Source organism: Phoenix dactylifera, unplaced genomic scaffold (assembly GCF_009389715.1).
Source record: "Phoenix dactylifera cultivar Barhee BC4 unplaced genomic scaffold, palm_55x_up_171113_PBpolish2nd_filt_p 000140F, whole genome shotgun sequence".
Lineage (NCBI taxonomy): Eukaryota > Viridiplantae > Streptophyta > Magnoliopsida > Arecales > Arecaceae > Phoenix > Phoenix dactylifera.
The window spans coordinates 946,721-1,018,809 of record NW_024067696.1 but is presented as its reverse complement, the minus strand read 5'-3'; the positions used below and the strand labels follow the sequence as shown (position 1 = coordinate 1,018,809).

General features: G+C 35.6%; 2 long non-coding RNA genes across 3 annotated transcripts; both read right to left on the bottom strand.

The window, feature by feature from the left end:
- Positions 1–45,003: 45,003 nt before the first annotated feature.
- LOC120104906 lies at positions 45,004–46,365 on the bottom strand. The gene is made up of 3 exons (XR_005507261.1): positions 46,150–46,365; positions 45,201–45,399; positions 45,004–45,057 (listed from the first exon to the last, which is right to left on the bottom strand). It is a non-coding gene; the product is annotated as an uncharacterized LOC120104906 (long non-coding RNA).
- A 10-nt stretch (positions 46,366–46,375) lies between these two features.
- Positions 46,376–49,033, bottom strand: LOC120104905. Of its 2 annotated transcripts, none has more exons than XR_005507260.1 (4): positions 48,753–49,033; positions 47,380–47,817; positions 47,102–47,287; positions 46,376–46,438 (listed from the first exon to the last, which is right to left on the bottom strand). It is a non-coding gene; the product is annotated as an uncharacterized LOC120104905 (long non-coding RNA). The 2 variants fall into 2 exon arrangements; XR_005507259.1 differs by having other exon boundaries at positions 47,102–47,256; positions 48,753–49,032.
- Between the last annotated feature and the right edge of the window lie 23,056 nt (positions 49,034–72,089).

Genomic DNA, 72,089 nt, shown 5'->3' with positions numbered 1-72,089 from the left:
GTTCCAAAACCCTAGAGCCGTCTCCGAACTCGTCTCCGACCCAGTCTAGGTCTTCTCCGCGAGTTTTCCTCATAGTTTCCGTGTTTTTCCCCGCCTTAGGTCAAAATGCCTAGGAAGGTCGTTGTACCGAGCCGAAAGAGACCCATCTCCGCGAGCGGGGCCGAGCGACGGTCCAAGGCTCGGAACAAATCGGCGAGGCCACCACCTCCGGTTCCTTCCCCGCCTAGGCCGGTTCCCTCGCGCTCATGCGCCGGGAAGGTTGTCTCTACCGGGAGGCAAGTCAACTTTGACTTCCTCTCCCGGGAAGGGTTCAACCTAGGGCATCACCTTAGAGCCCAAGGTCTAGAGTTTTTCTGCACTCTTGACCTCCCTACCTATCCAGGGCTTGTTAGGGAGTTCTATGGTACAGTTGCACGGGTTAGCGGGGGTATCCAGGGAACTGTTATGGGTGTCCCTGTTTTCATCTCGGAGGACTTCATTACTCGAGTCCTCCATCTCTCGAGTGAGGAGATTGTTTCCACACACCCCTCTGATAGGACAGAGGCCCTTACGGCCATCCTAGGGAGTCCACCCTTGTCCCCCATAGAGGAGGTGTTCGCAAATCAGCTCTCGGCTGAAATGCGGCTTCTCCTTAGTATCATCTCTAGGACTCTCTTCCCAAAGACTGGTAGGTTTGACTTCATTTCCGAGAGAGACCTGGCCTTGATGTTCTACCTCCTCCAAGACACTCCCATCAACTTTCCAAAACTCATCTACAAGTACCTTTGTGAACTCCTAGATAAACCTAGGCTCAGCCTCCCTTATGGCATGTTATTCACCCTTATATTTAGGGAGTTAGAGGTCCCCATTCCTGAGGGGGAACCCTCTCGCTCACTGTGGTTTATAGATCGCATGGGTGAGGGGACCTTTCATAGGATGGGATTCCACAAGATAGGGGGGGTTTGGGTTAGAAAATCATCCACAACTTCTGACCCTACCACTCATCACTCACCCAGTCCTGACCATGACCAGGACCACTATACAGATCCTCCCACCTATCCTTCCACCTCTGCTCATACCTATACTGAGCCTTCCACCTCCACTGCCCCACCTTCTCAGCAGCAGCCTCTGGAGGTCTGGATATCTTCTGAGCAGCTCCGAGAGTTACGGCAGGAGATAGTGAGGGATCTGAGAGATGACTTGCTGAGGGAGCTCCGAGGTCCTTCGAGTGCTCCCTCCACTGAGATTGTTCCCACCCTGGCAGCAGTAGCCGAGATGACTGCGCACTTGAGGGAGGAGATATCAAATGTGCGCAGCCTGGTCCAAGCTCAATACTGGAACATGAGTGACGTCAAGGACGACACGAAGAAGATGCGAGACGGCATCAGACATGAGCTAGGGAGCTAGAGCCAGGGTGCCGAGAGACTAGCCCAGGCACTGCTCTCCAGGTTGGACACCCTTCAGGCGAGCGTGACCGAGCTTACCACGACACAGTCTAGGGCCACCTCGGAGATCATCAAGCAACTAGGGAACGTTTCGGAAGGAATAAGCTTAGTCTTGCAAGTGACTAGGCTTAGAGGAGATGCTTCATCCTCCACTGCAAAGAAACCCTAGTGTAGCTTAGTTATCAATCTCTTGATGTATTTATTTTCTATACTTGTATTTTTTTTTTACAATTGTACTCAATTCAGCATCAATACAATGAGTAGACGTTTTTTTTACAAACGGTGCAATTCTTTTCTATGTTCTGCACTCATTTTTGCTATGATGACAAAAAGGGGGAGAAAATATATTAAATTGAAATGTAAAGGAAATCACTAAAAAGAAAATTCTTAAAGCAAAACTTAATTTGTTCTAAGTGGATTCGATACCTCGAGGCTCATTATTTCTCTGATTGGGGCTCCTAAAGGAGTAATCTCCAGAATCTATTCAAGGGATATTCGGAGATTAGTTGAATCATACTCAAGAACAAATTGTCAGATTTTTCCTCTAAAACAAAAAGTTAAGCTCAAAAGCTTCAAGACATTAAAAGAAAATTCAGAGAATCTAAACAAAATTGATTGCATATGTTGAGGGGGAGAATCTGAAATTTTAAGAAAACAAATTCATTAAACACATATAAGCCAAACAATTGATTGCATAACATAAATGCTTACATAATTCCAAATGAAAGGGGGAGCTTTAACTTCAAGATTTACTGTTTCACACCTTTCAATTTTGGATAAATTAAATGACTAGACACTTGAATTCATTTCAAAACTTTATTATAAATCTCTTTTTTGGTTGAGCAATTCACTTTACAAATACTCAATGTTTTGTCATCATCAAAAAGGGGGAGATTGTGGAGTGATTGATTATAACCCTATTTGATTTTGATGAGCTCAAAGCATTTGAGTATATCTTATGTTATACTAATGAATTCAATCTAGTGTTTTAGCCAAATATTTGTGAATTTATGTTTAATTGTACTTGGTTCAATACATTTTGGCTAAGTATGGAACTCAGTTTGAACCAAAGTCTGGAACGCGAGTCGACTCCGGAAGATTTCGAGTCGACTCCAAGTGTTTCAGACGTTCTGGCACAGACTCGAGTCGACTCCAGCACATTACGAGTCGACTCCTACTGAGAACAGATAGCAGGACAGAAAGATGAATCTCAGACCCTGTCACCGAGTCGACTCCTGAAGAATTCGAGTCGACTCCGATGCTTGCCGAGTCGACCTCCGATAGTTCCGAGTCGACTCCAAGGGGTAACAGACAGAAAGACAGAGAAGTTGTTTTGGACTCTGAGAACTGAGTCGACTCCAGAAGAACTCGAGTCGACTCCGACGGCTGACGAGTCGACTCCTAAAGAAGCAAGAGTCGACTCTCAGAGGAATGCAAGCCTAAAAGTCAGAGAGCCAACTTCGGTGTCTGAGAGCCGAGTTGACTCTAGCAAAGTGTGAGTCGACTCCGAGGCAGTTCAACTCCAAAGACAGAAGACCAGTTTTTCTGGCTCTGAGAGCCGAGTCGACTCCAAGAGAATCCGAGTCGACTCGAGGAAGTAAACCCGAAAGAAAGATCTTTGGATTCCTGAAGAACGAGTCGTCTCCAGAAGGGAAAGTCATCTCCGGACATTGGCGAGTCGACTCCAGAACGGGACGACACTTTATTTCAAATTTTGAACAGTGGGCGAGTCATCTCCAGTAAAGCATGAGTCGACTCCAGCAACAGTCAAGTCGACTCCAGATCGAGCGAGTCGACTCTGATCCCAATGGACACTTTGTCAGGAGTTGCAGATTTTGCAGAACGGCTCTAAAAGTGTGTCTAACGGCTAGTTTACGCTGGGGATTGCTTAAATAGCCAGAGTGAACAGTAATAGAGTAAGAAAGAGAGACTCTATTCGAAGCAAAAGGGATTTTCACCTACCAAAGCCTCTCAAGAGTTAATACAAGAGAAAGAAGGAAGAAGTGCATTGAAGTCCATTCTCCAAACGTCTTCCTCATATTCAAGGCTCTCCTCTGACATCAGATCATCAGTGCATTCAAAGAGGAGACTCAGAGTTCGAGAAGCCCCTTCTTCCTCTTTCAAAATCTATTTGAGGGCTTCTAACTCTACATTATTTATATTGTTCATATTTGCTTGTTAAGAAGCTTTTCCTGTACTCTTTATAAACTGTCTTCTTGTTAGTTGATTCAATCAGGGGATTGAATTAAGGTTGTAGAGGTTTGTTGGTGAGCCGAGGTTAAAACCAACGGTGTAAGGGTTCGATTGTAATCCCGAAAAAACAATCGGGTAGTTCTAGTCGGTAAGCCTGTGAAAACCGACCGAGTTCGTTGTGATCTCGTAAAACAACAAGTTGGGTTGTGAGCTTGTAAAACAACCGGCTGTAATCCGAGGGATTATAGTGAACTCCCAAGTGAAGCTTGGGGAGTGGACGTAGGAGCAAGGGTTAGCTCCGAACCACTATAAAATCTCTTGTGTTTGTGATTGTTTTATTGTATCTCCCATTCCCCTCATCCACTGCATATAGTAAACTAATTAATCCACTTGCAGTAAAGTTTAATTAGTTACTCATTAAGCTTCTAATTTGCAATTATTATTTAAAACCCAATTCACCCCCCCCCCCCTCTTGGGTTGTCTTTTTGGGCAACAAATATATTATTGATACATGCTCGCTGGAACCGCATGTGACGGTCACATTGGTCGTTATCGTCCCTCCACTAAAAAAACTCCTAAACATCAAAATTTTTAGCTTTCCCTTCCATCCCATTCCTTTCTCCTCTATTCCAAGTTTTCAAACGGACCCTAAATGGAAGGCCAAAAAAAAAAAAAAAATCCTTCTGATATGATCCAGCTCAAGGACTTTGACAAGGACAAAGAAGATGCTCAAGATGATGTGGAGATTCCAATTGGGCCAATCACAAGAGCTCGGGCCAAGAAACTTCAAGAAGCTGTCCAAACTTTATTAACTCAAGCCCAAGGAGAAGGTTCTAGCACACATGAAGCTTTGGACTTGAAGATGGTTAATATGTGGCAAGTCCATTTCAACAATATCCATCCCAATTAATTATTTAAACATGGAAAAGAAGAGTCTAATCCTTTCAAATTCGGACTCCTCTTTATGGTGCATTTATCATAGCCTTTTGGAAGGCTGAAGGACATTTTTGAGGCTTGCAAATGAAGGATGAACCTAGTCAAAATAGTTGGGAGTTTTGCTACAACTTCCCAAGGTTAATTAATTGCTGCCAAGGCTTTAAGTAGTATTAATTCCTTTCATCTTTACCAACTTTCATTTAATGCTTGTCTAGTAGGTTCAATGCACCCAAGGCTTGTTTTGCCTATAAATACTTGGTGTTTTCACTTGTAATCAGGCAATTCCGAAATATAATCTTTTTGTGAGAATTTTCTCTCTATTGTTCTTGTGTAGAACTTATGGTAGTTTCAAGTACAACCACTTGAACCTCCAACCCTTGATAATATTGGTTTCTGACTCTCTATAGTCACGAGGTCAATATTCCTAATCCTTTGATAATATAGGTTTCTTGCTCTTTATAGCAACGGGGTCTATATTCCTTTCCTTTTAACCTTTTTGGACGATCTGGAAATTAATTTTCCAAACTATTGTTGTTGGGTCTCACGGCAGGTTCGTTGAGGTTTGCATCATTTGGTATCAGAGCTTGGTTTCCAATCAGGTTACCTATCCTTTATTTACTTTTATATTCTATCATTTATATTTTTTTCATCCTTTTGCATCGTTTGATATCATTTCATCCATAACCATTTAATTTATATTCTCTACCATTTCTTTTCGTGCTTCATCTTTGTTGATATTACTGTTGGTTCTATTATTGAAAAGAAAACATAAAAAGAGGAGACTGAAGTTGTAAAAAAAAAAGAAAAAAGAAAAAAAAAGACAAAAAAAAAGAAGAAGGAGACCAAAAGGAGTTAGAAGGTTAAATGTTTTGAAAGAAAAGAAGAAGGAGAAGTTTGCCTTTTATTATCATCTATTTCTCATATTTCATCTCTATATATCCATCATTCAACTTTTCATATCCATTTGCTTTCTTTTCATATTCTTTGCTTTTCTTTTCATATCCTTTTCTTCTCATCATTTATGTTCCTAAACTCTTCACACTTGTTGCTTCCATATTGACTCCACTCAAAAAAAATCTGTATTTTTAAGTGTGTTGGTTTTTCATTTGCTTTGTTTTGAAATTTACCTTAGTTTTCTCAAGAACTTTTAAGAGAAAATCGAGTGGTAAAAGGCAAGAGTGTGTGAGATCATCAGAGGAAAAAAGCCAAATTATTGTGTGCAAATACGAGTGATTGAGTGAAATATATTTGAGTGAAACACGTAAGGGAGTGGTGAGGTTCTTTTCATTTTTACAACATGTCTCAAGGCGGAAGCGAGGAAGCACCAATAGACACCAAATTGAACATTCAAGCTCTGCAACAATAATTCCAGCGGATGAATGCCCACTTGAAGAAATCCGAGAATGATTAGATCATAATGACCAACAAGTGAATCAAATACAACAAGGCACTATGCCACGAGGGAGAAGGCAAAACAGACGTCCCTCCATTCCTCCAGCTGATCATGTTGATACTTATGAAGGTGAAAATGAAGAATTTGATGATGAAACCTTCCTAGCTTCCATACGAAGACAAAGAGATCATAGACCAAGACGACATCGCCAGCACATGCATCAAAATAGAGATGTTGTCGATCGCAACACAGGTTCGATTAAACTTTCTCTTCCACCTTTTCAAGGTAAAAATGATCCTGATGCTTACATTGAATGGGAAAGAAAAGTGGAACTTGTTTTCGATTGTCATAACTATTCGGAGGAAAAGAAAGTTAAGCTTGTGGCTGTTTCTTTTACTGACTATTCAATTGTTTGGTGGGACCAATTGGTTCTAAGTCGAAAAAGAAACCGAGAGATTCCAATTGACAATTGGGATGACATGAAAGCTGCCATGAGGAGAAAGTTTGTTCCTTCACACTATTATAGAGACTTACATTTGAAGTTGCAAAGTCTTAAACAGGGAACAAAATCTATTGAAGAATACCATAAGGAGATGGAAATAACCATGATTCGTGCCAATGTTGAAGAAGATAGAGAGGCAACAATGGCTAGATTTATTTGTGGTCTCAACTGTGAGACTGCGAATGTTGTGGAACTACAACATTATGTGGAAATTGAAGATGTGGTCCACATGGCTATGAAAGTTGAGAGGCAACTTAAAAGAGGAGGAAGATCATCATCCAAGCATGAAGCTGCTGGTTCATCTAATTGGAAGTCTGTTGCCCAAGGTGACAACCCAAGAGGGGGGGGTGAATTGGGTTTTCTAAAAATTATGTTCCCTAATTTTTACTTTGAATTGAATGCAGCGAAATGATAAGATGTTATTTACTTAAGCTCTAGGCAATTACAAGTAAAGCATTGGAAAATTAAGCTTGTTGCCCAAGGTGACAACCCAAGAGGGGGGGTGAATTGGGTTTTCTAAAAATTATGTTCCCTAATTTTTACTTTGAATTGAATGCAGCGGAATGATAAGATGTTATTTACTTAAGCTCTAGGCAATTACAAGTAAAGTAGTAAAAAATTAAGCTAGAGCAATTATACTATGGCTTTAGGGTGCAATTGATCTAAAATTAACTTATAATTGTATGATCAATTTTAATCTATGTGTATGATAAGAATGGAGAGGAAGCTAAGCAAATTCTAAACAATCACTTATAACTCTATAGAAAACAAAACTAGAGATATTACATAATCAAGTACGAATGTAAGGCATGAAATACACGAGATAAGGCATCACAAACACAAAGATGTATAGTGGTTCGGTGCACCCCAGCACCTACATCCACTCCCCAAGACCTCTTGGGAATTTCACTATAATCCCTCAGATTACAGCCGGTTGTTTTACAAGCTCACAACCCAACTTGTTGTTTTACGAGATCACAACGAACTCGGTCGGTTTTCACAGGCTCACCAACTAGAACCAATCGATTGTTTTTCCGGGTTCACAATCAAACCCAGTTGGTTTTCCCAAAGGCTCACCAACCACAACCTTACAACGATTGTTTTCCGGATTCACAATCAACCCAGTTGGTTTTTCCAAAGGCTCACCAACCACAACCTTACAATGTTGGTTTTTCCTTTGGCTCACCAACAAACCTTAACCCCTTGATTCAATCCCTTGATTGAATCAAGTTACATGATATTAGAACATAAATTTAAAACAAATCAAAGCTTCTTAAACAAGCAAATATAACAATATAAACAAATAGGTAAAGAGAAGCCCTCAAACAAGTTGTGTGATGAGAAAACTCGGCTTCTTCTTTACTTGACCCTCTTCTGATTTCGCACGAGGTAGAGGATCACTGAGGCAGCACACAGTTGGAGAGGAAGCTTTGGGATTCACTCGGATGCTCTTCTTCTCTCTATTTTGCTTTGAATTGCCCTTTTGTGCTTTTGGGAGATTTTTCTTTGAGATCTCTTTTCTAAGTGTTCTCTCCCACTTCCATTACTTCTTTCCTAGCTCTTCTCTTGATTTTATAGCTTCGGATGGCTTGGGAATAAAAATCTAGCCGTTAGAGACAAAAATAGAGCCGTTGGAGTCAAGAAAAAACTAGCCGTTACGCCTTCCAGCGTGCTGGAGTCGACTCGGCTAAAGTAGGAGTCGACTCGAGCACTGTAGCACAGAAAATCAACTCTCTATTTTTTGTCTGTTTGCAGTCCTGGAGTCGACCTGCAGTCTCGGAGTCGACCTCGGAGTCGACTCGAGCACTATAGCACTGAAAATCAACTCTCTGTTTTTTTGTCTGTTCTCAGTCGGAGTCGACTCGTAAAGTTTCGGAGTCGACTCGAGCACTGTTCCTTGAAACTCCAGAGTGCCAGAGTCGACTCTGAACTTCCAGGAGTTGACTCGAGGACTATTCTTTTGAATCTTTCTTTGAATTTGCTCCTCCAACTTGAATCCTTTGAACTTGAAACTTGGGCCAATAAAGTGTAGCTTTCTTCCAACTTTTCTTGAGAGCTTTTGAGGCCTTCTTGTATTTTTCCAACTTGCTATGTTCCTTGCAAAACAAATTATCTTTCTTCTTGCAACACAAACATTAGTATTTATACTTCAAGATTTTGTGATCATCAAAATCAATCTTTAAATCAATCTTTGGGTCATCAGTCTCTCCCTTTTTGATGATGACAAAACTTGGAGTATATGCAATATAAAATATATTGTGTTCTGGAAGTAATGCATAGCCAAGTTGCATGAAGTAGAAAAATATATATCTTTAAAATATACTTCATGATAATGCTTTAGATTTAATCTTAACATAATCAACACATAAAGCATCATGAACATATACTCAGATATTTCTCCCCCTTTTTGACAACATCAAAAAGGTTGCAAGATAATGAAACATTAAGCACAAAGATAATGGTACTCAAACATTTCTTTTCCTTATTGTACTCTGATTTGCATGTCAAATTATTGCAAGAGTATGAATCATATAACTCAAGGCAATAATGTTAGAAAAAGATTAATGAGCATAGATTAGAGCCAATTATAATAAGAACACATCGAATGTAGTTCCAAAGATAGTTTTTAAATCAAGTGTAGGTGAAATCTTTCTCAAGTTAATCCAAGAAGTACCAAGAATGATATTCAAAGAAAGCACGAATGGAAATCTAACCCTTCTTTAATAATAAGTATGAAAGCTTGTTCATTTAAGATCTTTTGCCCAATATATTAAGTATTTTCGCAACATGAGAGCAATTGAACTAATTTTCAGAGTATAAGAACAAAACTTTTTTTTAAAAAAATATATATATAACATCATGTTGGATCATTAATTTTTAATGGCTTCAAGGTTCTTTCATGAAAAAAAAATATTGTGGCATACTATCAAAATATGAATTCATGAAATTTATGATATATCTTAGAGCATACATAAAATGCAAAGCTTTGAAAGTTCTTTTAGAGTTCTTTTAAAGACTTTCTTTTATTCCTTAAAAAATAAACACAATTTGATACATAAAAATATGAATTGGCACAAAATTGAAGTTCTAAAGAGCAAGCCAATTAGGACTCATTAGTGAATTCCAAAATAGATTTTCTGAGAGATACTCAAGAAAATTCAACACATTATTCTCACCCTTTTTCAATAAGCTAGAGGCTCTTAAGATCAACTGTTTGAATTGCAATTTGGTTCATGATTTATGCATACGATATATTAAACAAATAACAAGCCTCAAGGTGTATCATAAAGATTTTTATATTTAAATTTTAGATGATACCTATTGGAGGATATTAGGATCACTTCTCATTTTGGTATTCTTTCTCTCTTTTTTAGTTATGGATTTATGCGATTAAGTTCCATATGATCTCTCATTCTGAAATTTTCTTTCTCCCCCTTAATTGATCATTCCACTTAATAGTTTAGAATTTGAAGATAATGTTCAATAAAACATTCAAGTTGTCAATCTGGAAAGTATATGTTCTATAAGTTTCAGCATATTTTCATAAAACTCAAGGTTTGAGATAAGACAACCTTTATAGAACTCATCTCAAGGTATAAGCTTATTATATAACTAAAGTAAGTTATGCAATATAAGGAGGTTCATCAAAATCAATCCATAAAATATAAAAGATATGCATCATATGATGGTGGCTTTTGAATAAGATGTAAAATCTTGATATGTCTAAGCTCCCCCTCAAAAGATGCATTCTTCTTTAATCATTCTTTTCTTTTTGTTGAATTTCAGATTTTAATGATAAGCGTAAATAAAAACAGAAATTCTATGATATCAAGAATGTAGAGTGATGTAGATTTATTCAAAATTTATAGCAATCACTCTTTTTAATCCTTTAAGAACAAGTTATGCTTCCTCTAAATATTTGAGAAAATGTATAAAAATATTAATCAGAAAATGATTCATTTGAAGCTCAATTTTTTTAAAAAATATTTACATTTTCTTTCTTTTAAGAGTCATTTGAGTGAGCTGAAATGTTTCTAGACTTAAGATCATTCACTCCTTTTTTTTAAAAAAATATATATATTTTGATGGAAGTCTTTAAGAATGTAGGAGAGAAAAAACATATAGATGATCATTGAAGTATGTATATTTATAGAACTCAATTTCTTAATCATAGTTTTTCAGCAATGTATACATGAAGCACAATAAATCTTTTCAATATCAAAATAAAATCATATATTTAAAAATATTTGTTTGCAATCAAGATCATCGAAAGACACATCATTTAGACCAATATTAGTACACTTTAAAGATAAGAAATGATATGTTTCAGATGCGTATCGGGGCAAGCAATCAAAGCATCAGAATTATTCTATTTTTCTTAAGCTGTAGTTTTTATCTAGAAATCATATTGAGTTTAAGCTTTTATCCAAAATCAGATTCTGAATTTTATAAAGATTTTCAATAGAGGCTTTCAAAATCATAATTTGAGATATGTATCTTCCACATTGTAGCTCATCTTAAATCATTACGATTAAAAGCACATATTTCAAACATATAAGAGCATATTCAGAATATTTGTATTTAATGTTGAGTTTTAGTACGAATTAGAACATTATGTACCAAAGTTAGGCAAGTCGAAGGATAAAACAAAATCAATTCATTTTTCCTAAATAGAGATATCCTTCTCTTCTTCTTTTTATAAATTTATTCAACTTTTAGATTTCAAAGATGATTGTGAACGATAAATCTAAAATTTCTTTTTAATAATACCCAAAAAAAATTTATGTAGTATTTTAAATTTTCAATCAAATTATCCAAGCATGGAGCATTACAAAATATTGAGAACCCATAATTCAAAACATCATGCCACATGCAAAATATATTATGTGTTAAGTCATGCATTAAAATATTAAGAACAAGCATGTCAAGGATCAAAATCAATTCTTTTCAAATGAACTCCCCCTATTTAAATATAATCTTCCACTAATTTCATCCTTGAGGTGTGTTTCTAAGTGATTAAAGCTTGACTTGATTCTTCTTATATACTTTCATTTACTTTGTCATTCATTTCCTCATTTTTTTTTGAATTTCTTTTCTGAACCAATTAACGAACATTTTGATATTGTTTTTCATTTTTACTTTCTTATGCTCTATACTCTATTTGCTCCCTATCCGGTGGAGTTGGAAGGGGCACGAGGTACTACCACTAGCCTCCCTCTTGTGCCATCCCTAATATACCCTACACCGAATAGTTGGGTCAAATAGTGCCGGGTACTACCACTAGCCTTTCCATTGACACCATCCCTATGATGAGCAATATAGAAAGGTTAAAATATTTACTTCAAATTCTCTTTATTTAAGTGTAATTCATTATGGATTTTATCCTTCCAAAAGAATACTCACACAAGTCTCACAAATGTGCCGAATATATTATGGTTGTTTTGTTTTTCCTTAAGATTGGAGTATTTGCCTTTACTTAGATTTTACTTCTCTTGAATAATGTCCATTTTCTTTTCTTTATCTCTCTCTCTTTTTGTTATTCTCAAGTAATTTACATGAAAGAGCAGAATAAAGAAATAATCTTATGTATCATATAGATGTATATCATGCAAACAATATTTTCATTATGCTCAAGAATTCATAGCTGCTCACAAGTTATTTTAAATCAAAATTTTAAGCATAAACTTGTGTATTTCATGGTTATGACATAGGCGAAGATATATTTTAGTTTGGGCAAACCATGAAACAATTTCTAAAAGCATAAGTCAATTAATACATATATAGACATGATATCAAGAAGTTAGTAATCAAGGGCTTTAATCATGCCACAATAAGATCTAAGTCATTGACTTTGCTTAGCTAATTTACAAGTGAGGTATTTAGAATTACCAATTCATTTTATATTCTTCAAGTCAAATACCTACTAGATTTCTTATGTGTAAACTTTTGGCTGAAGAAAGTCCCCCTTTTTGTTTGCATGTGAATGTTTATTGTATCTTATGTGAAGGAAAGTCATTAGTTTCTTCAAGATACAAACCATTCATCCAACATATTTTTAACTAGATGACTCAATATAAGATATGACAATAGTTGAATGTTGAGTCACTTTACTCAAGAGATTGCCTAAATATAAGCAAGCACATATCACTTGAACTAAAGAGATAGTTTCATTAACCAAGATGGTTCAAGGACAAGCATGTGAGGCAATAGAAAGATTTATCAAGATCAAATCAATTTCTTATTTTCAAAATCAATTTAGCTTAGATTCTATTTGCTTAAGATAATTATCAATAAGGCATGCTAGCTAAGTTTTGATCAAATTGCCTTAAACAATTATTTCTATCAAAATTCAGATTATGATTCATTTGTTATCAATAAAATATGATTCATTAGAGTTAGATTGAAGTCTTGCACAAGGGCACATAATGAGCATACAATCTGGTCTATTAGCTGTATGATAAAATAATTATTCTATCATACTTCAATACAGCTTTAAAACAATATATCTACTTTGCTCATCCTTTTCAAATTCTACAAGATGGGGTCATAGACATACCTTCTTTATGCCAATCTTCTATAAGAGTTTTTTTGTGGACTAACTTTGGTCAATGAAGATCCCCTTCCTGGTTTATCTTAATTTGGAGTTCGAGAAAAAATGTTAGTTCATTCATTACACATATTTCAAACTCACTTTGCATGAGCTTAGTAAAATCTCCATATAAATTTTCATTAGTAGAACCAAAGATGATGCCATCAATGTATGCTTTGAGCAAGCAAGATATCACAAATTCTTCTTTTTTTTTAATGTATAGATTTATCATTATTACTTTTTATCAAAAGATTACTCAAGCTTTTATATATCATGCTTTTGATGCTTGTTCCAAATCACATATTGCTTTATCATATTTGTAATGAGTGTTTTCAAATAAGGTGGTTATTTTACATAGATCTTTTTTTTAATGAAATAACCACATAGGAATGCATTCTACAGATTCATTTGACAAAATATAAAGCTCATAAAGCAAGCAAATAATAATGGTGATCTTTACTTCTAATCATGCAAGAGTTTCATCAAGATCTATTTCATCTTTTCTTGATTTAGTCTTTTAGTAGTCATCAATTTTTCTTCACTAAGTGCATTTCTGAAAAACTCAATTTGGTTCTAATTATTAACAAGTTTTCAGATTGTTATATCTAAAAGATTAACCATATACATATATAATTTAATTTTAGTATCTTGATAATAAATCATTAGTCTCATAAAGAATAAAATGAATTGATATTTCTACAACTAGAATCTTTTCATTGAATGTTCTATATGCATTGCTTGATGAATGATATCCAATGATAGAAATATCTTTATCAAATTTGGCATTATTTTCAAAAGATCATATCAAGCATAACATATACTACTAAAAAATATGAAAGATATGCAATAGATCATTTTTTATTTTTCAGAAGATCAAATGGAGTTTTCATCAAAAAATAGATCTAATAGAAACCATATATATGACAAGCAATGATGATAGCTTTAAAAAAAAATCATTTAAGTAGATGACTATCATACAACATTGCCTTTTTCATTTCTACAAGGATTCTATTAATCCTATTTTACTTATGGTGTTCTTGGTGCAGAAACAATTGTATTCAATATTATTTTCTGTGCACAGCTTAATACAAAATTGGTTTTCAAAACTATGCCATGATACTTCTTTATTTTCATAGTTTGCAAACCTTTTTCATTTGAACCCTTTTTGTGAGTTTGTGCCAATGTAGAAAATATTTCAATTTGAGTGCCAAGAACAAAACTAATGTAAGCTTTTGAAAACTTAGTAATGGAAACAACATCTTTAGATTTAGAAATTGATTTTTGTTTGTTTCCTTAGTTAACATGCATAGCAAACTTTGACCTTTCAGAAGATAATCTAAGTAAGCCAATGGCAAGATTTTTTGAGATTAAGTACATACTAGCATGAGTTGATTTTATATGCCAAAGGTGGTTTCTTTAATCTTGGTATTCATAGTGCATATATTCAAAGGCATACCAAGTACACATTTTCATATCTATGATCGATAAACAATAATGCCATGGATAAAAACTCTCAATCAAGCATATAGAGAATTCATAGAGTTATTCTTAATAAATTGATTAATCATTTAGCAACTTATCCAATAGTGAGTAAAGCATACTATAAAATGAAGTAATTTGATTATATTTTCAAAAGTATTTTCTATATCACAAAATTGATCAATACTTGCAATTCATATTTTAATCAAATACTAAAGCAAAAATAATGATGAGATGCAAGGGTTACTGATTTCATTATTATTATTTTTTCATTACTTTTCATAAGTATATTTTAAGTTTCATTTTTTGACGTGTGTCTAGAACACCCATTTGTATGAAAGTTCTATTTGTTCCATGGGTATCTTGGCACACCTACATCTACATCCTCATATTTTCATTTTAGGTACCCAGGCTTGCTTGGGTCCTTGAGAGTTAGGACATATAGTTCCTTTTGGAACCCAAATTTGTTTAATTGTAATAACTTTACCACTTGATTTAATTATGTTAGAACGATAGGTAAAGTTGTTATGCCCATTCTTTTCATGTTTGAAATAAGTTATCTTATTTAATAGTTTGCTTGGTGAATTGATAACCTTTTTCTCTAGAGATTTATTGTTAAGTAAAGGAGTCAAGCCATGTTTTGATTTATCATAAGCAACATATTGGCTTTCAAACATCATTTTTAATCTTTCTGAACTTACAGTGAATTTTTTAATAAAAAATTTTAATTAGTTAATTTCTTTACTTAAGTTTTGATTTTCTTTAATTAAACTCTGATTTTTTTGAATCAATTGTTCTAAATTTAACCTTAAGCTTTCATTTTCAGAATTTAGTTTATCTTGTATTTCATCACTAGAATTTCTTTCTTTTGAAATGTTCAGATTTAGTTTCTTAAGATTTTTATTCTTCATAGCTAATTTTCTATATTCACCATACAAATCATGAAAAGCATTTAATAATTCATCATAAGAAAATTCTTCTTGAAAATTATTTGATGTAAAAGTAGATTTAGATTTTACCTTATCTTCTTGTGCCATAAAGCACAAGTTAGTTACCTCTTGTAGTTCTTTGGAGCTAATATCATCATTGTTGCTCCTAGCTTTCATTTTCTTGTTTGACTCTTCCTTGGTCAAGGCTTTCTTCCTTTTTATCTCTTTCTTTCTTTCATCTTGCTTCCTCTTCTTCTTTGTCTTTAGGAAGCTTTTGAATTTTTTTGTTGTTCTTTCTTCCTCGAGTCGACTCGGATTTACTTGGAGTCGACTCGACTGACTTGAGAGTCGACTCGAGATCTTCGGGAGACGTCTCGTTCTCAGAGGCCTAAAAGATGATTCTCTGTCTTTTGAACTGTTCTACCTCGGAGTCGACTCGGGCCTTGTTGGAGTCGACTCGGCTAACTTGGGAGTCGACTCTGAAATACTTGGAGTCGACTCATTCACAGGATCTCCAAGACTGAGTCTCTACCTTTCAGACTGTTTTTCTCTAGGAGTCGACTCGGACAAACTGGGAGTCGATTCGGCTAATGTGGAAGATTTTGCAGTCTCATTGTTAGTATGCAATTGAAGCACATGTGAGCTAATCTGAGATTTATCATAAATATTTCTTAAAGTATCCCAGATTTCTTTAGCAGATAAGCATGCAGAAATCTTATGAAATATAGATTCATAGATAGCGCAATATAGAATGTTTATAGCATTAGCATTCAATTATGCTAAGTTTTTTTCATTGACAGCTTGAGAGAGTGTGTGAGGGCCATTTATAATGATATTCCATATTTTATAGTTTTGTGATTGAACAAAAATTTTCATTCTAGTTTTCCATTGAATATAGTAAGTTCCATCAAAAAGTGGAGGTCTGTTTATGGAAAGTCCCTCGGCAAATAATATGTTACGTGGGGTTGTCATAATCTTTAGCCTAGTCGGTTAAGACTATAATTAATAGAAGAGCACCTGCTCTGATACCACTTGTTGCCCAAGGTGACAACCCAAGAGGGGGGGGTGAATTGGGTTTTCTAAAAATTATGTTCCCTAATTTTTACTTTGAATTGAATGCAGCGAAATGATAAGATGTTATTTACTTAAGCTCTAGGCAATTACAAGTAAAGTAGTGGAAAATTAAGCTAGAGCAATTATACTATGGCTTTAGGGTGCAATTGATCTAAAATTAACTTATAATTGTATGATCAATTTTAATCTATGTGTATGATAAGAATGGAGAGGAAGCTAAGCAAATTCTAAACAATCACTTATAACTCTATAGAAAACAAAACTAGAGATATTACATAATCAAGTACGAATGTAAGGCATGAAATACACGAGATAAGGCATCACAAACACAAAGATGTATAGTGGTTCGGTGCACCCCAGCACCTACATCCACTCCCCAAGACCTCTTGAGAATTTTACTATAATCTCTCAGATTACAGCCGGTTGTTTTACAAGCTCACAACCCAACTTGTTGTTTTACGAGATCACAACGAACTCGGTCGGTTTTCACAGGCTCACCGACTAGAACCAATCGATTGTTTTTCCGGGTTCACAATCAAATCCAGTTGGTTTTTCCAAAGGCTCACCAACCACAACCTTACAACGATTGTTTTCCGGGTTCACAATCAACCCAGTTGGTTTTTTCCAAAGGCTCACCAACCACAACCTTACAATGTTGGTTTTTTCTTTGGCTCACCAACAAACCTTAACCCCTTGATTCAATCCCTTGATTGAATCAAGTTACAAGATATTAGAACACGAATTTAAAACAAATCAAAGCTTCTTAAACAAGCAAATATAACAATATAAACAAAAAGGTAAAGAGAAGCCCTCAAACAAGTTGTGTAGATGAGAAAACTCGGCTTCTTCTTTACTTGACCCTCTTCTGATTTCGCACGAGGTAGAGGATCACTGAGGCAGCACACAGTTGGAGAGGAAGCTTTGGGATTCACTCGGATGCTCTTCTTCTCTCTATTTTGCTTTGAATGGCCCTTTTATGCTTTTGGGAGATTTTTCTTTGAGATATCTTTCCTAAGTGTTCTCTCCCACTTCCATTACTTCTTCCCTAGCTCTCCTCTTGATTTTATAGCTTTGGATGGCTTGGAAATAAAAATCTAGCCATTAGAGACAAAATAGAGCCGTTGGAGTCAAGAAAAAACTAGCCGTTACGCCTCCTAGCGTGCTGGAGTCGACTCGGCTAAAGTAGGAGTCGACTTGAGCACTGTAGCACTGAAAATCAACTCTCTGTTTTTTGTCTGTTTGCAGTCCTGGAGTCGACCTGTAGTCTCGGAGTCGACCTCGGAGTCGACTCGAGCACTGTAGCACTGAAAATCAACTCTCTGTTTTTTTTGTCTGTTCTCAGTCGGAGTCGACTCGTAAAGTTTCGGAGTCGACTCGAGCACTGTTCCTTGAAACTCCAGAGTGCCAGAGTCGACTCTGAACTTCCAGGAGTCGACTCGAGGACTATTCTTTTGAATCTTTCTTTGAATTTGCTCCTCCAACTTGAATCCTTTGAACTTGAAACTTGGGCCAATAAAGTGTAGCTTTCTTCCAACTTTTCTTGAGAACTTTTGAGGCCTTCTTGTATTTTTCCAACTTGCTATGTTCCTTGCAAAACAAATTATCTTTCTTCTTGCAACACAAACATTAGTATTTATACTTCAAGATTTTGTGATCATCAAAATCAATCTTTAAATCAATCTTTGGGTCATCAAAGCTAGAGCAATTATACTATGGCTTTAGGGTGCAATTGATCTAAAATTAACTTGTAGTTGTATAATCAATTTTAATCTATGTGTACGATAAGAATGGAGTGGAAGCTAAGCAAATTCTAAACAATCACTTATAACTCTATAGAAAACAAAGCTAGAGATATTACACAACCAAGTATGAATGTAAGGCATGAAATATAAGAGATAAGGCATCACAAACACAAAGATGTATAGTGGTTCGGTGCACCCCAGCACCTACATCCACTCCCCAAGACCTCTTGAGAATTTCACTATAATCCTCCAGATTACAACCGGTTGTTTTACAAGCTCACAACCTAACTTGTTGTTTTCACGAGATCACAACGAACTTGGTCGGTTTTCACAGGCTCACCAACTAGAACCAACCGATTGTTTTTCCGGGTTCACAATCAAACCCAGTTGGTTTTTCCAAAGGCTCACCAACCACAACCTTACAACGATTATTTTTCGGGTTCACAATCAACCCAGTTGATTTTTCCAAAGGCTCACCAACCACAACCTTACAGCGTTAGTTTTATACTTGGCTCACCAACGAACCTTAACTCCTTGATTCAATTCCTTGATTGAATCAAGTTACAAGATATTAGAACAAGAGTTTAAAACAAATACAAGCTTCTTAAACAAGCAGATATAACAATATAAACAAATAGAGTAAAGAGAAGAAGCCCTCAAACAAGTTTTGTAGATGAAGGAACTCGGCTTCTTCTTTACTTGACCCTCTTCTGATTTCGCACGAGGTAGAGGATCACTGAGGCAACACACAGTTGGAGAGGAAGCTTTGGGATTCACTCGGATGCTCTTCTTCTCTTTCTTTTGCTTTGAATGACCCTTTTGTGCTTTTGGGAGGTTTCTCTTGAAATTTCTTTGAAATCTCTTTCCTATGTGTTCTCTCCCACTTTCTTATCTTCTCCCCTTGCTCTCCCCTTGATTTTATAGCTTTAGAGGGAGTGGGGACAAAAATCTAGCCGTTAGAGACAAAAATAGAGCCATTGGAGTTGAAAAAAAACTAGCCGTTATGCCTTCCAGCGTGTTCGAGTCGACTCGGCTGAAGTAGGAGTCGACTCGTGAATAGGAGTCTGCCAGCACTGTAGCTGGGAGTCGATTCGAGCACTGTAGCGCTGAAGTTGGAGTCGACTCGAGCACTGTAGCGCTGAAAATCAACTCTCTATCTTTTTGTCTGTTCTAAGTCGGAGTCGACTCACAGAGTCTCGGAGTCGACTCGAGCACTGTTCCTTGAAACTCTAGAGTGCCAGAGTCGACTCTGAACTTCCAGGAGTCGACTTGAGGACTATTCTTTTGAATCTTTCTTTGAATTTGCTCCTCCAACTTGAACCCTTTGAACTTAAAACTTGGGCCAATGAAGTATAACTTTCTTTCAACTTTTTAAGAGCTTTTGAGGCCTTCTTGTATTTTTCCAACTTGCTATGTTCCTTGCAAAACAAATTATCTTTCTTCTTGCAACACAAACATTAGTAATTATACTTCAAGATTTTGTGATCATCGAAATCAATCTTTAACTCAATCTTTGGGTCATCAGTCTCTCCCTTTTTGATGATGACAAAACTTGGAGTATGTGCAATATAAAATATATTATGTTCTAGAAATAATGCATAGCTAAGTTGCATGAAGTAGAAAACATATATCTTTAAAATATATGCTTTAGATTTAAATTTAATCAACTTAACATAATCAACACATAAAGCATTATGAGCATATATTCAGATATTTCTCTTCCTTTTTGACAACATCAAAAAGGTTGCAAGATAATGAAACATTAAGCACAAAGATAATTATACTCAAATATTTCTTTTCCTTATTGTACTCTGATTTTCAGTTAATGCATGTCAAATTATTGCAAGAATATGAATCATATAACTCAAGGCAATAATGTCAGAATAAGATTAATTAGCATAGATTAGAGCCAATTAAGATGATTTCAGAGCAAATTATAATGAGAGCACATCGAATGTGATTCCAAAGATAGTTTTCAAATCAAGTGTAGATGGAACCTTTTTCAAGTTAATTCAAGGAGTATCAAAACTGATATTCAAAGAAGGCACGAATGAAAATCTAACCCCCTTTTAAAGACTTTCTTTTACTCCGTTAAAGAGAAACACATTTTGGTACATATAAAAATAAATTGGCACAAAATTGAAGCTCTAAAGAGCAAGCCAATAAGAACTCTTTAGTGAATTTCAAAATAGATTTTCTAATAGAGACAGATGGAATTCGTTTTCAAATAATTTTCAAGACAGCTGATTTTCTGATTTTAAAATCTATAAATCTATCATATATAGCAGCTACTTTTAAATTTGTGTTCATAAGAGATACTCAAGAAAATTCAACACATTATTCTTCCCCTTTTTCATTAAACTAGATGCTCTTAAAATCAACTGTTTGAATTGCAATTTGGTTCATGATTGATGCATAAGATATATTAACCAAATAGCAAGCCTCAAGGTGTATAACAGAGATTTTCAGATTTAAATTTCAGATATTTATAATACATATTGGAGAGCATTAGGATCACTTCTTATTTAGTATTCTTTCTCTCACCTTTAGTTATGGATTTATGCAATTAAGTTCCATATGATCCCTCCCTCTGAAATTTTCTTTCTCCCCCTTAATTGATCACTCCATTTAAGAGTTTAGAATTTGAAGATAATTTTCAATAAAACATTCAAATTGTTAATCTTGAAAATATGTTTTCTACAAATTTCAGCATATTTTCAATTTAACCCATTGAGAGCATATTTGCAAGTATCAAATCATATCCATTTGAGATAATAAACGCTCTATAGAATTAAACTCAAAGTATAAGCTATATATAATTAAGACAAGTAATGGCAACACAAGGAGGTTCATCAAAATCAATTCATAAAATATTCAATGTATGCATCATATGATGGTGACTTTTGAATAAGATGCAAAATCTAGAGAGATTGATATGTCTAAAGCTCCCCCTCAAAAGATGCATTCTTCTTTAATCATTCTTGCATTTTTGTTGAATTTCAGATGTTAATGATAAGCGTGAATAAAACTGAAATTCTATGATATTAAGAATGTAAAGTGATCTAGAGTTTTTCAAAATTTATAGCAATCACTCTTTTTTATCTTTCAAGAACAAGTTATGCTTTCTCTTAATCTTTGAGAAAATGTACTAAAATATTAATCAAAAAATAATTCGTTTGAAGCTCAATTTCTTTCAAAAGTAATTACATTTTCTTTCTTTTAAGAGTCATTTGAGTGAGTTAAAATATTTCTAGCTTTAGGAGCATTCACTTTCTTTTAAAAATAGTTTTTTTTTTAGTGATGGAAGCAACAATCATGCAGAAAGGGATATAGAAGATCATTCAAGTGAATGTTTATAGGATTTAATTTCTTACTCATAGATTCACAGCAATGTATACATGAAACATAATAAATCTTTTTAATATCAAAATAAAATCATATATTTAGAAATATTTGTTCGCAATCAAAATCATTGAAAAATACATCATTTAGACCAATTTTAGTACACTTTAAAGATAGAAAATGATATGTTTCAAATGCGTATCGGAGCAAACAACCAAGGCATCAAAATTAATTCTGTTTTTCTTAAGTTAAGATTTTTATTTAGGAATCATATTGAGTTATTCTTCTGAATGTTGCGATCATTGAAACATATAACTAAGGTTACAAAAATGTAACGATATAAGCATTTTTAAATTAAGTTTAAGCTTTTATACAAAATCGAATTCTGAATTTCATAAAAAAATTTCAAGGAGGCTTTTAAAGTTATAATTTGAGATATGTATCTTCCACATTATAGCTCATCTTAAATCATTAAGATTGAAAACACATATTTCAAACATATTAGAGCATACTCAGAATCTTTGTATTTAATGTTGAGTTTTGGTACGAATTAGAACATTATGTGCCAAAGTTAGGCAAGTTGAAGGATAAAACAAAATCAATTCATTTTTCCTAAATAGAGATATCCTTCTCTTCTCCTTTTTATAAATTTATTCAACTTTTAGATTTCAAAGATGATTGTGAACGATAAATCTGAAATTTCTTCTTAATAATACCAAAAGTTTATGTAGTATTACAAACATTCAATCAAATTATCCAAGCATGGAACATTACAAAATATTGAGAACCCATAATTCAAAACATCATGCCGCATGCAAAATATATTATGTGTTAAGTCATGCATTAAAATATTAAGAACAAGCATGTCAAGGATCAAAATCAATTCTTTTCAAATAAACTTCTCCTATTTAAATATAATGTTGCACTGATTTCATCCTTAAGGTGTATTTTCAAGTGATTAAAACTTGACTTGATTCTTCTTATATACTTTTATTTACTTTGTCATTCATTTTCTCTTTTTTTTGAATTTCTTTCCTTAACCAATTAATAAATATTTTGATTTTATTTTTCGTTTTTACTTTCTTATGCTCTATACTCTATTTGCTCCCTATCCGGTGAAGTTGGAAGGGGCATGAGGTACTACCACTAGCCTCCTTTTTGTGCCGTCCCTAATATACCCTACACCGAATAGTTGGGTCAAATAGTGCCGGGTACTACCACTAGCCTCCCCATTGGCACCATCCCTATGATGAGCAATATAGAAAGGTTAAAATGTTCACTTCAAACTCCCCCTGTTTAAGTGTAATTAATTACGGATTTTATCCCTTCCAAAAGAATGCTCACACAAGTCTCGCACATGTGCCGAATATATTATGCTTGTTTTGCTTTTCCTTAAGATTGGAGTATTTGCCTTTACTTAGATTTTACTTCTCTTGAATAATGTTCATTTTCTTTTCTTTATCTCTCTTTCTTTTTGTTATTCTCAAGTAATTTACATGAAAGAGCAGAATAAAGAAATAATCTTATGTATCATATAGATGTATATCATGCAAACAACATTTTCATTATGCTCAAGGATTCATAGCTTCTCACAAGTTATTTTAAATCAAAATTTTAAGCATAAACTTGTGTATTCCATGGTTATGACATAGGCAAAGATATATTTTAGATTGGGCAAACCATGAAACAATTTCTAAAAGCATAAGTCAATCAATACATATATAGACATGATATCAAGAAATTAATAATTAAAGACTTTAATCATGCCATAATAAGATTTAAGTTATTGACTTTGCTCAGCTAATTTATGAGAGAGGTGTCTAAAAATACCGATTCATTCTACATTCTTCAAGTCAAATACCTACTAGATTTCTTATGTGTAAACTTTTGGCTGAAGAAAGTCCCCTTTCTTGTTTGCATGTGAATGTTTATTGTATCTTATGTGGAGGTGTCCTTCAAGTTGAAATCTCTCATTTTCTTGCTTAAGGATCGTGCATTATTAACAAAATCTTTTTCTTTCTTGAAGGAAAGTCATTAGTTTCTTCAAGATACAAAACATTCATACAACATATTTCTTAACTAGATGACTCAACATAAGATATGACAATAATTGAATGTTGAGTCACTTTACTCAAGAGATTGCCTAAATATAAGCAAGCACATATCACTTGAACTAATGAGATAGTTTCATTAACCAAGATGGTTCAAGGACAAGCATATGAGGCAATAGGAAGATTCATCAAGGTCAAATCAATTTCTTATTTTCAGAATCAATTTAGTTTAGATTCTATTTGTTTAAGATAATTATCAATAAGATATGCTAGCTAAGTTTTAATCAAATTATCTTAAACAGTTGTTTCTATCAAAATTCAGATTATGATTCATTTGTCATCAATAGAATATGATTCATTAGAGTTAGATTGAAGTCTTGCACAAGGGCATATAATGAGCATACAATCTGGTCTACTAGCTGTATGATAAAATAATTATTCTATCATGCTTCAATACAGCTTTAAAACAATAGATCTACTTTGCTCATCCTTTTCAAATTCTACAAGATGGGGTCATAGACATACCTTCTTCATGCCAATCTTCTGTAAGAATTTTCTTGTGGACTAACTTTGGTCAATGAAGATCCCCTTTCTTGTTTGTCTTAATTTGGACAAATCACATATTGCTTTATCATATTTGTAATGAATGTTTTCAAATAAGGTGGTTATTTTACATAGATTTTCTTTAATGAAATAACCACATAGGAGTGCATTCTATACATTCATTTGACAGAATATAAAGCTCATAAGTCAAGCAAATGATAATGGTGATCTTTACTTTTAATCATGTAAGAATTTCATCAAGATCTATTTCATCTTTTCTTGATTGAATCTTTTAGTAGTCACCAATTTTCTTCATTAAGTATATTTCTGAAAAACTCAATTTGGTTCTAATTATTAGCAAATTTTCAGATTTTATCGGCAAGATTTTAAATTCTATCTCTTCCAAAAAATGATTTAGTTTAACTTGACCAATTATAATCTTGTTCATTCTTCTTAAGGTGTTTTAGTTTCAAATTGTTATATGTAAGCAAAAAGATTAACCATATACATATATAATGTGATTTTAGTGACTTGATGAAAGATCATTAGTCTCATAAAGAATAAAATGAATTGATATTTCTATAACTAGAATCTTTTTATTGAATATTCTATATGCATTGCTTGATGAATGATATCCAAGGATAGAAATATCTTTATCAGATTTGGCATTATTTTCATAAGAACATATCAAGCATAACATGTACGACTGAAAAATATGAAAGATATGCAATAGTTCATTTTCTATTTTTCAGAAGATCAAAAGAAGTTTTTATCAAAAATAGATCTAATAGAAACCATATGTATGACAAGCACTGATGATAGCTTTTAACAAAAATCATTTAAGTAGATGACTATCAATACACCATTATCTTTTTCATTTCTTCAAGAATTCTATTAACCCTATTTTACTTATGGTGTCCTTGGTGCTGAAATAATTATATTCAATATTATTTTCTATATAAACCTTATCAGGATTTTGGTTTTCAACACTGTGCCATGATACTCTTTATCTTCACAGTTTGGAAACCTTTTTCATTTGAAACACTTTTACAAGATTTAGCAAATACAGAAAATACTTCAATTTTATTTGCCAAGAACAAATCCAATGTAAGCTTTTGAAAAACTTAGTGATGGAAACAATATCTTTAGATTTAGAAATTGATTCTTGTTTGTTTTCTTAGTTAACATGCATAGCAAACTTTGACCTTTCAGAAGATAATCTAAGTAAGCCAATGACAAGGTCTTTTGAGATTAAGTGCATACTAGCATGAGTTGATTTTATATGCCAAAAGTAGTTTCTTTACTCTTGGTATTCATAATGCATAAAAATATACCAAGTACACATTCTTATGCCTAAGATCAATAAAAGATAATGCCATGGATAAAACTCTCAATCAAGCATATAGAGGACTCAAAAAGATATTGTAAGGAAATTGATTAATCATTAACAAAGTATCCATCAATAAGTAAAGTATAACATAGAAGGATGGAGGAATTTGAATTTATTTCTTCTATTTTAATTGCTTTTCTTGATTATATTTTAAGTTCCATTATTTAACGTGTGTCTAGAACACCCATTTGTATGAAAGTTCTATTTGTTCCATGGGTATCTTGGCACACCTACATCTACATCCTCATATTTTCATTTTGGGTACCCAAGCTTGCTTGGATCCTTGATAGTTAGGACATATGGTTCCTTTTGGAACCCAAATATGTTTAATAGTAATAACTTTACCATTTGATTTAATTGTACTAGAACTATAGGTAAAGTTGTTATGCCCATTCTTTTGATGTTTGAAATACGTTATCCTTTTTGATAATTTGCTTGACGAATTTATAACCTTTTTCTTTACGGATTCATTGCTAAGCGAAGGAGTCAAGCCAAATTTTGATTTATCAAAAACAGCATGTTGGCTTTCAAACATCATTTTTAATCTTTCTGAACTTACAGTGAATTTGTTAATAAAAGATTTTAATTGGTTAATTTCTTTACTTAAGTTTTGATTTTCTTTAATTAAATTCTGATTATTCTGAATTAATTGTTCTAAATTTAACCTTAAGCTTTCATTTTCAGAATTTAGTTTTTTAAGATTTTTATTCTTCATAGCTAATTTTCTATATTCACCATACAAATCATGGAAAGCATTTAATAATTCATCATAAGAGAATTCTTCTTGAAAAACATTTGATGTAAAAGTAGATTCAGATTTTACCTTATCTTCTTGTGCCATAAAGCACAAGTTAGTTACCTCTTGTAGTTCTTTGGAGCTAATATCATCATTGTTGCTCTTAACTTTCATTTTCTTGCTTGATTCTTCCTTGGTCAAGGCTTTCTTCCTTTTTATCTCTTTCTTCCTTTCTTCTTGCTTCCCCTTCTTCTTTGTCTTTAGGAAGCTTTTGAATTTTTTTATTGTTCTTTCTTCCTCGAGTCGACTCGGGTTTACTTGGAGTCGACTCGACTGACTTGAGAGGCGACTCGAGATCTTCGGAAGACGTCGCCATAATAAGATTTAAGTTATTGACTTTGCTCAATTAATTTATGAGAGAGGTATCTAGAATTACCAATTCATTCTACATTCTTCAGTCAAATACCTACTAGATTTCTTATGTATGAACTTTTGGCTGATGAAGGTCCTCTCTCTTGTTTGCATGTGAATGTTTATTGTATCTTACATGGAGATATCCTTCAAGTAGAAATCTCTCATTTTCTTGCTCAAGGATCCTGCATTATTAACAAACTCCTTTTCTTTCTTGAAAGAAAGTCATTAGTTTCTTCAAGATACAAAACATTCATAGAGCATATTTCTTAACTGGGTGACTCAATCATAAGATATGATAACAATTGAATGTTGAGTCACTTTACTCAAGAGATTGCCTAAATATAAGCAAACACATGTCACTTGAACTTAAGAGATAGTTTCATTAACCAAGAAGGTTCAAGGACAAGCATGTGAGACAATAGAAAGATTTATCAAGATCAAATCAATTTCTTATTTTCAACATCAATTTAGCTTAGATTCTATTTGCTTAAGATAATTATCAATAAGGCATGCTAGCTAAGTTTTGATCAAATTGCCTTAAACAATTGTTTCTATCAAAATTCAGATTATGATTCATTTGTTATCAATAAATTATGATTCATTAGAGTTAGATTGAAGTCTTGCACAAAGGCACATAATGATCACATAATCTGGTCTATTAGGTATATGATAAAATAATTATTCTATCATGCTTTTGATGCTTGTTCCAAATCACAAATTGCTTTATCATATTTGTGATGAATGTTTTCAAATAAGGTGGTTATTTTACATAGATCTTTTTTTTTTTAATGAAATAACCACATAGAAGTGTATTCTACACATTCATTTGACAGAATATAAAGCTCATAAGCAAGCAAATGATAATGGTGATCTTTACTTCTAATCATGCAAGAATTTCATCAAGATCTATTTCATCTTTTCTTGATTTAGTCTTTTAGTAGTTATCAATTTTTCTTCATTAAGTGCATTTCTGAAGAACTCAATTTGGTTCTAATCATTAACAAGTTTTCAGATTGTTATAGGTAAAAGATTAACCATATACGTATATAATTTGATTTTAGTATTTTGATAATAAATCATTAGTCTCATAAAGAATAAACTGAATTGATATTTCTTCAACTAGAATCTTTTCATTGAATATTCTATACGCATTGCTTGATGAATGATATCCAAGGATAGAAATATCTTTATCAGATTTGGCATTATTTTCAAAAGACCATATCAAGCATATCATAAGCTACTGAAAAATATGAAAGATATGCAATAGATCATTTTCTATTTTTCAGAAGATCAAATGGAGTTTTCATAGAAACCATATATATGACAAATAATGATGATAGCTTTTAACAAATAATAGATCTAGCCGTGAAAATAGAAATCTAGCCGTTAGAGACAAAAATAGAGCCGTTGTGCACAGTCTGCAACTCCTGACAAAGTTTCCGTTGGGATCGGAGTCGACTCGCGCGATCTGGAGTCGACTCGCCTGTTGCAGGAGTCGGCTCGTGCTTTTCTGGAGACGACTCGGCCACTGTTCCAAATTTGAATTAATGTGCATGCCTTGTCCTAGAGTCGACTCGGACCAAACTGGAGTCGACTCGCCAATAGCTGGAGACGACTCGGGCACTTGGGGGTCGGCTCATTCTCAGGAATCCAGAGGACATATTTTTTGATTTTCTTCCTCGAGTCGACTCGGATTCTCTTGGAGTCGACTCGGCTCTCAGAGCCCGAAAACTGATCCTCTGTATTTTGGGGTCGCGCTGCCTTGGAGTCGACTCGAACTGTCTTGGAGTCGACTCGCCTCTCAGAGACGAAAATACCGTCTTCTGTCTTTGGGGTTGCGCTGCTTCGGAGTCGACTCGGACTTCGCGGGAGTCGACTCGGCTCTCAGTGTCTGAAATTGGCTCTCTGACTTTTTGCCTTGTATTTCTCTGGGAGTCGACTCTTACTTCCTTAGGAGTCGACCTGCCAACCATCGGAGTTGACTCGAGTTCTTCGGGAGTCGACTCGGCTCTCAGGGTCCAAAATATCTTCTCTATGTTTCTGCCTTGTTACTCCCTGGAGTCGACTCGTACTATGTAGGAGTCGACTCGAGGACTATTCTTTTGAATTTTCCTTTGAATTTGCTCTTCCAACTTGAGTCCTTTGAATTTGAAACTTGGGCCAATGAAGTGTAACTTTCTTCCAACTTTTCTTGAGAACTTTGGAGTTCTTCTTGTGTTCTTCCAACTTGCTATGTTCCTTGCAAAATAAATATCTTTCTCCTTGCAACACAAACATTAGTATTTATACTTCAAGATTTTGTGATAATCAAAATCAATCTTTAAATCAATCTTTGGGTCATCACATACCTCTTAGGTGCATTTCACACTCTATTTGACCTTTGGAGTGGAGATGTGTGTTGTGGTTGTACCTCATCAATGGGTACATCTGGTTGAGGAATATCTTGTGTCTCCATTTGTAGATCTTGAACTTCTTCAAGTTCAATTTTTCTATCCTTGCATTTTTCTAAGATAAACTCTTTCTTTAAGAAAATGGCATGCCTACCTACAAAGACCTTTTGTTCGGTAGGATGATAGAAGATGTATCCTATACTATCTTTAGGATGACCTAAAAAAAAATATTTATCTGATCTAGCACTTAGCTTGTGTCCAAAATTTCTTTTGACATAAGCTTTACAGCCCCATATCTTAAGATACTTAAGATTAGGCTTCTTTCCTCTCCATATCTCATATGGAGTACTAGATACAGATTTTGATGGTACCTTGTTTAATACAAGTGCAGCAGTTTCTAGGGCAAAATCCTGGAAGGAAATAGGAAGATCTGTAAAGCACATCATGGACCGTACCATATCTAATAGAGTACGATTCCTCCGTTCGGCTACACCATTTAATTATGGCGTATACGAAGGTGTCCATTCAGAGAGAATACCCTTTTCCTTAAGATGATTTAAAAACTCACTAGAAAGGTATTCACCTCCTCGATCAGATCAAAGAATTTTAATACACTTTCCAGTTTGTTTTTCAACCATACTTTGATACTCTTTAAACTTATTAAAGGCTTCGGATTTATGTTTCATAAGATACACATATTCGAATCTTGATAAATCATCAGTGAATGTGATGAAGTAAGAGTATCCACCTCTAGCTGGAGTTGTCATAGGACCACATATATCTGTATGCACAAGTCCTAATAACTCACTTGCTCTTTCTCCATGTCCAATGAATGGAGACTTAGTCATTTTATCCATAAGACAAGATTCACAAGTTTCTAATGATTCATAATCATAAGGATCAAAGAACTCTTCTTTGTATAACTTGTTGATTCTTGATTCAGACCAAAGGAGGGTATTATTCTCTTCCTCTCTCTTTCTTTTATTGCTTTTATTAATATGAAAGACATTATCATTAAGTAATAAAACAAGAAGACCATTTTTCATAATGCCATTGCAAAGATGCTTATTAGAAAAATAAATAGAGCAACCATTGCCCTTTCCATTAATTTCAAAACCTTTCTTTAACAATAAAGGAATGGAAATTACATTTCTAATAATTTTAGGCATATAATAACAATCTTCTAATTGTACGAGCTCTCCCGAAAGCAACTCCAAGTTGTAGGTTCCAACAGCTTCAGCCTGGATTGACTCTCCTCCAGCGTCATACAGCTCGAAGTCACCTTTCTTCAAAATTCTAATTTTCTGTAGTCAATGCAATGTCTTGCATATATGAAAGCCATAGTCGGTATCCAATACCCATGAATTTGAATTTGAAGAACTTAATGACAAACTGGCATGTAACATAAACATACCTTCTGATGCAACTCTTGCATCAGGCTTTACAGTTGCAAGAAAATTCTTGCAATTCCTTTTCCAGTGGCCTTCCTTGCCGCAATGGAAACAGGTATTTGATTCGAAGATTTTCTTTCCTTTCTTCCTCTTTATCTTGCTACCTTTAGTAGCATCATCCCCCATTGATCCAAGATCAGGAGTTTCGATGATGTAGGAAATTTTCTCCTGAGTGAGTGCAATATTTAAATTCCTCAACCAGTCCACATAGTTTGAATCCGTCAATTTGTTGGCATCTAAGATGCCTCTTAGCGATAGTGAAGATGCCATTAATGCAGAATTTTATTCTACATATATAAAGAACAAAACTAACATAAACAGACCAATCATGATGACATATATACAATTAGACTAGAAATTTATCTAATTATTACTCCCACTATTTTATCGAATATCATAGCCCTCTCCTATGATAAATGAGAAAACTTAATTTTTCTTAGTAGGGTTGAGATCCTAATTCTTCATAAAAGCCTTGTGGTTACACAACAAACTCTTATGAGTTCAAAGGTAGGAAACTCTTTCCAATTGCATCTCATGCAATTCTCAACTTTATCTATACCTCTTAAAACACTTATAGCCTTGTGGTTGCACAACAAACTATAATGTTTAGTTAAGTCAAACCCTCCATTTCTATACAGTCATATTCAAATAATATTGCTTTTTTGGTTGCACAACAAAGCAACATATTAAAATATGCCATAAGCATCATCTCTATGCACCAAGACAGTATAACATCAGTCCCCATTGCAAGTCTTGTGGTTGCACAACAAACTAGCATGGATCTTGACATAATAATATCGAGGCATGAAGGAAGGCTATTAATAGTGTTATATCAACATTAAACTTATCCATAATAGGCAATCAAACAATTAGCCAGGTAAGCAGGTGGGAGGCTCCCCTTACTCAGAGAGTAAGGTCCTAATTAGAAAACCACCTTTAGTGCTTTCCTTAGACACCAATTAGATTAATTGTTCTAGAATGGGTTAGCTCAAAGTTTTTCAACACTATGACTTAATATAATTTTTTTTGAGGGCTTACTGGTCTCTAGCACATTCTTTAATTGTAACATATTGAATATGTCTTTGTATATGTTACAACAAATTATATATCTATCTCATAGCATATATATATATCATAACCAACTATCATGCATCATAGCTATCTCATAGCATGTATAAATTATTATCAATTAACTAAATCAATTAACATATCTTCATATGAAAATTTATATCATGACATTTATAACATAATACTATCTCATAGCATATATACATCATGGCTAATTATTTGATTGAACCAATTAAGGACGGCTCTGATACCACTGAAGGGTTCCGATCATGTCATGATGGGCAGCGGAAGCTAGGAATTTTAAAAATTTCTTAATAAAGTCCCTTAACATGAAATCCTTATAAGCCTAGATCACCTTAATGGTAACAATCAAACAATATAAATATAAATTCTGAAATAGAAGAATACCTGTAACGCTAAATCCAAGTTTGTAGAATCTCCATGAGGCGTCCAAGTGTCCGCCCTCCAACGGTGATCCACACGGAAACTTGATCAAGACTTTAGCTCCAAAGATTTTTGATCCTTAATGCTGAATCCTTCCAAAGGATTTAAATTGGCTTGCTTTCTCTCTTTCTTATTTTTCTTTCATCTTTCTAAATCACTTCTAATCTTTTCTTTGTTCTAAAGAAGACCTCCTTATCTTGGCTTAGGACACTCTAGAAGCAATGTTAGAAAGAGACAAAGGGTTGTAAGAAAGAAGGGATAAATAAAGGAGAGAGAATGCGGTGGAGTTGGAGTGAATAATACGGTGGAATGGCTCCCTATTTATAGATGTGAAGGGATGCGTCCTAGCCATCCCTTCATGCATCAAAGGGTGTGATAAGAGGGTGCCAACAAGAGAGAGAGGGAGGCGTATCAAGCTTTAGAAAAAGCCGTATCTAATGATACGCTTCTTTCTCACGTCTTTGTCTTAAATCCTGATGATCCAAGGGCCCAAATGCAGGGAACCAAAGCCAATGGTCCAGATCTAGGCACCATCTAATGGTCCAGATCAAGGCATCATCATCCAGGGAGCCATTCAGTGGTTCAGATTCAAGCGCTGACCAATGGTCCAGATTATTCATCTAGGGAGCCATCCAATGGTCCAGAATAAGGCGCCAACCAGTGGACCAAATCCTTTATCCAGGAAGCCATCCAATGGTTCAGATGAAGGCGCCAACCAGTGGACCAGATCCTTCACCCATGGAGCGATCAATGATCCAAAAGTGAAGGCCCTATCAAACCCAATCCAATTGGGTTTAACCAACTTAAAGAAAACATTAAACCTAATCAAATTAGGTCTAATTAAAGCCAAATGGGTTCCAACTCTTGGCTAACTGATAGTCAACTTTAAAGACCACGCAATAGCACGTATCTGGTAGGATAGTGATTATGGGTATCGATCCATAGGGATTGGGGTACAGTTATTTTCTTAAAAATAAAAAATATTTAAAAAAAAGAGTTTGTGAAGAAAATTAAACTAAGAAATTTAATTAAAAATGCAATTAAAAGGATATCAGTTTGGGAAAACTTAGGGCAAGGAATTCACCATTAACATCGGAACAAGGGTTATTTGTATTTTAATTTATTCTTGGATTAACATGCAAATTGGCTACAAGCCTAATAAGCATTTAAATAGAAATTCACAAAAGTAATTTGAGAATAATCCATCTTCAGTTGGCATTAAATGTCTACCCTAAACTAATGTGGCAGGACATTGCATCTTTTCTAAGCATGGACTATCTTATATTTACTTAGTGATCATGAAGAACAGTTGTATAAACGTCATACTTAAAATCACAGAAATTAAATATGAGATGAAATAAAATATTCATTAGGAACAAAATAAAGTTTATACAACTCCAAGAATAGAAAATTAAAATATAAAACCCTTGGCCCTTTGTTAGGGCTGCATCCAGCCCTAGTGCAGAGCTTAGGCTTTCATGCAGTGGTGGACGGCAGCAGCAGCACAGCAGCGGGCTCCCATAACGTCTTATCCCATGGATCCTGCGGAGGCTTTATTTGGAATCCAGAAGAAGAGATTCTCGTGGCTGACTCTGTTCTGCTGGAATGGGGTGCACGTAAACAGGAAGATGAGACTTCCGGGAGATGATCTAATCCGTGGGTTCATGGAATTTGGGTTCATGAATTATCCCAAATGAGTTCGAATCGACTTGCATACATTAGGCTCAATTAATAAATAACTAAATCAAACTCGAATTAATTTATTAAAAATGCAATGATGAGGGTAACACATTTTTTAGTTGAATTTACAAAATACGTGAATTAAAATAATGATAAGTGCTATGAATAAGATATTAATTTATGCATTATTTAGCACTTATCATGCGTACCCTGTTACGGGCTATTTTTTCACCTTTTTTCTCGTTTCAAAATCTTCCTCCAAAGCCATCTTCAGTAAACATCTTTCATGGGATCACCAGGTGCATCTACGCTTAAGGGATGCAAGTGGGAAGCTTACTTGGAAGCATCTTCAGTAGAGAAAAATAGAGTGTCTTCCGGTTAGAAAACAGAACGCGGGATATTTTTTTTTCCCACTTCCGGTAACATGGGGGAACTTACGTAACCTGGGGGCACTTTGGGTACTATATTTTAAAGAAAATAGTAATTTAGGGACCGGAAATTAAAGAACCATGTAGCGGTGGACCGGAAGTTTTTTTTTGGGTTAATAGGGACCTCCTGTTATAGCCGTAGGATCACTGAAAAACAATTTTTCACAAAACCCCTTATATTCTTTTAATTCTGAATTTTGGGCTTCTACAAATTGTAAAAATGTCCATCAACACTTTGCAATTGACTTCCGAGAACAGAAGATTAAATTAGTGAAATCCCTTTTGCTTACAATTTTGTTTATTTATCTTTCCACCACACTATTCCACATAAGTCAAGAGGATCAGAAAAATATCACCGATTAAATTCCTAGCTTATATAATTCTTAATTCTTATTTTGTAATTCAATTGGACCCAAAAATTGTTTCTAAAACAATTTCACAAGTAAATATTTTATTTACAATAATAATAATAAAATACAATAAAAACAATATTCATAAATCTCATTGGCCAGTTTTTCTTTTGGTCCAACCTCATACAGACATACTGAATATACTACCTCAAATTGAGGTTGGTGGATTTCTTATTGAGCATCTATACAAATCTATCTATTGCACTCAAGACTCAACATTGTTTGTATATTTGATCTAGAGAAGACCATCAACAATTGACTCAGTCAAAGCACAAGAGCACACCAAATATATTTGCATAGACCTCTTAGGTCAAATTACATATAAACTAATTGTGCTGAATACTCTTCTCAACATTAGTGATCGTTTCTAGAAGGTATTTATATTTGGATTCTGTTCTGTGCATGTACTCTTACAGTGCACCTATCGTTTGCTTGAGATCTCTACCTCAATGACGAAGCTTATCATCCTATTTATATAGCGGCACAACGAGTGTAGGCCTAAAATATATAACTCGGCTTAGAACAACATGACTTAACAAGGAATCGAAAAACCACCACTCCGTGCCTATGATTCATTAATCATCGATGTGGTCCTTCTACAATGTTACTCAATATATATACCATGTGAACATCTCATGTCACAATCAAATATCCAATAAACAAATAAACATATATGTGAAAAAGAGAGATAAATAATTTAATAATTATTAAAATTATTTTACAAATTGGTTTCTGAGGGCATGTATCTAACAGACTTATGGGTACACATTACTAGAGGATTCCACATATGATCTATAGGTGCAACTGCTAACATTACCTGTTTAACTTACAATGCAAAAATATCCCTTCAAGAATTTAAGTACTGGTTATACATATTGCCTGTTCATCTCAGCAATAGTCATAATCAAAAGGACTGTTATGATCTATCTAGAGCACTTATATATGCCATTTTTTTCTGGATTTTCGTTTACAAATGATTCCTGATGGGAGACAAAATGGATCGTCCTATTTTCGGCATGAAATCACCCAATTCTGGCCAAGCCAAGCCTAGAAGGCCGACCTCAGAAGGCCGAGTCGACCTTAGAAGACTGATCTCATCGTCCACATGCTGGGGCCATGCCCTGCAACAGCCTCACCATACCATGCTTTGCTTGCTGGCCACACCACGACATATCAATCAGGAACCATACCCTGCTGCCCCAGCCATGCCCTGCCACATCTACCAACGCCTTACCGTTCACAAGAATGGCCTACGCCGTACGCCTCAAGCGAGCTCTAGCTGCGCGCCATCTGGCTAAAAGCTATTTCCTTCCATGATGAGGACGGGCCATACCTCTGCCACTTGAGCACCTCTACGGAGACTACAAATAGCCTCATCAGGTAACGCCTAGGAAACTTTTGATCCATCTGAGATCCACTCTAACTTGAGCGTTGGAGGGTCCTCACCGGAACCACCAGTGAGGCTTTGTGCAGGTACGTCGTCGTGCAGGTGGTGGCTTTCCTTTCTCTGCTCCGGCTGGCAGCTCCCTCGACTCCCCCGGCGTGGTCACCCTCAGGCCAGATCTATAACTTAACCACTAAAAGAAGTAAGGAATACTTTTATCAAATACTAGCGTATTTTAATATCTTTAGTACAATATTGTGTAAGATGCTGTAAATAGGATCATAAAACAGAACCATGAAGGGTAGCGTACCTGGATCCATGGATGACTGAATGATCAAGCTTTGTTTTCTCCCTCTTGACCCCTGTTCAAAACACACGGTGATGGAGACTGGTTTTGTGTTCTCGTTATTGGCAGAGGGTGAGACCCATGAAATTATCCTTCCATCATGGATAACTAGCGTAAACTTCTCCATAAGTGGTTACTATAACCAACTAGTAACCACCCACGTTTAGTCATGTGGGTCAAAATCCAACATTCTCCCACTTGGCCCAAATGACCATAATTTGGTTAGAATGATATAAACATTAGGCGCGCATCATTCCAATCCATAGTCAGTTTGGTCATCATAATACCACAATTAACAACTTACTAATGCAAGTCAAGGTGGTTCCATATCAACATAATGACATAGTTCCTTCCAAGTACCACAACACTAGCAAATTATTTAACCACAGTCCATAAATAAGAAGTGTCAATAATGGTCAAACATTATGTCCTTGTCAGAGACAATTCCTGTGATCATACATTCAAATTCATACATGTACATATATTTGAAGAACAGAAAAATCAGAAACATAATCAATTATATCTAAGTGTCAAAGAAATAAACATAATACAATCCTCAATTAACATCATGGATTACAACTAAGACCCATTCTTTCAATATGCTCTTTAAAAGTCTTCGGTTGTAAACCTTTTGTCAAAGGATCTGCAATCATGAGCTCGGTCCTCATATTTTCTATAGACACATTTTATTTCTGAATTTCCTCCTTGATAATAAAATATTTAAGCTCAATGTGCTTGGCACAATTAGAATATTTGTCGTTTCTGGAGAAATGGACGGCTGTAGTATTGTCACAAAAGATTCTCAGCGGCCTGGCAATAGAGTCGACAATCCCAAGTCCCGAGATGAAGTTACGCAGCCACAAACTATGAACCGTGGCTTCAAAGCATGCCACAAATTCCGCTTGCATGGTGGACGAAGCAGTGCTTGTCTGTTTGGCACTTTTCTATGAGATTGCTCCTCCAGCTAATAGAAACAAATAGCCAAACGTTGACTTTCTACTATCCACACATCCAACAAAGTTTGAATCCGAATAGCCAATCACCTCAAGGCTATCTGACTTTTTATATGTAAGCATGTAATTCTTTGCTCCTTGCAAGTATCCCATCACCTTTTTTGCAGCTTTCCAGTGATCCATCTCTGGTTTGCTTTGGTATCTACCTAGCATTCCAACTGCAAAACTGATGTCCGGTCTGCTACAGGTCTGAGCATACATCAAGCTACCAACTGCAGAAGCATAAGGTATATTTTCCATCTGCTTATGTTCCAATTCATTTTGTGGGCATTGCATGAGACTAAATTTATCCCCTTTCTGAATTGGAACAACACTAGCTAAACAGTTCTCCATACCAAATCTCTCTAGAACTCTGTCTATATATGCCTTTTGAGACAACCCTAACAATCCACATGATCGATCATGAAATATTTCAATGTCGTAGGTTGCCTTATTCATATCTTTCATTTCAAAGTTTTTTGAAAGAAAAATCTTAGTTTCATACAATAAACCAAGATCACTACTGGCAAGCAATATATCATCAACATATAGGACCATAAAGATAAACTTGCTCCCACTGACCTTCAGGTATATACACCGATCAATAGTATTTTTCTTAAAATCGAAGGAAGTGATGGTATCATTGAACTTGCGATACCATTGTCGGGAAGCTTGTTTAAGACCATATATTGGCTTATTTAATTTGCAAACTATGTGTTCTTTTTTCTTTAATGAAAAATCTTCGTGCTGGTCCATATAGATTTCTTCATCTAAACTCTCATTCAGAAAAGCAGTTTTTACATCCATTTGGTGCAACTCTAAATCATAATATTCAACCAAAGCCATAATAATTCTAAATGAGTCCTTTTTAGATACAGGAGAAAAGGTTTCTTTATAATCAATACCTCCTTTCTGAGTGAAACCTTTGGCCACTAGTCTGGCTTTATGTCGTTCAACATTACCCTTTGAGTCGAGCTTGGTCTTAAAGACCCACTTATACCCAACTGTCTTACAACCTTCGGGCAAATCAACGACATCCTAGACTTCATTCTGATCCATTTTCAACTCATCTTTCATGGCATCAATCCATTTAGTAGAATCAACACTTTCTATGGCTTGTTTAAAGAAACCGAATCTTTTCTTGTCCCTATATCAAAATAAAATTCTTGTAGATAAACCATATAATCATTTGGAATGGCAGATCTTCTTTCTCTTTGAGATCTCCTTAATGTCATCCCTTGTGATTCTTCTACAACTTGTTCAGTGGTGATAACTTTACATGGAGTGTTTGATCATTAGTTTGTTGTTCATTGTTATTAAGCTGTGTGACAATAATTTTTGTTAGAAGTCATGGGTAAAGGAACTTGCACCCTAACCTCTTGAATTTTTACATTTTGTAGTTTATCACTCCCACTAGTTTCACCATTCTCAATGAATTTGATATTATTGGTCTCTATAATTCTCGTGCTATGGTTAGAACAGTAAATCCTATACCCTTTGGATTTTTCGGGATAACCTATAAAGTATCCACTAATCGTTCTAAAATCCAATTTCTTTTCATGTGGATTATAAATTCTGACCTCCGCTGGACAACCCCAAACATGCAGGTGTCTTAAACTCGGTTTCCTTCCTGTCCATAACTCAAAGGAAGTTTTTGGAACTGCCTTACTAGGAATCCGGTTTAATATGTATACAACGGTCTTAAGGGCTTCCATCCACAATGATATGGGTAACGAAAAATTACTCAACATACTCCTAATCATATCCATAAGTGTACGATTACGCCTTTCAGCTACTCCATTCTGCTGTGGCGTTACCGGCATAGTGTATTGAGCACGTATGCCATGCTTTTCTAAGAGTTTAGCAAATGAGCCAAGGTGTTGTCCTGTTTCTTCATACCTACCATAATATTCACCACCTCTATCAGACCTGACAATTTTCACCTTTCTATTTAATTATCTTTCAACCTCAGTAATGTATACCTCTAGGACATCCACTGCCTGAGATTTTTCATGCAACAAATAGACATAACCATAACGTGAAAAATCATCAATAAAGGTGATAAAATATTTCTCTCCACCAAATGATGGGGAGTCAAAAGACCCACAAATGTCTGTATGGATAATTTCAAGAAGTTCTTCACTTTTTGTGGCAACTTTCTTTGTGTGTTTAGTTTGCTTTTTCTTAATGCAATCTACACACATACCGAGATCAGTAAAGTCTAAGTTTGACAAAATTCCATCCTTTACTAATCTCTCTAACCTTTCTTTGGATATATGATCCAATCTTTTATACCACAAGTTAGAAGATCTTTCATTTATCAAGTTTTGTTCAATTCCAATATTATGATGCAAGGTCATAAGAGTTTCAGCAAAGTGATTATCAAGATTTACTTTTTATAAGCCATCACACAAGACACCAGAACTAACGAAGACATTGTCTTTGAAAAGACACAAACTACCATTCCCAATTTTAAAGAAATATCCTTCACATCAAGTTTAGAAACAAAAATTAAATTCCTAGAAATAGAAGGAACATAAAAAATCTGAAGCAAATCTAAATGACAACCAGTGTTTAAAAACAAACGATAGGTTCCAACAGCTGTTACAGGAACTCTAAAACCATTCCTCAAAATGATAAAACTCTCACTTAGATCTTGCATCTAGGTTGTAAGAAATTCCTACATCGTATTTGAAATATGAACATTAGAACCTGAGTCAAACCACCAAGTATTAGAAGAAACTTTAGTAAGGTTTGATTCAAAACATACATAAGCCAAAGGCTCACAATTCTTTTCAAACCATGCCTTGCGTTTATAGCAGTCCTTCTGATAGTGTCCCTATTTCTTATAAAAATGACATCTATCTTTGTTTTGTTTCTTCTTATGAACCTCGGTATCATGATGAGGCTCTTTATCCTTGGATGGCCCACTCTTCATGCCCTTTCTTGACTTCTTCCATTTTTTTTGGCTCCATGACTTACAAGATTGACAAAATGATATCCTTGTTGCTTAAGTCTTGTCTCCTCTTGAACAAGCTTACTGGTCAATTCATTCATATTCCACTTATCCTTAATAGTGTTATAGTGAATTTGAAATGATCCAAATTGAGGAGGCAAGGAGTTCAAAATAAATTGAACTAAAAAGGAATTCATTCACATCCATCCCAAGAGCCTTCAACTTAGCAGCTATATTTGTCATTTCAAGGATATGCTCATGTATCCCTCGAGTACCATCAAATTTCATGGTGTTAAGCTTAGCCATTAATGTCCCAGCCATGGACTTATCAGTAGATCGGAAACGTTCTTCCACAGTTTTCAATAATGCTGGAGCACTGTCACATTCAGGAAGAGTTGACTTGATATTGTTTGCTATACTCATCCGGATAAACATAATGCTCAGTCTGTTCGATCTTTTCCAAGTCTTATAAAAAGACCTTTCTTCCAAGCTGCTCAAATCAGTAATGTCAGCCGGTTTCTCAGATCAGAGTTCTAAATCAAGATCCAGAACACCTAGGTGAAACTGAACTTGTTCATTCCACTCTGAGAAATTGGTTTCATTAAAGATCATAACAGATGTAGCTTGGAATGAAGCGAAACAGGAATAGATACTGCAATAAGAAAATCGACAATAAGAAAATGCTTACAACATTAATACTTTGAGTTAGCAATAATGATAAATAACATAAATAGTGTTACCATAATACATCTTTGGGTAGTAATTATGAAGCACTAAATTACTATTATGGTGATTCCCAATTCACCTAGAAATAATTAATGATATAGGTCCAAAATTCAAATAGGTCTGTTGCCTTTGAGCATCCAATATCTATTAAATAAAGGATACTCATTAATTATCCTAACTTAGCAAATCAATCATTTGAAAGTGGTGCACCTGAAAGTGCATCCTAGGTTCTTCGGTGTTTAGCATGCTGAATTTTTTTTTTTTTTGAAAACCATGGCTGAACCTGATCAGGTTGCCTACGTACCCCTTCACAAGGGGGATCAAGCCACACGCAGTTCTTTTTAAGTTTCAAAAATACAGTGAAAAAATAAATCAAACAATTTAATTCATGCATGCTTACAAAATCAAATCTAGAAATCAGCACATTAAGAACACATAGGATTATGCCGGAATCATTTAAACAATTATGCTAAAACTTTTATGCATGATTAACTATCAGATCTGAAACTTAAGAACTCTATTCCAATTAATCTCCGAATATCCATCGAATAGATTCTGGAGATATCTCCGTTAGGAGCCCCAAAAGAGGGTAAAACCTCGGAAAATTGGACCTAGACCTTGACACCATAATAAATGATTAATGCTAGATTAATACCTTTTATGATGGATGAAAGTTGTGGATCTGATTCTTGACTTCGCAGCCACAGACACGAATAGCCTCTACGAGAAGTACACGCGAAGACCTGAAGGATCTTCTTCCGCCACAGTGCTAGCAGCTGCAGAATACTTGAAAGCTGAAATCTGCTCGTCGGAATTCAATCAACTCTTGATCAATCATCTTGAAGTAGATGGAGATGTGGTTTGTAAGGAAAGTAGAGGACTCAGATCGAATCTTGAATCTTCTAGATAGTCACCATGAAAATCCTATCTAAAATGGAGAAGAAGAGGAGGAGGAGGTATGTGAGGAAGAAGGCTGCAATGGATGATTTGCCGGCGCCCATGTTTGACCCCTTTTAATGGCCTCCGAATTTCATTCAAAATTCAAAAATTATCTTCAGAAAACCTCCTTTAGTTGGTGCATGCAATGGAATAGGAACAACCCAAATCAGATCTCAACCAAATCTGATTTAAATTCAAATTTTAAACACATGTGCAAGAGAGGAGGAATTTGAAATCCATGCGGCAGAATTTTCCTTCCTCTTGTCGCATATATTTCATTTGAAATTTGAATTTAAATGATTCAAAGGTTCACACGCCATCTTGGAAAGTTATTTGATGTATGAAATCATTTAATAGATTGCTTAATGTTTGAATTCAAATTCAAACAACAAACAATGTCGCCATGTGTCGAGCAATGGGTCCATACGCCATGCAATAATTTTGGTTTATTTAAAATTCATGAAATCCAATTCCATGTCATCACTAATTGCCACATCATCTGAGCCTAATCCTCTTGGGTTGCACCTAATCAAATTTGATCAAACCCGGATTAAAACAAAGCAATTTGGTTGAACCCCAATCTAATCAAGTCAGACCCTGATTGAGCTCAAATTGAATCCAATTCAATTTTTGGCTCATCCAAACTCAATCAAATTGAATTAATTACTTTGTGTTGGACCTAATACAATTAGGTCAATCTCCAATTAAGCACAAATTAATTTAAAATTAATTTAATCAGCTTAAGTCCTTTTGGTTCTAACCTAATCCAATCAGGTCAAAATCCTGATTGAGCCCAAAGTTGAATCCAATTCAATTTGGCTCATCCTTAGCTCAATTACTCAATCAAATTGAGTTTATTAGTAATTTAATTACTAATTAATCCTTCAATAATTACTTTAATTATTTTATTAGATAATTTACCAATCAAATTGACCAAATTACCCCTGAATAATTCTTAATCATTCATCAGCCTTCTTGATCAATCAGGAAACTTCTATACGTATGACCTTATAGGTTCGAACCTAAACCGGTAGTATAGGAATGAATTCCTATACTAATCGATGTAACCATCTAGCAATGGTACCCGATGTCCGGATAGGCCGAATATATGCGAAGCAAATATTCTGAAACCCTGAACTATGGTTACTGTATAATTCAATCCCTTTGACTCCTAATGCCAGGATGACTTAGAGCTCACTGTCAACCCTATATTTAGTACATCCATTGTGTGATTAATTTTAGATATCCCATGACTCCTCACTGGAATTACCCTGGCCAAGGTTTTGCTAAATTAATCACAAGACATTATCTCCTATTTTCAGAAGGGGTCAATTTCATCTCGACTTACAACTGACTACGCAAGTACTTGACTGCACCCAGTGATCTTCCGTCACTGAATTAGAAATTTAGGTAGTCCGGTACCAAAATACAATGAGTTGCTTGCTAGTCACAGGTTGCGGTCTCAGATCAGAGGGCCAAACTTATATCCATATTCACTCGAAGCATCTCTTAACAGGAATTGGTCGCGTTCAGTGAAATATACTCCTATACTTCACCTGTGTGGCATACCAGTGTCTCCACACTCCTTGGTTTAGAGGACAACCAACGTATATGTCACACAACGACCTAATCTCGATAATGCTGTCGTCCTTGTAACAACATATCATTTGGTCGTGAACAAGTTTAATGACTCAAAGATAAATCCTCCTTTATCATAACATAAGCCCTAAAGACTTCATCATATAAGAGTTCATTTGAAGATGAAATGATGAATAATGCCAAATAATACTTTATTAATTTGTCAATTCATTTATAAAATTCAATTATCAATATGCTGATGATTGATATTTAGGATACAAATCCCAACAACTTCCACTTAGCCTAATGCCAATCGGCACAGTATCTAATACCCATCTTTGACTTGTGTTCGTTGAACTCTTTGATGTCGAGGACTTTGATAAATGGGTCAGCCAGATTTTCTTTTGTGTCAATCTTCTGAAGATCAATATCACCTCGTTCGACGATCTCTCGAACAAGGTGGTAGCGATGTAGAATATGCTTGGTCCGCTAATGTGCTTTGAGTTCTCTTGCTTGAGCTATGGCTCCAATATTATCACAAAATACAGGCACTGGACCATCAATGGAGGGTGTCACTCCAAGCTCGGTGATGAACTTTCGCAACCATACAGCTTTCTTGGCGGCATCAGATGTTGCGATATATTCTGCTTCACATGTAGAATCTGCCACTGTATGCTGCTTGGAACTCTTCCAGCCACTACAAGAAAATACATATTCAGCGACTAAAATTCTAATCGCCGAATAACCATATTTGGTCGCCGAAACCTTTTCGCGACTAGCATACTCTTCGTCGCCGAACCCTAGTCACTGAAAGGTTTTGGCGACCAATATTGTGTGGTCACCTAAGATACACCAACAACGACCAACATTTGGTTGCCGAAGAAAATTTTCAGCGACCAAATCTGTTGTCGCTAATTTCAACGCCGACCAAATAGTTGGTCGTAGAATGTTTGTCTTCCGCTACCAAAAAAGTGGTCACTGAATGTCTATCTTCCCCCACCAATAGTTTGGTCGCAGAATATATTGGAATGCATTGGCAACAAATATTTTTTGGTGGCAGAAAGTATTAACCTGTATTTAATTAACAATTCAAATTATAAGCTTAATATTTATTTTTGGGCTCGTTCCAAATCCTGTACAACCAACACAGCCTATCCAATATCCATATTGCACAATACATTTGCTCATCCAAATAGAAGTATACACAATGTTAGAGAATCCATAATTATTCATTATAAATATCATCATCTATAAGTCTAAAGTCAAGCATATCTATTAACCATACATCACAATGTTTCATCCATACCATATGTTAAGGTGATAATCATCACCAAACACATCAAAATGTAAATTAAAAATTCCAAAATATCTGATCTTGCTATTCCTCCAAACAACCATCATGTAGACAAAAATATTCTTATACCAAAAACTGGATTCTGCTTGTAGACAACTCCACCATGATCATCTGAACAAAAGCTATCCATGTACCAAAAACTAGATTTCACATGCTCATAACTCCACGATGTATCTGAGAAAGCAAAAAAAATAGACAATCAATAACCACATGTCAAAAATAATAAACTAAAATTCAAGTATAAGTTCACAATAACATTTCGCTTAATTTGGTCAAAATCTCTAAATAACCTATGTAATATAAATGAGAATACATACCAACGAGTATTTGTACCACCAGTTGAATACATGGCCCCATCATGATGGATAGATGACTTGTGCGTTTGAGTCTTTTTCTTTAAGAACTTTGTCACCAAACTTGTAAGATGTGCAATTTGCTTCTGTTCTTTCTCTCGCTCTTTCCTTTCCTCCTCATGCTCTCTCCTCTCCTGCTCCAATTGCCTCCGCAGCTCCTCTCCTGTTAGTTACCGGTATAGTCATTGTTGCAACAAATGACTGAGATCCTGAACAATGATTGTACTCAAGCTTTTCTTTTTTAGAGTATTCAGCTGAGTACTTTGTCTGCCAGTTGATATTGGTCAGCTCACTCATGTTGAGCTTGTTTGGTGTTTGCTAGCACAAAGATGGAAGTAGTTTTCAGTCTATTTGGTTTCGACTGGGCTGTATGTAACTAACATGGACTTAGAGTCCAACTTCATTGAGATTTTGGTTTGGATTAAGGACTTTGAGATGACCAGCATAATCAAGTTTCAGGTTTGGGTGCACATTGAGTTGGTTAACTTTAAGTTTGTCTAATCCATTTGCATATCCACTATTCCTGCTCTTAGGTGAGGCAAATCCAATTATATTTATGAAAATATAATGTGATCGATACAAGCATGAAATGAAAACTAGTTTCTCTAGCATCTTGTAGAAGAAGCTATTTGACCTCTGCTTGTGTGAGCAGCACTTTTTATTAAGCATTATGAAAATCAGCTTCTTTCAAACTCATTCCTTTTTATTTTTAAGTTGAAGAATGGTGAAACTGCTTTTTGTAAAGCAAAGCCAAAGATGAGCACAATGTACTCATTTAAGAACATCATTTTACATGACATACTGTAACATGTATAATTCAGTAATTATAAAACAAAAATCACTTGAGTGACTGCAGAAATTGTAAGGAATAGCAAATAAGATCTCAGAATGAGATTTTTTTAGTTATGCTTACTCTCTCAACTAAATCCAATGCTCTAACCCCGGAGACGTTGAGACTGTCTGTGATATCCTCAAGAGGCTTTTGAACCTCCCGAATGGCTTTGTTATTGATTGGCAATGCATACCTCAACAAGGCACCAGGATCCTTAATAGGTGGTCCAGAAATTAGCACTGACAGATCAGGCAGCACAGGGCCTCAAGGGGATGCATGTGCAGGCCAGTCCAATGTAGGAACCAGTGACCAATCCAATTGCCAATGCTATGGAAACTGCACATTCCTTTAGGTGAAATGAGTTCTTCTTCTGCCCAAGAATTCAAAAGATATACAAACTGCTCTCAGCATTTACCAAAAGAAACTGTTTGTGGTTTTAATAAGAGAACACAAAAAAGTGACTGCCACAGAGAATGATATTGAATTGGCAGAATTAATTCTATTCTCTCCAATAAGAAAAGAAAGAAATTCAACCTATATCTTATGAAAGAATCCATGTCAAGCACCAAGAAGGCAAGCCGATCTAATGGTACAAAAATATAAATGGAAGTGGTTCGAAAATCGGAGCATACTTCAAGGAGCAATTTTGATAAGAATTATACTATGGAGATGGAAATTAATTTTTGTAATATAGAATAAAACTGTCCAATCTAACCAACTCTGGAAGAAATGAATGAAAACAACTGATTATTCACCTGACCCATGAAGAACTTCTCTCCCTCAAACACTTTGATCTTCTTAAAAGGAAGTATGGCCATATTGATTTACAGTTCATAGTAAGCATATCAGGTAGACAGGAATATCTAACTGATTGGTTTTGCAGTTTTTTTCTTAACAACATACCATCTTAATCTAACTGAGACAGGAATGTGTATGTGCCTTGTTAATTGCAAAATGCCATCTCATTCTAACTGGGACAGGAATGTATTCTCTGTTGTTCATATAAAATAAATAACGATTCATTAGTTAATACCTTTTTTTGATGCTTCCACCAAGGTAACATGAAACTCTCTAAAGCATTCTGGTCCAAGAGCTCCATATAGAATAGCAACTGGACTGGCAATACTTGAACCAAAATATATGTGATCAAAATCAAAAAGTTCAGCCTACTCAGCAGATCCCATAGCTCTGGTGAAATCCAAATAAACATATAACCTCACTATATAACAAGGAGGCAAAAAAGATCAACAAGATTTGCAATAACAGAAATAGAAATACAACAAAAGCACAGAAAAGGTGGATATGACTTACAGTTTGGCTGAAGTGTCAAGCCATGAAAGAAGATCAGTAACATTGAACAGTAGTGCACTACCAGTATCTACCCAGCAACTACTTCCTCCAGGGCTTCACAGGTTTCTGCATATGAGAAAAGGTTCTGCCTTGACTCTTGAAATTGGCTCTGACAAGTCTCCCATAACATGTTCTGAGTTGGTTTCGTCGTCAGAAGGATAAGAAGATAAAGAATCCTCCGCCAACTGCCAGTAGAGCACTAGTGTAGGAGATGCTAACCGAAGCATAAGAGAAAATTCAAAAACTGATCCCAAGGGTTCACTTAGAAGCAAGCGCCCATCATGGACAATTTTGTGAATGCAGCATTTGGCTGTCAAACAATCTGAGCCTTTATCTGGTTCTAACCAGAGATCAGTAAACTCCCAAAACAGGTTTTTCCGTTCCTTAGAGAGCAATTCTCTGTTGATATATGTTGTAATAATTCTTTAGTAACCTATCAAACTGAAGTGCTCTTTAATCAAAGAAGGTATAAACTTAAAAGACAAATAACAAGCAAAATAATACTTCAATGCCAACAATGCGTCATACACCAGTGCCAACAATGCAACTATAAACTGAAAGCAGAAACAAAAATTATCATGCAAGAGAACAACACAGTCACTGATTTCTCAGTTACTCACACCTTTACTTACCACCAATAGACAGTTCTTGGCTAGGGGAAGCATCCAGATTCCATCAGGCAAGCCTACTTTTGAATTTCTTTGGAATTTCATTTGTTCAGGAAGGGGAAAAGAATGCTAACTTTTGTGCACAACTTGCCTGATGGAATCTGGATGCTTGCCCTACAAGTCTCAGCATTCTTACCAAAGGGGGAACTATTTTACTAGAAAAAACAAGTTAACTTTACAAAGAAAACGAAATCAAAATTATGCAACTAATTCAACCATCTACGGTGCAAAAAGAGAGGATTTTCATCAAACCCATCCAGAATTAGTCTTTCTCTTTAGAAAATTCAATTTCTTGGTTAAGAAAAGCACTATGCATTGCTGCAAAGGCCATACCAAACACAAAGAAGAAAATCTAATATAGTGGAGAAGAAAATCATGAGAAGTGATCCAAGAATCTCAGCCTTCTTACCGAATGGAACTATTCAAAAGGATACAATGATAAAAAAATAATCCCATTTCCTCCAGTGAGGAAACAAATAGCATTAATTATCCAAAAAAGTGAATATTAATCGAATTACTCATCCAATTCATTCAGATTATGACAACTTCCCGATCGGATATATCTCTACATTGCTCATATTTCCATTTAAAACTCTACTTGCATATAAATAAGTGGAAAATAATCTAAAAACGCCTACGTTGGAAGAGAACTGGATCAACCGGTACCTCTCCCCATCCGGAATCGAGTTTGCAAAACCCCGATGGAGAAGAAGAGCAGCAGAACCCTAGGCGACGAAACCAGAGGGGTCTCCGGTGGCCATCGAAGCAGCTCCACCTTGCCGAAATGGAGGATCTTGGGGCGGCAGCGGAGAAGCGGCACTGGGACTGGGAGCATAGGAGGGCCGCCATGGGAGCTAGAGTTTCGAGAGGAGAGGGATTGGGGAAGCAAGGGTTTTGGAGTTAACGCAAAGGAGAGAGGATAAAATGGTGGTGAGAAGAAATAGTGGAAATCGGAGAGCCACTAGATGTCCCCACTGTGTGGATAAGGCTGTCCGGAATCCGGACGGTCATCCCTGCTGTGGATGGCCTTCTGGTTAGGGATTTGTTGGATTTGGATTCGGGAGGAGGAGGAGGGATTAGGGATCGCGTGGGGGGGGGGGGGGATGGGTGGGTGCCGGGGCCACGGGTTGAGTGGCTGCAGGGGTTTTGGGAAGGGGGAGGGGGGAAATTTGGGCGGGGCGGCGGCACTTAGTTTCATTTTGTATTTTTCTCTTTCAATCTTTTTTTTTATAATAATTATTTAAAAATAATATTTTTAATATTTTTAGAATTAAAAATTAAATTTGGTGACGAAAATTTCTGCCAATAATCCATCACTGCTAAAAATAATCTTTTAAAAATTTATAAATACTTGAGTTACGATTTTTGTGATGGCTGAATTTGTCACTGTCTAGTTACAATTTCGGTTACCAGTTTTGTGACAAATATTCCGTCACTACGGTGGTCACTAAGTTTTGTTGCCTACCCTATCCGCGTATTTTGTGACCGGTCTGTTATTAATCTGTCACTAAGTTCACACCACGGTGACCAAATTTCTGTATATCATTAATCCGTCATAAATAGTGACAGATAATGGGTCGTCACTAGTTTTCCGTCACCATACGCTTATTTTCTGGTAGTGAAAGTTATGGGATTGAGATTCAGCCGAAGAGACGAGGATATGCCTAAGTGAATTAAGGTTTTAAACGGCACCGTTTGAAAATAAGTAGTTTTTTTTTTTTTGAACTTAGAAATTAACATCTTACAGGGGCTAGTACAACATCGTTCGGTTTTCGGGAACCTTTCACTACCAAAAGTTTGGTCACTAAAAAACTCAAACTTTCTGCCCAATTTTTTCATCGAAAAAAGGTGCCATTCGTAAAAGTTTTCCTGGACTAAATTTTTTTTAATCGCTAGAGGTGAACCTTTAAGGACCAAAATTTAGTCGCCAAAAAGTTTTACCTCCAGCCCGTGTGAAATATTGGACTCGTGCCAACTTGGTATTGCGTTTCCACGACCAAATATACATTTAGTCGGTGTAGGACAATTATTCAGTAACTAACAAGAATGTTGGTCGCAGATAGCCTTATTTTCAGCGACCAAACTTTAATCGCCAAACGGTTTATCTCCAACCTGCCAACTTGGTTTTGATTTTCCGCGACCAAATATGCATTTAGTCGGTGTAGGACAATTATTCAGTAACTAACAAGAATGTTGGTCGCAGATAGCTTTATTTTTAGCGACTAAACTTTAGTCGCCAAACGTTTTACCTCCACCCCGCCAACTTGGTTTTGATTTTCCGCGACCAAATATGCATTTAGTCGGTGTAGGACAATCATTCAGTAACTAACAAATATGTTGGTCGCAAATAGCCTTATTTGCAGCGACTACTATTCATTTAGTCGCCGAAAGTGGTCACTGAAAGTGTATTTTCTTGTAGTGAGTAGATGGCCCCACCCTTAAGAGTAAAGATATATCCCGACACACTCTTGCTATCATCTTGATCTGACTGAAAACTTGAGTCGGTATATCCCTCAAGTTTTAAGTCAGAGTCACCATAGACAAGCCACTGATCTTTAGTATTTCTCAAATACTTAAGGATGGTTTTTACAACCTTCCAGTGGTTGCTACCTGGATCAGACTGGTATCTGCTCACTACTCCTAGTGAGTATGCCATGTCTGGTCTAGTACATGTCATGGCATACATTATAGATCCCACTGTCGAAGCATATGGAATTATATCCATACTTTCTCTTTCTTGAGGGGTTGTCGGACAATCCCTCTTAAAAAGGTTAATTTCATGGCCCATCGGAAGATAGCCTTTCTTGGAATTAATCATACTGAATCTCTTCAGTATAGTATCAATGTATGTGGATTGGAATAATGCAAGCAATCTTTTAGATCTATCTCTATAGATCTTCATCCCTAGGATGTAAGATGCTTCTCCCAAATCCTTCATGGCAAATTGAGATGATAGCCAAACCTTTATTCCTTGTAATGCAGGAATATCATTCCCGATTAGAAGAATGTCATCCATATACAAAATAAGAAATATAATAATTAAATTATTTGTCCATTTATAAATGCAAGGTTCCTCTTCATTCTTAATGAAGCCATACGATTTGATCATCTTATCAAATCGTATGTTCCAACTCCGTGAAGCTTGCTTTAATCCATAAATGGATTTTGAAGTTTGCACACCTTAGACTCATCTGCAGATATAAAACCTTCAGGTTGCATCATATACACCTCCTCTTCTAAATCTCTATTTAGAAAAACGGTCTTTACATCCATTTGCCAGATTTCATAATCTAAGTATGCTGCTATCGCAAGCATAATCCAAATGGATTTGAGCATTGCCACGGGAGAAAACATCTCGTTATAGTCAATACCATAACGCTGACGATATCCTTTGGCAACCAGACGGGCTTTATAGATCTCTACCTTTCTGTCTGCGCCCCGTTTCTTTTTGAAAATCCACTTACACCCTATGGGTTTAATCCCTCGGGTGGGTCAACTAATGTCCATACATCGTTGACCTTCATTGATTCCATTTCGGATTGCATGGCTCCAAGCCATTTATCAGAGTCATACCTCTGCATTGCATCCATATATGTGATCGGATCCTCATTGTTTTTATCAAGTTCAATAGGATCCCCGTCCCGGACCAAGAAACCGTAGTATCTGTCCGGCTGACATGGTACTCTATCCGATCGCCTTAATGATGCATCTAATATGGGTTTTGGATCTGATCTAATCAAATCCGACTCAACTGGTTTAGTAGATGGTGTCGGGTCTTCTATATATTGAACTTCTCTAAGCTCAACATTAGAGCTATTTGTTCCTTCACCAAGGAATTCCTTCTCTAAGAATACAGCTCTATTGCTTACGAACAACTTTTATTCTTCAGCAAGGTAGAAATAATATCATTTAGTCTCTTTAAGGTAACCGACAAAGAAATATTTGTCAAACTTGGGTTCAAGTTTATCTGTTTTCAAACATTTGACGTACGCCGGACACCCCCAAACCCTAAGATGAGAGAGCATTGGCTTACATCCAGTCCACATCTCATGTGGTGTTTTATTTATAGACTTACTTAGAACCTTATTTAGAATGTAGCAGGCTGACTCAAGTGCATATCCCAAAAAGGATATGGGCAGACTCGCAAACCCTATGATGGATCGAACTATGTCTAACAGGGTTTGATTTCTCCTTTCTGATACGCCGTTATACTGCGTTGTACCAGGAGGAGTCCATTGGGAAAGAATCCCATTCTCTCTCAGATATGTCAAAAACTCATTGGAAAGTTATTCACCCCCTCGATCTGATCGAAGAGTTTTAATACTTTTTTCCAGTTTGTTTTTTTACTTCATTACGATACAATTTGAACATTTCAAATGCTTCAGATTTATGTCTCATTAAATAGACATAACCATACCTCAAAAGATCGTCTGTTAACGTAATGAAATATGAATACCCATCCCTAGCATCTGTGCTCATTGGCCCACATACATCAAAATGTACAAGGATCAATAAGTCACTGACTCGTTCATCTTTTCCGGTAAAAGGTGATTTGGTCATCTTACCAAGAAGACATGACTCACAAGTTGTCAATGATTCACAATCATTAAAGGATTCCCTCTTTACTTAACCTGTTCATCCTGTTCTTGTTAATATGACCTAGCCTATGATGCCAAAGGTAGACATCCGTGATATTATCTATTCTAGGGCGCTTACTTGACGTGTACATTACATTAACAGGTTGTGATAACAAGTAGATGCCATTGCTACCATTCATTATAGTAACACCATTCATATTGATATCACAAGAATATTTTTTTATTGAAATTTCATAACCGTTTATGGCCAAAATGCCTACGAAAATTACATTCAATAAGAACGTAGGACAATAGTGACAATCGCTCGAGACAACTACATGAAAATTGAAAACAAGTTTGAGACTCTAGTATCTAATACCCAAATCAAATTATCACATATAGAGAAATTACAAGGTATTATCATATAAATATCTTGATCAGCAACTGATTGCCCTTTTCTCGTACTTGACCTGTTCGGGTCAAGTGAGGTAAGGTACTGAGGACAATTCCTCTTCCAATGCTTCTGCTTCTTACAATAGAAGCATTCTGCCTAACTTTGGTCATCCTTAATCTTTTTGGTCTGACTATGCTGAGTTTTCAGCTTTCTATACCAATTATTGAAATTTGGACCAGTCAACTTGTCATTGTCCAACAATGAGCGAAGTGACAAATTAGTGGCCATTTCTGCATAAAAAAATGGCTATTATTAGTATATGAATTGACTAAACTCAATAGACTTCGACTTTAGTCTAAAGGTACTCCCACTATTTTATACAAATTGGTAGCCTCTACCTCTAATTCGAAAAATTACTTCTAATTCTTTAGTGGGCACTAGAACCCAATAGATCGCATATAGGCCCGAGTGTGGCTCGGCTAACCCATATGCACCTATTGGTAGGTTCTAAACCAGTTGCTTCACCAAGCAACTTCTAGTGATAATTTTGCCCTAGGTTCTTCGGCAGGTGTGTGGCGCCTCCATCGAATATCCTAGTCAGGTCCAACCATTAAATAATAGGGTTAAGTCTAATCAACTAATAGACGACCAAGTACAAGTGTGGCTCGGCTCACCTGACCGCCTATGAAGGTACACTTAACTCATCATATATTGAATGACAATTCCAATGCTTGATAAGTACCAGGCATGTCGCGCCCTTATAATTATCAAAATATTGGACCCATTATCACCCAATTTAATGGGAGGCTATGACCTAGTTATCCCCATAACCATTTTATTTTAAGGACCTAATAATTTTAGAGAATTTCATAATTAGGATAGATAGGAAGATCCGGTTAGTCTAATTTCTCCCACTGACTTCACCAAATCAGATTAGACTCAAACCGATTAAAGAGGTACCTAAATCAGTCAAACTAATTTTTTTTATAGGCATGGGCTAACTCGAATCATTAAGTGATCCAATCAAAATGTGATTGACCATGTCGGCCAAGTAAGTGAGATCGGTGGAAGGGATATGCCATTAACTCGACAAAAACGAATTAGTGCGAGTAGCTTCCAATTAAAAACCACCGGTCAAAACTGCCAAACTTACCTTAGACACTGACTGGTTAATCAATTTCGATTTGATTACTCAAATGACTCATGCTACACCTCTGAGCCTAGATCAAGTTCCATCTTGGTCTAATCAAAGATATGGACTTGATCCATTTACAACTATTGTAAATTGACTTAGAATTTTCTTGACCTAATCTAGTTACTACTTAATTAGATTTGATCAATTAATTCTATTAGTCCATGTATAATTCTAACCTTAGGTCTAATCCAATCCTAAGAACTTGATTCAAGCTAACCCATATGCCCAAAGAATTATGCAATGTCAATTAATTAAGTTACAATTCTATTTCATAATACTTAATTCTTAATTAAGTTTAGACTTATAAATGTTTTGATCATTGCATATTTCTTTTTAATTACATATTAATAACAATCTTTCAGTTCTTAAAACTCATTTTCAGATCTGAGTATTTGTAATTAATCATATATAATCAGATTTAATTCATGTTTAAGTCATTATGTTTTATGTTGATGCATCACATATACATAACTACATGAATTAATTCAAACAACATACATCTTATGTAATTAATTTTTTTTTTAATTTTCAGATCTGATAATTTCTTTAAAAAATAGAGAACATATGAATCATAAATTTTATTTAGATCTAATCTAAACAATATTATGATTTCAGATTTATTTATGTTACAAATCTTAACACAAACATACATCATATGCATCCAAAATTTCAGATCTACTTAATCATGCATAATTAGTAATTAAATCAATCATAAAAATCACTTTAGATCTAATTTAAACATGTTAATGATTTCAGATTTAATTAAAAGAATTAAAACATAAAAGTTTAAACATGAACCTGGCTCTGATACCACTTAAAGTGCATCCTAGGTTCTTTGGTGTTTAGCATGCTGATTTTTTTTTTTTTTGAAAACCATGGCTGAACCTGATCGGGTTGCCTACGTACCCCTTCACAAGGGGGATCAAGCCACACGTAGTTCTTTTTAAGTTTAAAAAATGCAGCGAAAAAATAAATCAAACAATTTAATTCATACATACTTACAAGATTAAATCTAGAAATCCGCACATTAAGAACACATAGGATTATGCCGAAAAAGTTTAAACAATTATGCTAAAACTTTTATGCATGATTAACTATCAGATCTGAAACTTAAGAACCCTATTCTAATTAATCTCCAAATATCCATTGAATGGATTCTGGAGATATCTCCGTGAGGAGCCCCAAAAGAGGGTAAAACGTCGGAAAATCAGACCTAGACCTTGACACCATAATAAATGATTAATGCTAGATTAATACCTTTTATGATGGATAAAAGTTGTGGATCTGATTCTTCACCTCGCATCCACGTACACGAATGGCCTCTACAAGAAGTACACATGAAGCCCTGAAGGATCTTCTTCCGCAACAGTGCTAGCAGCTGCAGAACACTTGAAAGCTGTCTGCTCGTCGGAATTCAATCAACTCTTGATCAATCGTCTTGAAGCAGATGGAGATGAGGTTTGTAAGAGAAGTAGTGGACTCAGATCTGATCTTGAATCTTCTAGATAGTCATCCTGAAAACCCTATCTAAAATGGAGAAGAAGAGGAGAAGGAGGCATGTGAGGAAGAAGGCTGCAATGGATGATTTGCCGACGCCCATGTTTGACCCCTTTTAATAGCCTCCGAATTTCATTCAAAATTCAAAAATTATCTTTAGAAAACCTCCTTTAGTTGGCGCATGCAATGGAATAGGAACAACCCAAATCAGATCTCAACCAAATCTGATTTAAATTCAAATTTTAAACACTTGTGCAAGAGAGGAGGAATTTGAAATCCATGCGGCAGAATTTTCCTTCCTCTTGTCGCATATATTTCATTTGAAATTTGAATTTAAATCATTCAGAGGTTCACACGCCAGCTTGGAAAGTTATTTGATGTATGAAATCATTTAATATATTGCTTAATGTTTGAATTCAAATTCAAACAACAAACAATGTCACCATGTGTCAAGCAATGGGTCCATGCGCCATGCAATAACTTTGGTTTATTTAAAATTCATGAAATTCAATTCCATGTCACCACTAATTGCCACATCATCTGAGCCTAATCTCTTTGGGTTGCGCCTAATCAAATTTGGTCAAATTCGGATTAAAACAAAGCAATTTGGTTGAACCCAATCTAATCAGGTCAGACCCTGATTGAGCTCAAATTGAATCCAATTCAATTTTTGGCTCATCCAAACTCAATCAAATTGAATTAATTACTTTGTGTTGGACCTAATCCAATTAGGTTAATCCCTAATTAAGAATAAATTAATTTAAAATTAATTTGATCAGCTTAAGTCCTTTTAGTTCTAACCTAATCCAATCAGGTCAAAACCCTGATTGAGCCCAAAGTTGAATCCAATTCAATTTGGCTCATCCTTAGCTCAATTACTCAATCAAATTGAGTTTATTAGTAATTTAATTACTAATTAATCCTCCAATAATTACTTTAATGATTTTATAAGATAATTTACTAATCAAATTGACCAAATTATTCTTGAATGATTCTTAATCATTCATCGGCCTTCTTGATCAATCAGAAAATTTCTATGCATGTGACCTCATAGGTTCGAACCGAAATCGGTAGTATAGGAACGACTTCCTATACTAATCGATGTAACCATCTAGCAATGGTACCCGATATCCGGATAGGCCGAATATATGCGAAGCAAATATTCTGGAACCTTGAACTATGGTTACTGTATAATTCAATCCCTTTGACTCCTAATGCCAGGATGACTTAGAGCTCTGTTGCCCAAAGATGGTCACCCAAGAGGGGGGTGAACTGGGTGTTTTAAAATTTTTGTCTAATTAAACTATACACACAAGTGTAGGTGCAAGAATGAAAATAAAGCGGTAAACACAATCAATCGCAAACACAGAGGTTTATAGTGGTTCGGAGCCTCCACTGCTCCTACATCCACTCCCCAAACACCTTTGGGAATTTTTCACTATAATCGGCGATTACAGTCCGGTAGTTTTTCGAGTGAACTACCCAACTCGTTGTTTTACCTCGGGCTAACAACGAACCCTACAATCCCCCAATTTAAACTAGGCTTGGGACGCCTAACCCTTGTTCCAAGTCCCTTGACTAGAACAAGCACAATGTTCAAGTGTTTTACAAGAATTTAAAAGTTTCTATGAAAGCAAATAAAACGATGAAGAACAACAAAACCGGAAGAACCCTCTTTGCCGTTGAAAGCGTGGATGATGGTGGTTTTTCCGATGTGAATTACGTCGGCTTGAATGCGAGCTTTGATTGCCGAGTGGGAGTGAGTAGATGAGCACGAAATCAGATGAAGAAGACTTGAATGCACTTGATTTCTCCTCTTGAAAGCACCAACTCCCTTGAGACTCTTTCTCTTTCTTCTCTCTTGAATGCTCTTGTGTTTGGTTGGTGAGAAGTATTTTGTTATGCACCTAAAAGCTCCTTTTTATACTTCTACAAGCAATAGATCCGTTAGACACAAAAATATAGCCGTTAGAATTTCAAACAAACCTGCAAAAATGTGTCAGTCGCGTCCCAGGCATTCCGGAGACGTCTCCGCTTGAACGAGAGACGTCTCGGCTGTGTAAAAAATCTTTTGACAATGTTGGAGTCGACTCGGCGCTTTCTGGGGACGACTCCGATGAAGAACAGCTCGATTTCTTGTTATTCTGTTTTTCTGAGAGAGTCGGCTCGCATGCCTCGGGGGACGTCTCGGAATTTTTGTGCTTTATGCGTGGGGACGACTCCGCGATGTCGGAGACGGCTCCGACGTTTTCTCAATGAAAAAGCAGGTCCTCTGGAATCCCTGAGAGAGTCGGCTTCGCGTCCTTCGGAGACGACTCGCGCGCATCCCTTGAAATCGTCCTTTCTGCCGTCTCTGAGAGAGTCGACTCTGGAAAGCCGGGAGTCGACTCCGACCCTGCGAGACGCCTCGGCAGGTGCTGGGGACGTCTCCAGACGTCCCAGCTTCTTCTCTGCGTGCCAGAGACGTCTCTGGAACAAACCAGAGACGTCTCGGCTGCCCCTAATCCGTTTTCTTCATCTCAAAAATCTTCAATAAATCCACCGAAAAATATGGGAACATGCCTCGACAATCCTTAACAATATTCTTAGTGAAACACCTGAAATGCTCAAGTAAATTATTAATATAATGGGAATTATACTCTAATGTTTTGTATTCATCAAAATCCATTAGGGGGTCAACAATCTCCCCCTTTTTGATGATGACAAAACACTGAGTATATGCAAAATTTAAAATTAAACATATACACAGTATTTGATCAAATGTACAAGTATTGTATTTTGGTTAGAGCTAGATATTGATAAGAGCACACTTCGGACCGTCCTGGAAATAGGTAGAGAAAGAGGAACTTGACCCTAACCGCGACCTGCCGGTAGAACCAAAGTTATCAAAAGAAGCGTGACCCTAACCGCGACCTGCCGGTAGAACCAACACTATCAAGTTCTAATCCAAGAACAAAGGTGAAGCTCTCACATAAGAGAAACTCTCAAATTTCATTCATGCATTCTCCCCCTCTCAAGTACAATCAGATGCTATTTTAAGGCTGAAATGGCTTTGTTGCCCAGTAGATACAACCCAAGAGGGGGGGTGAATTGGGTCTTTTAAAACTTTTATGCTACTTCTAAAACTTTATGATTAACTATGCTAAGTTGTATAGATGCACAGTGAAAGTTAAACTTAGCAAGGGTTTGATGTATAGACTTCGACTTGATTAAATATGCTTGCAACTAAAGGATGTGCGGATAAGAATTAAGCAAGCAATTTATCTAAGTAAGTAAGTGTGTTAGTTAGACAATAACTAGAGGCATTACAAACACAAAGGACATATAGTGGTTCGGTGCACCCCAGCACCTACATCCACTCCCCAAGACCTCTTGGGAATTTCACTATAATCCTACCGATTACAGCCGGTTGTTTTACAAGCTCACAACCCAACTTGTTGTTTTACGAGCGCACAACGAACTCGGTCGGTTTTCCCAGGCTCACCGACTAGAACCAACTCCGATTATTTTCCCGGGCTCACAATCAAACCCTTACACGTTGGTTTTACCCTCGGCTCACCAACAAACCTAAACCCCGTTGGTTTTCCCTTTGGCTCACCAACAAACCTTAATCCCGTTGGTTTTCCCTTTGGCTCACCAACAAACCTTACACCGTTGGTTTTCCCTTTGGCTCACCAACAAACCTTTAACCCCTTGATTCAATCCCTTGATTGAATCAAGTTACAAGATATTAAAACAAAGAATAAAAACAAATCAAAGCTTCTTAAACAAGCAGATATGACAATATAAACAAATAGAGTAAAGAGAAACCCTCAAACGAGTTTTGAAGATGGAGGAGCTCGGCTTCTTCTTTACTTGATCCTCCTCTGATTTGTCATGAAGTAGAGGATCCCCGAGGCAGCACACGGATGGAGAGGAAGCTTTCGGATTCACTTGGATGCTCTTCTTCTCTCTATTTCGTTTTGGATGGCCCTTTTGTGCTTGTGGGAGATTTCCTTTGTAATCTCTTTGAGATCTCTTTCCTAGATGATCTCTCCCACTTCCATGATTTCTCCCCTAGCTCTCTTCTTGTTTTTATAGCTTTAGATGGCGTGGAAACAAGAATATAGCCGTTAGAGACAAAAATAGAGCCGTTGGACACAGTCTGCACTTCCTGACAATATTACCGTTGGGATCGGAGTCGACTCGCGCGATCAGGAGTCGACTCGCCTGTTGCAGGAGTCGGCTCGTGCTTTACTGGAGACGACTCGGCCACTGTTCCAAATTTGAATTAAAGTGCATGCCTTGATTGGGAGTCGACTCGGCTTAACCTGGAGTCGACTCGCCAACTTTTGGAGCTGACCTGGCAATTTCGGAGTCGGCTCATCCACTGAAGTCCGTGGATCCAATTTTGAATTTTGTCCTCTCGAGTCGACTCGACTGTCCTGGGAGTCGACTCGAATCTCAGAGCCCGAACTCCCGATCCTCTGTCTTTTGTCTCGTCCAGTCTTGGAGTCGACTCGAACTTCCTTGGAGTCGACTCGGCTCTCAGTTTGCGAAACACAGCCTTCTGCCATCTTGGTGTAGCGCTGCCTTGGAGTCGACTCGAGCTGTCTGGGAGTCGACTCGAATCTCAGAGGCAGTAACTTGGTTTTCTGTCTGTTGATGGTCGCGGAGTCTCGGAGTCGACTCGTGCAATGCGGGAGTCGACTCGAATCTCAGAGTCCCAAAAATGCTCTCTGACTTTTTCTTTGTGTTCCGCTGAGAGTCGACTCTTGCTTTCTTTGGAGTCGACCTACCAACCATCGGAGTCGACTCGCGTTCCACTGGAGTCGACTCGAATCTCAGACCCGAAAACTGCTCTCTGACTTTTCTGCCTGTGACTCCTAGGAGTCGACTCATACTTCCCCGAAGTCGACTCGGTAAACATTGGAGTCGACTCGAATTCCTCAGGAGTCGACTCGAAGACTATTCTTTTGAATTTTTTTCTTTGATTTTACTCCTCCAATTTGAATCCTTTGAACTTTAAGCTTGGGCCAATAAATTGTAGCTTTCTTCCAACTTGAGAGCTGTGGAGGCCTTCTTGTGTTCTCCCAACTTGCTATGTTCCTTGCAAAATAAATATCTTTCTCCTTGCAACATAAACATTAGTATCTATACTTCAAGGTTTTGTGATCATCAAAATCAATCTATGAATCAATCTTTGGGTCATCAATCTCCCCATTTTTGATGATGACAAAACTTGGAGTATATGCAATATAAAAGATATTGATTTCTAGAAGTAATACATAGCTAAGTTGCATGAAGTAGAAAACATATATATGTAAAAACATACTTCATGATAATGCTTTAGATTTAATCAGCTTAACACAATTAACATATTTAAATTTTAAGCTGATTTGTATTCAATTCAAAGTAATAAAGCATTATGAGTATATATAGCATATACTTAGATATTTCTCCCCCTTTTTGACAACATCAAAAAGATAGTGAAACATTAAGCACAAAGATCAGAGCAGAACACATCGAGTGTGAATTCAAGAGGTTTTCTAATTTGATACCACAGATAGTTTTCTAATCAAGTGTAGGTGGAATCTTCCTTAGGTTAATTCAAGAAGTACTACAAATGATATTCAAGGAAAAACATGAGTGGAAATCTAACCTCTCTTCACTGAGTATGAAAGCTTGTTCGTTTAAGACCTTTTGCCCAATCTATTAAGTATTTTATCAACCATGAGAGCAATTTAATTAATTTTCTTAATGACTTCAAAGTTCTTTTATGATAATAGGAGCATTGGGGCACAAATATCAAAATATACATTCATGCAATTTTTGATACATCTTAGAGCTCTTTTAAAGACTTTCTTTTATTTCTTTAGAAAATAAGCACAATTTGATACATAAAATAATGAATTTGCACAAAATTGAAGTTCCAAAAAGCAAGCCAATTAGAGCTCATTAGTGAAGTTCCAAAAATAGATTTTCTAAGAGATACTCAAGAAAATTTAACACATTATTCTCCCCCTTTTTCATTAAATTAGAGGCTCTTAAGATTTGCAATTTGGTTCAAGAGTGATGCATGAGATATACTAACCAAATAACACGCCTCAAGGTGTATCATACAGATTTTCAGATTTAAATTTCAGATGATACATATTGGAGAGTATTAGAATCACTTTTCATTTAGTATTCTTTCTCTCTCCTTTAGTTATAGATTTATGCGATTAAGTTCCATAAGACCTTTCCTTCTGAAATTTTCTTTCTCCCCCTCAATTGATCATTCCATTTAAGAGTTTAGAATCCTAAGATAATGTTCAATAAGATTGTCAATCTCAAAAATATATTTCAGCTTATTTTCATAAGACTCAAGGTTTGAGATAAGACAACCTTTATAGAACTCATCTCAAGAAAATTAAAGCATGTCTTGCAATATAAGGAGGTTCATCAAAATCAATCCATAAAATTCAAAGTATGCATCAAAATAAAGTATCTTTGGGATAGGATACTGAATATCTAAAGCTCCCCCTCAAAAGATGCATTCTTCTTTAATCATTTTAAATTGTTGAATTTCAGATTTTAGTGATAAACGTGAATAACACTGAAATTCTGTAATATCGAGAATGTAGAGTAATCTAGTATTATTCCAAAATTTGTAGTAATTACTCTTTCTAATCCTTTACGAACAAGTTATGCTTTCTCTTAATCTTAGAGAAAATGTATAGAAATATTAATCAGAAAATGATTCATTTGAAGCTCAATTTCTTTCAAAAGCATTTACATTTTCTTTCTTTTAGAGTCATTTGAGTGAACTGAAATATTTCTAGTTTTAAGATCATTCACTCTATTGATGGAAGTCTTTAATAATGTAGGAGAGAAAAACATATAGATGATCATTGAAGTATATCTATTTATAGAACTCAATTTCTTAATTATAGTTTTTCTGCAATGGATACATGAAGCACAATAAATCTTTTTAATATCAAAATAAGATCATATATTTAGAAATTTTTGTTTGCAATCAAGATCATCGAAAGACACATCATTTGGACCAATATTAGTACACTTTGAAGATAAGAAATGATATGTTTCGGATGCGTATCGGAGCAATCAACCAAAGGCATCAGAATTAATTCTGTTTTTCTTACATTAAGATTTTATTTAGAAATCATATTGAGTCTAAGCTTGTATACAAAATCAGATTCTGAATTACATAGGATTTTCAATTGAGGCTTTCAAAATCATAATTTGAGATATGTATCTTCCACATTATAGCTCATCTTAAATCATTAAGATTGAAAACGCATATTTCAATAACATTAGAGCACTTTCAGAATCTTTGTATTTAATTTTGAGTTTTGATACAAAATGGAGGATATTTTAACAAGTATTAGGATATTATGTATCAAAGTTAGGCAAGTAGAAAGATAGATCAAGATTAATTCATTCTGCCTAAATAGAGATATCTTTCTCTTCTCCTTTTTACAAATTTATTTAACTTTCAGATTTTAAAGATGATTGTGAATGACAAATCTGAAATTTCTTTTCAATAATACCCAAAAATTTATGCAGTATTTCAAACATTCAATTAAATTATCTAAGCATGGAGCATTACAAAATATTGAGAACCCATAATTCAAAACATCATACCATATGCACACTATATTAAGTGTTAAGTCATACATTAAAATAATAAGAACAAGCATGTCAAGGATCAAAATCAATTCTTTTCAAATAAACTCCTCCTATTTAAATATTATCTTGCATTGATTTCATCCTTAAATTATGTTTTCAAGTGATAAAAAAAGACTTGATTCTTCTTATATACTTTCATTTACTTTGTCTTTCATTTTTACTTTCTTATGCTCTATACTCTATTTGCTCCCTATCCGGTGGAGTTGGAAAGGGGCACGAGGTACTACCACTAGCCTCCCTCTTGTGCCGTCCCTAATATGCCCTACACCGAATAGTTGGGTCAAATAGTGCCGGGTACTACCACTAGCCTCCCCATTGACACCATCCCTATGATGAGCAATATAGAAAGGTTAAAATGTTTACTTCAAACTCTCCCTGTTTGAGTGTAATTAATTATAGATTTTATCCCTTCCAAATGTGCCGAATATATTATGCTTGTTTTGCTTTTCCTTAAGATTGAAGTACTTGCCTTTGCTCAGATTTTTCATCTCTTGAACAATGTCCATTTTCTTTTCTTTATCTCTCTCTCTTTTTGTTATTCTCAAGTAATCTACATGAAAGGGCAGAATAAAGAAATAATGAAATGTATCGTATAGAGGTATATCATGCAAACACTATTTTCATTATGCCCAAGAATTCGTAGCTTCTCACAAGTCATTCTAAATCAGAGTTTTAATCATATACTTGTGTATTTCATGGTTATGATACAGCCATAGAAATATTTTAGATTGAGCAAACCATGAAACAATTTCTAAAAGTATAAGTCAGTCAATACACATATAGACATGATATCAAAAATTAATAATTAAAGAATTTAATCATGCCATAATAGGATTTAAGTTATTGACTTTGCTCAATTAATTTGTGAGAAAGGTATCTAAAATTACCTATTCATTATATGTTCTTCAAGCCAAACTAGATTTCTTATGTGTGAACTTTTGGCTGAAGAAGATCCTCTCTCTTGTTTGCATGTGAATGTTTAGTGTATCTTACATGAAGATATCCTTCAAGTTGAAATTTCTCATTTTTCTTTCTTGAAGGAAGGTCATTAGTTTCTTTAAGATACAAAGCATTCATCCAACATATATATATTTTTTAATTAGATGACTCAATATAAGATATGACAATAGTTGCATGTTGAGTCACTTTACTCAAGAGATTGCCTAAATATTAGCAAGCACATATCACTTGAACTAAAGAGATAGAAAGATAGTTCAAGCATGTGAGGCAATAGATAGATTTATCAAGATCAAATCAATTTAGTTTAGATTCTATTTGCTTAAGATAATTATCTGTAAGATATGTTAACTAAGTTTTAATCAATTTATCTTAACCGTTTGTTTCTATCAAAATTCAGATTATGATTTATTGGTTATTAATAAAATATGATTCATTAAAATTAGATTGAAGTCTTGCACACGGTCACATAATGAGCGTACAATCTGGTCTACTAGCTGTATGATAAAATAATTATTCTATCATGCTTCAATACAGCTTTAACACAATAGATCTACTTTTCTCATCTTTTTCGAATTCTACAAGATGGGGTCATAGATATACCTTCTTCATGCCAATCTTCTATAAGAGTTTTCTTGTGGACTAACGTTGGTCAATGAAGATCCCCTTTCCTGTTTGTCTTAATTTGGAGTTTGAGAGAAGATGTTAATTCATTCATCATATTTCAAACTCACCTTGCAATATAACTATTCATATAAATTTTCATTGGTAGAACAAAAATGATGCCATCAATGTGTGCTATGAGCAAGCAAGATATCATAGATTCTTCTTTTTGATGCATAGATTTATCACTATTACTTTCTATCAACAAGGTTACCTAAGCTTTTATATATCAAGCTTTTGATGCTTGTTTTAAATCACATATTGCTTTATCATATATGTAATGTGTAATTTTTAAATATGATGGTTATTTAACATAGATCTACTTTTTAATGAAATAACCACATAGGAGTGAATTCTACACATTCATTTGACAGAATATAAAGCTCATGAGTCAAGCAAATGATAGTGGTGATCTTTACTTTTAATCATGCAAGAATCAAGATCTATTTCATCTTTTCTTGATTCAGTCTTTTAGTAGTTATCAATTTTTCTTCATTAAGTGCATTTCTGAAAAACTCAATTTTGTTATAATTATTAACAAGTTTTCAGATTGTTATATGTAAAAGATTAACCATATATAATTTGATCTTAGTATCTTGACAGTAAATCATTAGTCTCATAAAGAATAAGACGACTTGATATTTTTGCAACTAAAATCTTTTCATTGAATATTCTATATGCATTGCTTGATGAATGATATCCAAGGATAGACATATCTCTATCAGATTTGGCATTATTTTTCATAAGAACATATCAAGCATAACATGTACGACTGAAAAATATGAAAGATATGCAATGATTCATTTTCCATTTTTCAGAAGATCAAAAGGAGTTTTCATCTAAAATAGATCTAATAGAAATCATATGTATGACAAGCAGTGATGATAGCTTTTTAAAAATCATTTAAGTAGATGACTATCATACATAATTGTCTTTTTCATTTCTTCAAGAATTCTATTACCCCTATTTTACTTAAGATGTCCTTGGTGCTGAAATAGTTAATTTCTGCATAAACTTTATCAGGATTTTGATTTTCAACACTGTGCCATGATACTCTTTATCTTCACAGTTAGGAAACCTTTATCATTTGAAACACTTTTACAAGATTCAGCAAATACAGAAAATATTTTCAAGTTTATTTTCCAAGAACAAATCTAATGTAAGCTTTTGAAAACTTAGAGATGGAAACAACATCTTTAGATTTAGAAATGATTTTTGGTTGTTTCCTTAGTTAGCATGCATAGCAAAACTTTGACCTTTAAGAAGATAATTTAAGTAAGCCAATGGCAAGGTCTTTTGAGATTAAGTATATACTAGCATGAGTTGATTTTGTATGCTAAAGATGGTTTCTTTAATCTTGGTATTCATAGTGCATATATTTAAAAACATACCAAGTACACATTATCATATCTATGATCAATAAACAATAATGCCATGGATAAAAACTCTCAATCAAGCATATAGAGAATTCATAGAATTATTCTTAATAAATTAATCATTTTGCAACTTATCCAATAGTGAGTAAAGTATACTATGAAGTGATTTGATCATATTTCTAAAAGTATTTTCTATATCACAAAATTGATCACTACTAGCAATTCATATCAAATACTAAGCAAAAATAATGATGAGATGCAAGGATTACTGATTTTTGTTAATAACTTTTCATAAGTATATTTTAAGTTTCTTTTGTTCCATGGGTATCTTGGTACACCTATGTGTACATCCTCATTTTCTCATTTTGGGTACCCAAGCTTGCTTGAGTCCTTGAGAGTTAGGACATATGGTTCCTTTTGGAACCCATATCTGTTTAATAGTAATAACTTTACCATTTGATTTAATTATACTAAAACGATAGGTAAAGTTGTTATTCCCATCCTTTTCATTTTTGAAATAACTTATCTTATTTAATGGTTTGCTTGATGAATTGATAACCTTTTTCTCTAGAGATTTATTGTTAAGTAAAGGAATCAAGCCAAGTTTTGATTTATCACAAGCAACATATTGGCTTTCAAACATCATTTTTAATCGTTCTGAACTTACGGTGAATTTGTTAATAAAAGATTTTAATTGATTAATTTCTTTACTTAAGTTTTGATTTTCTTTAATTAAGCTATGATTTTTCTGAATCAATTCTTCTGAAAATGACCTTAAACTTTTATTTTCAGAATTTAGTTTGTCTTGTATTTCAGTAATAGAATTTCTTTCTTTTGAAATTTCCAAATTTAGCTTTTTAAGATTTTTATTTTTCCTAGCTAATTTTCTACATTCACTATACAAATCATGAAAAGCATTTAAAAGTTCATCATAAGAATATTTTTCATGAAAGTCATTTGGTGTAAGATTAGATTCAGATTCTACTTTATCTTCTTGTACCATAAGACATAAGTTAGTTACCTCTTGTAGTTCATTGTTGCTCCTAACTTTCAATTCCTTGTCTGACTTTCTCTTGGTCAAGGCTTTCTTGCGCTTTACCTCTTTCTTCCTTTCTTCTTGCTTCCTCTTCTTTTTTGTCTTTAGGAAGCTGATTTGCCTCGGAGTCGACTCAGACCTTATTGGAGTCGACTCGACTAACTTGGGAGTCGACTCTGAGCTACTTGGAGTCGACTCGACTGAGGGAGATTCATCACCCTTTTCTGCAGTCTCATTGTTAGTATATAATTGAAGCATATGAGAGCTAATCTGAGATTTATCATAAATATTTTCTAAAGTATCCCAGATCTCCTTAGCAGATAGGCATGCAGAAATTTCATTAAACTTTGTTTCTTGAATAGCACAATATAATATGTTCATAGCATTAGCATTTAATTGTGCTAAGTCCTTCTCATTAATATGAGAGAGTGTGTGAAGGTCATTTATTATGATTTTCCATAGATAATAGTTTTGTGATTGAATGAAAATGTGCATGCGTATTTTCCAATGTGGGTAGTTTATACCATTAAACAGTGGAGGTGTATCAATTGATTGTCCTTCTCCTAGAAAACTATCTATTTGAGTTGTCATGATCTTTGGCTCTAGTCGGTTAAGACTACAAATAATATTTGAGCACCTGCTCTGATACCACTTGTTGCCCAGTAGATACAACCCAAGAGGGGGGGTGAATTGGGTCTTTTAAAACTTTTATGCTACTTCTAAAACTTTATGATTAACTATGCTAAGTTGTATAGATGCACAGTGAAAGTTAAACTTAGCAAGGGTTTGATGTATAGACTTCGACTTGATTAAATATGCTTGCAACTAAAGGATGTGCGGATAAGAATTAAGCAAGCAATTTATCTAAGTAAGTAAGTGTGTTAGTTAGACAATAACTAGAGGCATTACAAACACAAAGGACATATAGTGGTTCGGTGCACCCCAGCACCTACATCCACTCCCCAAGACCTCTTGGGAATTTCACTATAATCCTACCGATTACAGCCGGTTGTTTTACAAGCTCACAACCCAACTTGTTGTTTTACGAGCGCACAACGAACTCGGTCGGTTTTCCCAGGCTCACCGACTAGAACCAACCCCGATTGTTTTTTCGGGCTCACAATCAAACCCTTACACGTTGGTTTTACCCTCGGCTCACCAACAAACCTAAACCCCGTTGGTTTTCCCTTTGGCTCACCAACAAACCTTAATCCCGTTGGTTTTTCCTTTGGCTCACCAACAAACCTTACACCGTTGGTTTTCCCTTTGGCTCACCAACAAACCTTTAACCCCTTGATTCAATCCCTTGATTGAATCAAGTTACAAGATATTAAAACAAAGAATAAAAATAAATCAAAGCTTCTTAAACAAGCAGATATGACAATATAAACAAATAGAGTAAAGAGAAGCCCTCAAACGAGTTTTGAAGATGGAGGAGCTCGGCTTCTTCTTTACTTGATCCTCCTCTGATTTGTCATGAAGTAGAGGATCCCCGAGGCAGCACACGGATGGAGAGGAAGCTTTCGGATTCACTTGGATGCTCTTCTTCTCTCTATTTCGTTTTGGATGGCCCTTTTGTGCTTGTGGGAGATTTCCTTTGTAATCTCTTTGAGATCTCTTTCCTAGATGATCTCTCCCACTTCCATGATTTCTCCCCTAGCTCTCTTCTTGTTTTTATAGCTTTAGATGGCGTGGAAACAAGAATATAGCCGTTAGAGACAAAAATAGAGCCGTTGGACACAGTCTGCACTTCCTGACAATATTACCGTTGGGATCGGAGTCGACTCGCGTGATCAGGAGTCGACTCGCCTGTTGCAGGAGCCGGCTCGTGCTTTACTGGAGACGACTCGGCCACTGTTCCAAATTTGAATTAAAGTGCATGCCTTGACTGGGAGTCGACTCGGCTTAACCTGGAGTCGACTCGCCAACTTCTGGAGCTGACCTGGCAATTTCGGAGTCGGCTCATCCACTGAAGTCCGTGGATCCAATTTTGAATTTTGTCCTCTCGAGTCGACTCGACTGTCCTGGGAGTCGACTCGAATCTCAGAGCCCGAACTCCCGATCCTCTGTCTTTTGTCTCGTCCAGTCTTGGAGTCGACTCGAACTTCCTTGGAGTCGACTCGGCTCTCAGTTTGCGAAACACAGCCTTCTGCCATCTTGGTGTAGCGCTGCCTTAGAGTCGACTCGAGCTGTCTGGGAGTCGACTCGAATCTCAGAGGCAGTAACTTGGTTTTCTGTCTGTTGATGGTCGCGGAGTCTCGGAGTCGACTCGTGCAATGCGGGAGTCGACTCGAATCTCAGAGTCCCAAAAATGCTCTCTGACTTTTTCTTTGTGTTCCGCTGAGAGTCGACTCTTGCTTTCTTTGGAGTCGACCTACCAACCATCGGAGTCGACTCGCGTTCCACTGGAGTCGACTCGAATCTCAGACCCGAAAACTGCTCTCTGACTTTTCTGCCTGTGACTCCTAGGAGTCGACTCATACTTCCCCGGAGTCGACTCGGTAAACATTGGAGTCGACTCGAATTCCTCAGGAGTCGACTCGAAGACTATTCTTTTGAATTTTTTTCTTTGATTTTACTCCTCCAATTTGAATCCTTTGAACTTTAAGCTTGGGCCAATAAATTGTAGCTTTCTTCCAACTTGAGAGCTTTGGAGGTCTTCTTGTGTTCTCCCAACTTGCTATGTTCCTTGCAAAATAAATATCTTTCTCCTTGCAACATAAACATTAGTATCTATACTTCAAGGTTTTGTGATCATCAAAATCAATCTATGAATCAATCTTTGGGTCATCAGGCTTCAAAGAGAAGCAACTCCTAGGAAATTACATAGCACTACTTGTCATGCATTTTCCAAGGCTGCATTTACCAAGGCTTGGAAAAGATGCATGTTACACCTACTCCTAGAAAAGTAACCAGAACTTAGGAAAAAGATCCCAAAGTAATTATAGTGACTTTGGGAACTACAAGAAAGTCTGAATGTGACTTGGGGAATACAAAACATCATCTGAAATATCACCCCAAAAGTATGCACGAAAATCCAAATACAATAGGAAAGTTGGCCTTCCCATGAATGCTTCTTGTCATGTGATTTGGACTTTCCAAAGTGTTGTCTTCAGGTTGGACTCAAAGCATCTTCACCCAATTGTATGAAAGTGACCCAATTAGGTGCAGCCTCTATCTCACGTTGGTCTTCTTTTCCTTTGATTTTTATGATCAGGCTTTCCAAAGCTTGTTTCATCCTCTTAGTCTTGGCCCTAGTCATAGGACCTTCAATTCCATGCAAAGGATCTTTAGATGGGCTGGTTGCGTCTCTATCATTGGTTGCGTCTCTATCATTCCCTCCCTCTTCAAAAGGATTCGTCCTCGAATCAGATTCATCACCTACATCAAACAAAGATAGATCAGCCACATTAAAGGTAGCACTTATATTACCATATTCACTTGGCAAGTCCAACTTGTAGGCATTGTCATTGATCTTCTCTAGAACTTGGAAGGGTCCATCTCCTCTTATTTGCAGCTTAGATTTTCTTTGAGTGGGAAACCTCTCCTTCCTCATATGAACCCAAACCCAATCTCCTGGTTCAAAAATAACTTTAATACGCCCCTTATTTGCTTGCTTTGCATATTGCTCATTCTTCCTCTCAATGTTGGCTCGAACTTTTGCATGCAACTCCCTAATAGTATCCGCCTTTTTCTTACCATCCAAATTGGTACACTCATTAGTAGGCAAAGGTAAGATGTCTAAAGGAGTCAAAGGATTAAAGCCATACACAACTTCAAAAGGAGAATAAGAAGTAGTAGAATGAACAGTTCTATTATAAGCAAACTCAACATGTGGCAAGCATTTCTCCCAATTTTTCAAATTCTTTTGAATGATAGCACGCAACAAGGTAGTAAGTGTTCTATTTACTACTTCAGTTTGTCCATCCGTTTGAGGATGTGCAACAGTAGAAAATAAGAGTTTTGTTCCTAGTTTATTCCACAAAGTTTTCCAAAAATGACTTAGGAACTTTACATCCCTATCACTTACTATTGTTCTAGGCAATCCATGCAAGCGCATTATCTCTTTAAAGAACAGATCAGCAATATGTGTTGCATCATTGGTTTTAGAGCATGCAATGAAATGTGCCATTTTACTAAACCTATCAACAACGACAAATATACTATCTTTGCCACCTTGAGATCGAGGTAATCCTAACACGAAATCCATTGAAATATCAGTCCAGGGTTGATTAGACACAGGCAAAGGTGTATAGAAGCCATGGGGCATGACTTTAGATTTAGCTTGTTTACATGCTATGCACTTATCACAGACCGATTGCACATCATGCTTCATGTTAGACCAATAAAAATGCTCATGCAATATTTCTAAGGTCCTTTTTATCCCAAAATGTCCCATCAATCCACCACCATGACTTTCTCTAACTAGCATTTCACGCAAGGAACAAACAGGCACACACAACTTATTTTTCTTAAACAAGAAACCATCATGCCTATAATAGTCCCCAAAAGCATGTTTAGAACAAGAATCCCATACTTGGCCAAAGTCAGAATCATTAGCATATAAGTCCTTTATAAACTCAAAACTAAGTAATTTAGTTTGCAAAGAAGTAAGCAATGCATACCTTCTGGACAAT